The 72,089-nt window shown below is 38.0% G+C and overlaps 2 protein-coding genes across 3 annotated transcripts; one reads left to right on the forward strand and one right to left on the reverse strand.

The window, feature by feature from the left end:
• The first annotated feature begins 7,193 nt into the window (after positions 1-7,193).
• ELOVL4 (ELOVL fatty acid elongase 4) lies at positions 7,194-39,334 on the forward strand. Of its 2 annotated transcripts, none has more exons than XM_032409396.1 (6): positions 7,194-7,293; positions 29,799-29,986; positions 31,174-31,254; positions 32,589-32,760; positions 34,340-34,467; positions 36,930-39,334. In XM_032409396.1, the coding sequence occupies exons 1-6, from the start codon at positions 7,194-7,196 to the stop codon at positions 37,197-37,199; spliced, it is 939 nt and encodes a 312-aa protein (XP_032265287.1). In that variant the 3' UTR covers positions 37,200-39,334. The 2 variants fall into 2 exon arrangements, with proteins under 2 accessions (XP_032265287.1, XP_032265288.1); XM_032409397.1 differs by lacking the exon at positions 7,194-7,293 and adding an exon at positions 7,559-7,903.
• On the reverse strand, positions 22,845-24,421 carry LOC116635450 (enhancer of rudimentary homolog). The gene has a single exon (XM_032409398.1). The coding sequence runs from the start codon at positions 23,797-23,799 to the stop codon at positions 23,485-23,487; it is 315 nt and encodes a 104-aa protein (XP_032265289.1). The 5' UTR covers positions 23,800-24,421; the 3' UTR covers positions 22,845-23,484.
• Positions 39,335-72,089: the final 32,755 nt, after the last annotated feature.

A 72,089-nucleotide genomic window follows, 5' to 3' on the forward strand; every position in this document is an offset into this window, starting at 1 on the left:
AAACCAGACTCACTTCAGTAATGGGAAGACAAGAGCAGGGTGAAGAGGCTTCTCCTTAACACTTTCCATTTATTATCAGATTTCTTGGTCAAGGTTTATATCACTGGTAAAGATGGAGGATGTAGTAAATGAAGGGACTGGAAACCCAGAAAATATTCAATTGAGAGTGACAGAACTTTTCTTGATGTAACCAAGCCAGGAAGAGCTGGCAGACATACCATGGTTTGGCAGATTTATCACTCTGTTCTGGAATGCATGACTTGAAGTGTGGCTACATGGCCTTAAAGGATGGCTATGTGAAGGAAGACTGGACCAGTGGCAATGACCATAAAAGAGAAAGACTATAGACTGGGTGTACATAGTGGATGACCCCAAAATGATGATTATCCAATGTAAGCTATTTGCAGTTAAGATACTTGGAAAGCTTGAAAAAAAAAAAAAAAAAAGATTCTTGGAAAGGGAGTAGCATATGCTCCTAGAAGTGTGAATTAGAACTTCCAGGGGTTATACAGTTTGAAAATGATCACAAGACATTCTGATACATAATTCTTTTGGAGGTGGCAGTGGGTGAGTCTAACTTATTTCCAGCCTCCAATATGCCCAGTCGAAAAGTATAACAAATCCAGTAAAAGACAAATAAACTGGGAAAATACACTTGCAACATATATAGCAAACTTGTTAAATTTATTACATAAAATCTCTTATAAACCATAAGAAAAATAGACACAACTAATAGTGTGCAAAGAATGTAGATAGGCAGTTCTCAAAAGAAAGAAGCTAAAATGCCAATAAATATAATAAACCACTAAGTAACAATGAAAAAATATTTGCCTATCAGATTGGTAATGATTACAAAACATAATTAAATTAATTATTTAATATTAAATTCAGTGAGGAGAATGGGGTATGGGGATATGAGCACACTTTCATAGATCTTGGTGGCACTGTGAATTGATATAACATTTCTGGAGGATAATCATGTATCACAATTTTTAAATTAAAGCTCCCTAAAAATAAACAAATAAATAAATAAAGCTCCCTGACTCAGAAATTTTCCTTGTAAAAAGTTATGCTAAGAAAATAATTAGACATGTTAACAAAAGTGTGTATACAGGGATATTATTAAATATTACTCACCTTATGCCTATGTAAGGATAGGCTCCCTAACTCTGTACAAGCCCCACACACCATGTTTTACACAATGAATACTTAAGCAATGATGATGATGACACAAAACAACTCACAGTTCTTGCTGCAGTTATGAGATTTTCACACAAAGACACACACACATACACACAGATAAATTTGTTAACTGTATGTCATGATGATTATTATTCATTAAGTGGAAGTGGATTATCACAAAGGTCTTCATCCTCCACATTTTCACATTGAGTAGGCTGAGGAGGAGAAAGAGGAACAGTTGGTCTTGCTGTCTCAGGAGGCAGAAGAGGTGGAGGACATGGAAGGGGAGGCAGGAGAGGCAAACACACTAGGTGTCTCAGTGTAACTTTACAGAAATGCACTGGAATTCCTATCTGACTTTTTTGCTTTTTCTTTTCTCTAAAATGTTTTGATATGGTAAATCTTTCTTCCACTGTTAATTATAAAGCAAATGTATCATAGAAGGGTCTGTCATAAAAGAAGTCAAAAGCAGTCTTGAATAATCGGAACACTTCTGTCAGATTGTCTAATGTCAATTTGTTTTCTGGCGCTGCTTCTTCCATGTCTTCTTCCTCATCATCTGGCACTGGTTCAAAAGCACTCATTTCCATCAAGTCGTCTTCTGTTAATTCTTGTCGTGTGGTGTCTGTTAGCTCTCGAATTTCTCTAAGATCCATATCTTGAAACCCTTCACCCCTCACTTTTTTTTTTTTTTGCAATATCCACAATCTCTCTCATGATTTCCTTGATTGGCTCTGTCATAAATCCTATGAAGTCATGCACAAAATCTGGACACAGTTTTCTCCAGCAGGAACTTATTGCTTTGGGCTTGATATTTTTCCACAGCTTTTTCTATAATAGTGATGGTATCTTCATTGGTGTAATCCTTCCTTACTTTTATGATGTTCTCCCTATCAGGGTTCTTTTCCATAGTTTAACAATCCTTTCCACAGAGTACCATGTGTAATGAGCCTTAAAGGTCCTTATGACTCCCTGATCTAGAGGCTGAATTAGAGATACTGTGTGTGGGGGCAAGTAGACCACTTCAACAACTTTGCTGTTGAACTCATAGGATTCTGGGTGGCCAGAGGTATTGTCCAATATCAAAAGAACGTTAAAAGGCAATCCCTGCGGTGCCTGGGTGGCTCAGTTGGTTAAGTGGCCGGCTCAGGTCATGATCTCAGGGTCCTGGGATTGAGCCCTGTGTCAGGCTCTGTGTTCAGTGGGGAGTCTGCTTTAGGATTTTCTATCTCCCTCTGCCCCTGCCCCTGCTTGCTCACTCTCTCTCTCTCTCTCTCTCTCTAAAATAAATAAATAAATCTTAAAAAAAAAAGAAAGAAAGAAAAGGCAACCCCCTATGGACAAGGTCTTTCCTGACTTCAGGGACAAAGCATTAATGGGACCAATCCAGAAAAAGGGTTATTGTTGTCCAGGCCTTCTAGTTCTACAACCAAAAGACTGGCAGCTGGTGTTATCTTTTCCCTTCAAGGCTTAGGAGTTAGCAGCTTTGTAGATAAGAGCCGTCCTGATCATAAACCTGACTGCATTTGCATAAAACAGTACAGTTAGCCTATCCCTTCTTGCCTTAAATCCTGGTACTCACTTCCCTTCCTTACTAATAAATGTCTTTTGTGGCATTTTATTCCAGAATAGGGCACTTCTGTCTGCATTATAAACCTGTTTAGGCAGATATCCTTTCTCCTTAATGATTTCTCTCTTTCTTTCTTTTTATCTCCTCAATTTCTTAATGGTGTCCGGGAACTCGTCTACTGCTTCTTGGTTGGCAGAAGCTGCTTTTCCTGTTATCTTGACATTTTTAAAGCCAAACTTCTTTTTAAAATTATCAAACCATCCTTTGCTGGCATTAAATTTTCCAACATCACATACTTCAGCTTCCTTTTGTTTTAAGTTTTCATACAATAACTGCTTTTTTTTCAAATCATATTAGAGTCTATAGTTATGCTCTTCTTATAGCAATCCTGAAACCACATAAAAGCTGCATTTTCATTATGAGATAAAAGGGATTTTGCAAAAAGTGCAAGGTTTATGCACCTGCTGGCAGAGCTGCAGTAACAGCTTCATGACTTCTCTTTTCTTTCTTTTTTTTTTTTAAAGCAACGGTCCTCACACTGGATTCATTCATCTTGATATAGCAGGCAACTGCACCTGCAGACCTCAATCTATGCTACATATCAAGCAATTCACCTTTTTATCGTAATGTCATGCTTTTCTCTGCTTCTTGGGAGCACTTCCAGCATCACTAGCGACACTTTGTATAGGTCCCATGTTATAACCTTGTTATTCACGGTTTACAGTATTGCACTAACTGTGATGAAAAATATGTGAGAACGATGAGAGATCACTTTTTACTGTGATTTGCAATTTACTAGAGAGACAAACTACTCACACAAAGATGATTAGTATCACACAGTGCTTTAAGTGGATACTGGCAACACTTGAGCTCACCACAGTAGCAACAGGAAGGGGCTATGAAATTATTATAGTGGTACAGTATGTACTTGTTAATTTCATGCAGTTATGACTTATCTTTACCTTTGTTTACATTTCTCTCAACTGTTAATGGTGCCATGTATGATCTGTAAATGTTTGTGTGGGTAAGTTTTGGTAAGTTTTAATTTTTTGTAATAGATCTGCATATATTTTATGGTAGCAAATGATAAAATAGATTAGTATCTATATATATTTTATGCATTCATGACATACCTTTTATTTTTTTTTATATTTCTAGACTATGTGGTTCATCTGTGAATTTTTTCAAATTGTTGTAAATCTCCAAAAAATTTTTCAATATATTTATTCGGAAAAAATCCATGTATAAGTGGACCCATACAGTTCAAACCTGTGTTGTTCAAGGGTCAACTATATTACCAATGATTTTCTCCCTTTTCTGTATTATCTACAATTTACTCCTGTAAGATTTAAGGCCTTTCTATAATTCTTCATCAAGCTACTTGCTTTCACTTCTGATTCAACAGATTTTTAGGTTCACTTTTTTTTGAAAGCACAGGTTGCTGATGCTATTGACAATGTGGAAAGGCAGAAACACTAGGGAAACAATGGATAGCTTAATTTATGTTGTTAACTCTGTATGGGCTGTAAGAAATGTTAAAATATTTTGCTATTTTAGATAAAATCAATTTTTATTATAATCATATCCTCTCTCAGTTTTTTAGATAACTTTATCTTACTTGTATTTAACCCATAACAAAGAACTCTAGTCCAAAAAATTTTGCAGATACTACGGATGCTTATATTTGATTTTGTTCTGTCATGATGCCACCAAGATCTTGGTTAGATGGCTGCCACTCTAGGTGAGTAAATATGCAGGTCTCCTTCCCTTTGCACAGATTAGGTAGGCTTTGATTTAGTCAGCCATTAGTATTTGTAAACCACTAAACCACTTGTGAATTGAGAATGTACTGGACTGTTAGTCTCTATGCTGGGTAATGGAGTTCCTGAGTAAGTAAGTTCTAGAGTTCTTGTTCTTGGTGTATATTTAGACAGCTCATAAATGCAAATAAACATACTACTCTTCCAGGTAGTGTGGAGGACACTGTTACCCCTTAGATTTGTCATTACTTGTCTGGGATTTTCTTATATGTGATAGGCGCCCCCTAGTGAATAAAGGGACTTAAGTTGGCCTCTATTCAAAGAGGCTAGAAAAATATCTGAAGCTGTTTTAACAAGTTCACACTGTATTAAACAAGTAAAAGAGAGAGGGAAGCAAACCATAATAGACTCTTAACTATAGAGAATAGAGGGTGCACTCGTGATGATCACTGGGTGTTATATGTAAGTGATGAATCACTAAATTCTTTACACCTGAAACCAATTTTATCATATATGTTAACTATTAGAATTTAAATAAAAACTTGGGAAAAAAAGATGCTAATGTTTTGTATGTGTGAATGCAGGTGAGGGTGGGGATCTGTTCTCCTTAAAAAGCATCCAGGATTTCACAATATAAAAGTAGTAATCAATTTTCGAGATGAAGGCCAAACTAATCTGAACTTTGGTTCATCAGCTTAGGTCATCAAAGTACATGAGTAGAGCACTGATCTTTATCTACTCTCCAGGTATTACAACTTGACCGGATTTTAAAAAAATGTATGTATATACATATAGAGAGATATATTTACATACCTCTATATCTATACCTATATATATCTACTAGAATCAGTATGATACACATAACTTGGGGTTGAGACTTGAGAAACCATAATTCAATCCAGAAAATTTAATCTGGTAAATATATTTGATAAATTACATTTTTTTGGTTAATTTCAGGAACAGAGCATTAAAGAAGACTGTGGTTGCTTGATGCAATAAATCAATTACATTTAATTATCTTTTCTCATCCTAAAGCTCCTGTAACTTATAATAGTCTTCAAGTTCTGAAATAAGTATTATAATTTTGACATCGTCATAAATATTAATTATTATTTATAGCACTGGGTTAGGTCCTCAGTGAAGAACCGAAAATAATTCTTATCCTCTACGATGTTTCCAATATAAAATAAAGTCAAAGAATATACAACCAAATCAACTGGAAAACAAATAAATCAAATAAATATGATGAAAAACAGTATTCACATTATTTTAACAGTGTTAAAGAGCAGACGCAATCACACACCTGACTGTGGCCTCTAAATGGAGCTTCCTAAACCAACAATTGGAAAGAAGGTTAAACAAAGAGTAGGTCATGCCTTTAAGTAACAAGTAGGTGAGAAGTTTACCAAACTATTCTCAAAGATCTTGTTTGATGTCAGAAACTATCAAATTAAGAACTGTATGTAGTGTATATTTGCTACTTTTCAGGTGGTTCACTTTTCAGGGGTAGATTATCCTGTTGCCTCCCACTTTATTATCTAAACATTTTTTTTAAAATAAACAAATATTTTTCTTCTTTCACCTAGATTGTCCTTTGTTTCCTGAGCAATGATCCTTTTATGTTCCTCTCAACTCCTTCAGGTCCAAGAGGAGTTCTCTAACTGTAAGTTCCCTCTCGGTCCTCCTCCTTCTCTGAAGCTATAACGACCCTATTTAATACAACTATATTGCTTTGATTATTCCATGTATATTAAAAAGTTTACAAAACACATGCAAGCATTCATTCAAATTATTTGTCAACTGGTTAATCAGTAGACCCCACAGTCCATTCTCCACCACTGCAGCGTGGAAGACAAATATCACTTGACTAACTTAAAGGGATAACTTGTGCATTTCTCTTGTCATGACAGGCATGTGCTGGTGGGGGTGAAAAAAAAAATGGAAGCCAAAGGAAATAGAAGTGAATGACAGGTAAGGACCAAAGGATCTCGCCTACCTCATCCTTGCCCACAAAACGCCCATTCTTCCCTGTCCTGTTTCCTAAGATGTATCAGGGACGGATGCGAGGTCACCCGTGGGAAGGCGACATACTCCTCCGCAGGGGCGGCGTACCCTCCTCCTGAGGACGGAGACGGTGAAGGAGGCGTGGGGAGACTCGCGGGGGTAGGTAGTCAAGAGGCGCCCAGGTGCCTTGCTCCCGCGCGACCTAAAAAAGTGTGAGACCCTAGAGGTGTGGGACGGCGCGCGCCTGCGCGGACCTGACTCTCGCGGTCCCACGACAGCCGCATCCCTGCGCAAGAGTCCTAGCGCGCGGGCGGGAGGAGGGGCGCCGCCCCTCCGCCTCGCGCGCGGCCACGTGACTCGGGACGAGGGGATTGGAGCGGCGGCCGCGCGAGGCGGCAGACTGGTGCAGCGCCTGGCGCTCACGGGGAGATCTCCTCCTCCTCCTCTTTCTCCTAGGAGCCTGGACTGTACCTTTACGCCGCCCGGCTAGTCGACGCGGCCGCCGCATCCCTGTCGCCGCGGCGCCCCGAGGAGGAGGAGAAAACGCAGCTGGGCCGCCGCCGTTAGAGGGGTCCCCGGCTGCCACTCGCTCCGTCGGCCGTCGCCTCGGAGGTCAACCCTCCCACGGTGTCTCCGCTTTCTCCTCCCGCTGCCGCCGGCGCCCGCTTACCGCCGAGATGGGGCTCCTGGACTCGGAGCCGGGCAGTGTCCTCAACGTGGTGTCCACGGCGCTGAACGACACCGTGGAGTTCTACCGCTGGACCTGGTCCATCACAGGTAAAGCGGCTGGCTTCTCTGTCTTCGTCCGGCCCTGCGGGAGACACCAGCCCTCGGCCCTGCAGTCCCTCGCTCCCTGTGGCTGTTGGGATGCTGCGGATCCGAGGAGATGCCGGGGCGCGGGGACCGCGGTCGGGCACTGGTTAATCTGATCCGAACGTTAAGGCCTCTCCCTCCGCACTCCCCCCCCCCCCCCCCCCCGACGCTCGCACGGTTTTCCTCTGAGCCTCCATCTCTCTTCAGCTTCTCGGATGCTGGAGCTGACATGTCAGATGGAGTCTGTGCTGCTAAGGGCTCGACGCAGGAACCACTCCACCCTACACCCGCATCTCCCAATCTCATCTGACGGTTTTAACTTAGGCACAGGATTGATTGTAACATTTAGTAATAGTCCATTTGGCGAGATGGCTTGGGGGAAGGAGGAGGGCTCCAGTGGTAGCTGTGTTTTTGCTTCTTCGGCCTCCTGGTTGCTTTGACACAACCTGCTAACCTGCTAGTATTTTGTCTAACTCATCCATCTACAGTGTAATTTGGGATAAAAAGTAAAAAGCCATTGTTTGGCTTCTTGAACCTTGAAGAAGGTCAGTTTCTGAGGCTTTTTCAACAGCAGGTATGTTTGAAGTGATTGTGTTTTGCGCAGTGCAGTGCAGTTAGGGGGAGGGGGAGGCTAAAATACCGGGAAAGAAATAAGTCTTTAGGAAAGGGGTCTCTACAGCAGCACCTAGAGGTTGTCCCAGCAGCCTGCATATATACAGTTTTCTTAAATTAGCAAACTTTTCCCTTTAGCGGTTGGAGTATTTGACAGGGATCTTCAGTTGGTTGATTCCTCGTGGAAGTAGTTGTGCTATTATTATGTTATTTTTACACTTTACCATTTATTTTCTTAATTTGCTTCAGTTGCTTTTAGTTTTAAAGCATTTAAAGGTTTTTGAAATAAAAAATTAGCCCAACAGGATTTTAGAAATGATCTTACGATTTAAAATTATCTAGTCCTTTGCAGTATTGCACCGCATCCCAGCAGTGGAAGAGACTAACGTTACATGTTGTGACTCTCTGCCTTCCTTCCCTAGAAATGAAAATATATTCCTGTAGTTTTGTATTTGTTGTTAGTGTAAATGGGACAGTGGTTACAGCATGATTACAATACGTGGGATACGTTTTGTGGAGAAAATGTGTGCTGGAATTATTTCTGTGTGTGACAAAATGATTCTTTGACATTGATGCGGCTTTAACTTCTTTAGTAGGAATCTCAAGTTTGGCACTGAGAAATAAGCTGTTTAATTAGCCATTGTGATTGAAAATGGTTAAAAGGCAGTTTTTAAGGGAGTTTTTCCTTAAGTCTTTCTTCTGTGTGCTGTTACACTGAGGTTATGCTGTACCTACAAAAACTGGGAAGGATATACCCTTCCCTTCATCTCTGTGACTTTGGTTATTTAGACATTGCATCAGGGTTTCCCATTACACAATTGTGCAGAGCTGAACATCAGCTTTGGCAGATAATTGCACTTTGCATACTTCAGGGTTCAGACATTGTCAAGGTTCTCCAATCTCCATACAGCCAGAGCCACACCCAGAAGTTCTCCTTCCTGTCTATCATTCCCTTCCCATCTCAGAGCTTCCCTGCCTCTTGAGTCTCAGAAAGACAAACCGAGCACAAAGGTAGAATAGACCTTTCTGTCTTGGTTCATTCCTTCCTAATGGTGCTGGTGTAAAAAATACCATGAATGAAATAGGAAATTTTGTGCAGTTGCTTCATGTGAAAGCTTGCTACTACCCTGTGAAGGGCATATAAAATAATATTATAGGCTAAGCCTGAGAAGTGAGAGTAGCCACTGGAACACAAGTGACCTCTCACTAGCAAGTCAGAAGGAAGGACGTATTCACCCATGCTCTGGCTATCCACTTACGAAACCTGAGAGTGCTTCCTTGCTTTCTGTAATGAGCTACCTGGTGTAGGTAGATGGTATTTCTTAAACCAACTTAGAGGCTTAGTGGGATATACTTTGTTCTGCCTTGCTGCTGTGAGGAGGAATATTTTTTAGATTCAGGCAGAATAGACCTGAACCCTATGGTTTCCCATTTCCTTTCATCCTTAGCCCAAGCTCTCCATGTTCCCTTTCTTTGACTCATTCACATTGCTCTGATTCCACGAGGATCTCCTCTTGCTATAATTTCACAAAAATCTGAATGAATGAGTTTTGAAATAGAAGAGTAGCTTATTACATGAGGTTGAATAAAAAGTTGATGAGTCAGATGTTTGGAAAGAGGGGGAAATAAAAGTGGGTGGAGAGAAAGATGGTCTTGAGAAATCTTAGTGAGTGTGCAAAAGGATACAGATTATTCAGAGAGAGCAAGATGTGAACTAGGCTCTGTGCCCTTGAGTGCTTTCATCCCTAGACTGTAGTTCTATGCTTCTGCCTTTGTTTTATTAGTTCATTAACTGTTTCTCTCCACTGAAATTTCTACCTAAGTATAAATGAGTATATCTACTTTGGACTGTCATAATAAGAATAGTTACAGATTTGTGGAGTATATTTGGTGATTCAAGAGATTTCTGCCCCAGGGCAAACAGTTTCTAGGAAAAGACCATTTTATGCTATCATATCAAATGGTGCTATTTAATAAAACATAAAGCAATGTTCAAGGCAATGTATAAAAACTGGGCTTTTCAAAGGCACATATCTAGCAAATACAGACTATGACCCATAGAGTATTAACACAGAAAATGTTACTTTTACTGTAATTGTTAATACTTTATACATTGGTACTAAAACTGAAAAAGCTGTACTTTTAGAAAAAGAACAAAAATAATTTTCTACTTCCCTATATTATATTTTTAGATATTTTGAACAAGTAAGTTAATCTCGGTTTATATTAATAGGAAAGTATAGACTGATGTAGAACTTTATACTAGTTGGTGGCATGGGAGTAGGAACTCTGATGTCATTATATTTTATTCTTCTATTCTTTTACTTTATGAGTACATTAAAATTATTAGGACTGGGATCCTAGGCTCAAATTATATATATAATCAAAGTTGTATGTAAATTTTTAAAAACTGGTGAATCTTAATATTCTCCAATTTATAAATACTCAAATTATCTACATTATCTGTTGTATTTATTTTAATAAATCCTTATTAGTAGCCTTTTGTGTTAACTGAAATTAGTATAGAAGCATCCTACAAAGTTAATAGCCAGCATGCCTACAATAAGGCCAGATATTGCCTGAGCCGCCATATTTCTTTTTGACCACATGTTTTTAAACAGCCATTGTTCATGAAGTATATACACACACGTGCGTGTGTGTGTGTGTGTGTGTGTGTGTGTGTGTGTGTATGGGGTGGTGGTTGGCATTGCTCTCTTGGGATTTGAACTTAGAGCATAGAAGGCCAGCTTAGCTGGCCTTAAATTCACTTTGGAGGGCAGAAGGGAAAAGGGGATGAATAGTATACGAAGAAGGAGGACGCTGTAAGATGATGATGAAATTTGGAAGCAAGGCTTATATAATCATTTATTCTTTTCTCATCACTTACTATGTGTAGGAATAGTTCTGGGCTCTGGGGAGAGAATGAGTGCACTTGGTCACTGCCGCCTTGCTTGGTATCATGGTCTGAAGGCATGATCTGTGATCTGTCAGAATCAGGCCTAGCTGGCACATAGGGAAGTCAGAAAAGCCCTTCTTCCTATTCTTATCTTCACTTCTTTTACCTGCACCACAGTCTTGAGTTGTAAGATTCTATTTTTAGAATATTTTGGCTGTCACCATGTGGAGTTGATGTGTATATTTTCAGAGAGTATTTGGATAGGTTTTTTGTTTGGTTCTTATTTTTGATGGCAGACTCTTGGACTTTAATGTCTGATACTCTTGTCTATTCCCCAGCAGCCTCATCACAGAACATCCAATCACAGATGAAATTACAGGAGGGTATTTGGATAGGTAGACTAAAAAGGGCATCAAAGACTAAAAATTCATGGAAACTGGGAATGTTTTTAAGATAAGTCCGTGAGTCATCCTGGCTTGCTGAAACTGGAGGCTTGTGGGAAGGGACATTTAACTCAGCTCAAATAATCTGGGGTAAAAGGTCTGTCCCAGGGAGTTCTAGGTCCCAGAGGAGCATGTGTCTTACAGTATATTTACATTAGTATTATTATTTGTCACAGTCAATGTATAGTCTTTAATCTTTGTTATTGTCTAAAATATGTTTTGTTTATTTAGCCTAGCCTGGAAACCTAATTATCATTTTTAATGTTTCTTTGAGAAAAGACACTCTAAATTCTAGGCAGCTAATTAAAGACAAATATGTGGAACATCAGCTCCTAACATGGGATCTCCCTTAGCTAGTGTTTTCAGTGAGGTCCTAGAGTTATCCTTCTGTCTCATAACCTCCCTGAAACCTCTAGGAGGTCCATACCGTTTTAGGGTTTTTTTGGTTTTTTGTTTGGTTCTTATTTTTGATGGCAGACTCTTGGACTTTAATGTCTGATACTCTTGTCTATTCCCCAGCAGCCTCATCACAGAACATCCAATCACAGATGAAATTACAGGAGGGTAAAACAATGCAAATTCTAAAACTGGTGCCAGGACACAGTTTTAAACAGTTAGATTTTTTGGCTTAGGGAGACAAGGTTTTAAGAATTACATAGGTGATTATATCAGACTGTACCTTTGTGAGCTGCAAAGAAGTAGTCATGTTTTTAAAATTGAAGTTGTTAGTTTTTTTTCTCAAGTCACATGATAAATGTCATTAGTGAGTGATTTAATATTAGTAACCTAAGTATTATTTTAGGATTTATCGAGTCATTTATTATTTCAAATTAGACATTTAAGAACATAGAGAAGTGTTGTGTGACAGAATCTGTCTTTTCTCACTGTAGATGGCTCTTTTTTTCCTTTTCATGATCGGGACATTTCTTCTTTTAAAAATCAAGGTGTTACTGTTTTATTTTCCCTTGGAATGAGAATGAATTCAAATACATTTTTAAAACTCATCAGGGTTTTGATTTTTAGAAAAGAGGAGGAAACACATGGCCTTTCAAAACCAAGTTTCCAAATTTCCTTTTTAACCTGGTCCTCTGGTATATCCTTGTCCATAGACCTCTAGCTCCAGCCAGCTGGATAACTCCCTCTTGAGTAAAACATGCACATGTCTATCTTTGTTTTTTTTGTCACACTGTTCCCTGTGCCTTCACTGCCCTTTCTCCTCTCTATCTCTCCAGGAGCCCTCCTTCACAAAGCCTTTCTTGGCCATGTGCCCTGGAGCAGTTCATTCCTTCATCTGATCCCATTCCCTTTAGCAATTGCTTGTGCACTTCCTTGTGCCATTCCTTCTGTAACTCCATTGTCTTGACCTATTTAACCTTTTTTATTATTTACCCCTTTACTCTTTGTATTTTTATCCCCAACACTAGGGAGTGCTCTTGGATTTGTTGATTTGATATGTATCAAGAGATAACCCCCTTAATCTAGCATAATTTCAAATAGTGATATATTCTGGTTGCTAAACACTGATAAAGTTTGGTGCCACACCAAATTATAGGAAGTTTTTTTTTAATGCTATTTATCATAAGTTAGCAATAAATTCAACTGATGTTGACTATATTTAATGAAGGAATCAAACCATTAAATCATTTATTAGCACAAAAGAGTTACTTTCAAGAGTTATAAAATGAGATATAATTCTCTCTTCCCTGTCAATGCAGAAGTATTGTGGTGAGTGTGGAAGTGAGGAGGGCAGCATGAAATAAAGAAAGGAAAGAACACTAGACGGGATTTAGATGACCTAGGCTTCAGTCCTAGGCTTTAGTGTCACTAATTAGCTTTGAGAGTTTGGACAGGTCCCTTTGTTTTTCCAAACTTTTTTCATCTGTAAATTAAGAGAGTTGAATTAGGTAATCTGTAAGGTCTCACTGGACTGTTAAATTCTGGATATACATGAAATTTTAAAAAATTCTTTAAATAGGTCAAGCAACTTCAAATAAACATACATCGGTCAGTAATTTAAAAACCTCACTCTGCAATAATTCCAATCTTTTCCAACAAACCCATTATTAGTGTTGCTAAAATAGAGCAAATAACAGATTCACATTTAATCATTTTTACTTTCTTATCTGCTCCATAAGAAATAGGTAAAGGAATAGAAAAACAAAGGGATATAGATATTTAAGGACCTACTTTGACATAGCACTGTGTTTGTTGCCATAATACTGTACCTGTTTAATTAGGTATTTCTTGAATAACCAAGAGTTATCTATTTTGTCAAAAATAATAGCAATAACTTTAAATAATTAGGTTATTATATATTATGTATGTAATATACGTAATTATACATTACATTTATTATGTAACATACAGCTTCTGAGGATGGCTTGTTATGTGGTTTGGGGCAAGTTGTTCATGATCCTTTGGGTTTCATATTGCTACCTGTACCCTGAGATAGTTGAAACTGTATCATCTCTTATGGCCACTTTATTGAGTCCTCATAATGTCTCCTAAAGTGGTGGCTTAAATAGTCTAAACTTAATCTTACTTTATATTTTTTTTCTACAGAAAATGCAAAATTTTATCATATGTACTTAGAAAAGATTTTCAATTATAGGCACTTTATGAGCATTTCTAAAATTTGGAAGTATGGCTTAAAATTCTTATAAAATTGCTACAAATATATAGGTCTTAGAGTATGGGGAAAACAAAAGAAATTAAATAATTTTGGTATAAGTATGTTCCTTAACCAGATGTTAATTTAAAAAATCTTGTTTTTGTCATGTATCTTTCTTTATGGAATATTGTCATTCTTAAATACCTCTAAATATATTTTGTGATTGCATTTTACTTAGAATATAAGTCTTGGAATTTGAAAGGCAAATGCATTAATCCACTGAAGGAATCAGTTACTCCCTGTTAGGTGCAATCACAGAAAGGCATTTGTAATTTTGAACTGGAGTAGTCAAAGGAGTAAGCTTTGTTTTTATTTTTATTTATCAAATGAAAACTTAAGCACAGATATATATTGTTAAAGAGTTTCATATAGTTTTACACACCCATGTTCCTAGAAGCATTATTAACAAGAGCCAAGAGGTGGAAAATGTCCGTTAGTGAATGAATGGATAAACAAAATGTCATGTATACATACAATGGAATGTTATTTAGCCTTAAAAAGGAAGGAAATTCTGACACGTGCCAAAACATGAGTGAGCCTTGATGACTCCACTTATATAAGGTCTCTAAAGTAGTGTAATTGATAGAAACAGAAAGTAGAGTGTTGATTGCCAGGGTCTGTGGCAAGTTGTTTAGTTGGTATAGAGTTTTAGTTTTGCAAGATGAGAAAGTTCTGGAGGTTGGTTGTACAGCAATGTGAATATACTTAACATCATTGAACTGTACACTTAAAAATGATTAAGTACGTTTTACCATAATTTTTTATGGTACGTTTTACCATAATTCTTTTTACCATAATTTTTTAAACATTTCATACAAAATTAATATAGTACCTCTAGACATGATCTTTCATTCATTGGTAAAACAGTTGATTCTGTGAAAATGAGTAAAGGAAAAGCTCATTGAGAATGGATTTGGGGGGGGCACCTGGCTGGCTCAGGCAGAAAAGCATGCAACTCTTGATCTCGGGATTTTAAGTTCGAGCCCCACATTGGGTGTAGAGATTACTAAAAATAAAAAAAAATAAAATTTTAAAAAATGGAGTTGGGAAGTTCTGAAGGGGCAACTCTCAGGCATGTACCACTTGTCACAGCCTATTTACACACTCCAACCCACAGGAAGAGGCTTACCTTAACACCCCACCCAGCAGGAGGATGATTTTCTCCTGGCCCAGCAGCAACCCAGCTAATTAAAAGTTGCCACAACCCAGAACAGTCACCCTCTTCCAGTGGATCATTCTAAATAACCCCTGCCAGCTTGTTTTTCCCTCTATTAAAAGGATGCTTTCCTCATTTGTTCTCAGGACTTGCCTATGGCTCACCGTGGTTTGCATGTCCAAAATTGCAGTTCCTCTGCTATCCTCCCATAAACTCATTTTGCTGGTAAACTAACTGGCTAGTTTATTTTTGTTGACAATTCTTTTATTGTTTTTTCAGCTTACAGTAAAATGGCTTTATAAGGAGAATGCATAGCTGTTGCCTAAAAAAGTACCTAATGGCTAGAAAGTAGCAAATAACAAGGAAGACAAACTTGCCTTTGTTTTTTGCTTTACACTTTTACCAAGAACTTCACAACCGTGGAAGATAGGCCTGGCAGGCATTGTTATTTTCATATCTTTAGAAGTTTCTGAGAGTCATAGAAATTAAGTCACTTGTGGATGAACACTGTAGTGGAAATGGGCTTAACAGGTTGTTTTGTCTCTTAGCCCAGTGCTCTTGTCTCCCCATCACACTAGCCAAGCAGGAAAGCAATAATCAATTCTCTGACCTATATATTTTCTCTGACTTTACCTTATCTTATACTGCTATCTTATCTATATAGTATCAGTACTTTGAATATTAAATCTGAACAAAGTCATAATACCACCAGAGGTAATCTAAAGAAAAGCATCTGAAATACTCAAAGGTACTGTAAGGGCTGTTGTATGAGATTAAACTAAAAAGTGATACTTATTTATATAAATTTATATGTTTAAATCATATATATGAATATACATCTGTAAGGTATAAAAAATGGTATTTAGCCTGAGAAGATGAAGTTGACTTCTATATGATGGAGTGGCTAGGACAAAGAAAGTATATTCAAAGAGAATTATGGAAATGTTTGCCAAATTTCACAGTGTAAGAATCTGAAACTATTGGTAATTGGTGAAAAGGAAAAAATTCAGGACCAATAGTATTTTACCCATTGGATATTCCAGCTTACGGAACTGTTAGCATAAGAAGATTATGGCCACAGTTCCCATTAAAACACATACACACTCGGGGCGCCTGGGTGGCTCAGTCGTTAAGGGTCTGCCTTGGGCTCAGGTCATGATCCCAGGGTCCTGGGATAGAGCACCGCATCGGGCTCCCTGCTCAGCGGAGAGCCTGCTTCTCCCTCTCCCACCCCCCCCCCCCCCCCGCTTGTGTTCCCTCTCTTGCTATATCTCTGTCTGTCAAATAAATAAATAAAATCTTTAAAAAAAAAACACATATACACGCTCCAATGGTGTCTGCAGTCTTTTTTTTTTTTGGCTAAAAGGAAACACCATTTCAATTTTCTTAAATCCTTAAGATCATTAGTGGCACTAAGGGGGATGTTTGGACTTTGAACTCCCAGATTAGTACAGGGAGGAAGTTTTATGACTGCTTTTTCTGAGAAGTCAAACAAAATGTGAAAATGGGGTGAGAAGGAAACCACTTATCTGCATTTTATCTTGGCTTCCAGGGTGTGAGGCATCATTCTTTTATATCAAAAACACATTTATATGATGACATAATCATAAAATCCCGTTCATAGGGAAAAGGAAAAAAAATGCCAAAAAGTGGGGGGATTTGGGGCAATAAGAGGTCTGGGAGAAAAATACACAACTGACTCTTGAATAATGCAGGGATTAAGGAATGCTGATCCCCTGCACGGTCAAAAATCCACATATAACCTTTGACTCCCTCAGAATTTAACTGCTAATAGCCTACTTTTGACCAGAAACCTTACCATAACATATAGTCAATTAACATACTTTCTTATAGTATTATATACTATATTCTTAATGATAAAGCTAGAGAAAAGAAATGTTATTAAGAAAATCATAAGGAAAATACATTTATAGTATTGTATTTATTGAAAAAAATTCAGGAATTTAAGTGGCCCCCTGCATTTTAAACCCATGTTGTTCAAGGGTCCAAAATATGTATATATATATGCATTATATTTTTTTAATGATGGATTTAGATATAATCTGCACATGGTGAAACTCACTGTTATTTATTGAGCTTCTAGTGCAGGACCCTTATGGACTATGACATCCTGTAGTGTGCATTTTATACACCTTATTTAATGTTCACAGCATCCCCATAAAGTAGGTATTATTTAATCATTCCATGATGCAGAAACAGACTAAAAACTACACAGCTGGAAAGTAATGAAGCTGGGACCTAATCCAGATCTTTCACCTTCCCACATCAGTGACCTTTTCCTAATGCAGGACGGGTTCCCTGTTCATACTGTTTTACTGTCCAGTAATAATAGCAAACATTTATTGGATGCTTACTAAGTGCCAGGGACTATATCTAATGTTTCGCATGTATTACTACATTTGATCCTCATACTCCTTTGGGCTGCATACTATTATTCCCTTTTTCCAGGTGAGTGAACTGACTTTTCTTGGATCTTCTCCATCTAGTACTAACCCTCCCATATTAAACTCAGAGTAATCACTCTTCAGTTTGTAACACTTATTGATTCACTCAGCTCATCTGTGTTACTGTCTTTTCTCCTTTGCAGCTTCCAAGTCCATCCCTATTTATCTGCTCTCTGTGGGAAATTTTATCATTTCTCTCACTTTCTGCCTTTATCATGATCTCTGTTCAGGCAAACTTGGAACCAAAATTTTTCTTTCCTTTTTTCTGTTTTTGAACTCCTCCATCCATTCTTTCAGGCTCTTAGGTGACTGTAATACTACTGAGTTACATAAAACATTTTTGCCCTCTTGTTCTGCTTTCAGGCCATTTCCCCCCTTATCCCCTCAGATGCTGCAGCTTACCCTTGCCTTGCTGGAAAGGACCTCCATTCCTCCTGTCTGCCCATCACTCACTGACCTCTTGGTCATTTTTTGGCCTAGCCTCTGACTGGTCCACCCCCTGTAAGGGCTGCCCTTTCCTTTCATTCATCCAGGCAGTCTTTCCAGCTGAAACCGTCATCCTCTTTCCTGGGGACATAGGGGAGGTTAAAGCAGAAATTTTCCCTGCTCATCACCCTGACTCAATAGGAACTGACTGGACTCTTAATCATCCACCACCTTCAGAATCTGTGCTTCAGTTCTAGAGTATATCTCGGATCGTTACCTGTCCATTGTATCCAGTTGTGTGAAGACCCTTTCTCCTCTACTTCTGCCTTTTTCACCTCACTGATACCCAAGATCTTACCTGGGGTGGAAAATATATTATACATCACATTTTAGACTAGAACCTAGAAGAGGCCTTATAGTGTCATTTGGTTTATCCCTATTATAGAGATAAAATCCTTCTCAAACTCTTCTTGACAACAGTTACCTACGTTTTTCATTAAAAATTTCTCCTAACAATGTTTGAGGGTGCTTGTATACTAGACATTGTTACAGATACATTGAGGAATAAGGACTGTGGCTCTGGCCCTCATGACCTTTATAATAAATGGAGGAAGGCATTGAATACCTCCTTAAGAAAAACACTGCAGTTTCCCTTTGGGGGAATCTCTAGTGTACAAGGTGACATTGACTGTTATTTTTCTGTAGTCAGTAAATGGAAATGGATTTTTAACAATATCACTTGTATATTAGTGGCTAGTAGAGAGATATAAAAACATGGTGTTGATTTTCAGCTTTTGGTTCCAACATAGCAAAGAAGGTTGAATAATTTTGGAAAATAATATATAGTACATACTTCTTCATGTCTTGAATATACTCCTGAAGCTACTCAGTATCTCTAGTTGGTTGTTAGGCGTGTGTTTTTCTTTTGTTTATAGCAGGTTAAATAGATGTAGATATTGTTAAAAGAAAAAAAAAGCGAGTTACTCATTCAGGTAGACTCTAGGAACAAATAAAACAAGCTTTTATGACTGGATTATATATTATATAAAATAGGACCACATTTATGAGTAGACTAGAGCAGTTCTTCTTAGATTTTAATGTGTAAATCACCTGGGAATCTTATTAAAACACAGATTCTGGTTTAGTAGTCTGGATTGAGGCCTGAGATTCTTTATTTCTAGCAAGCTTCCGGGAGATCCTTTTCTGCTGGAGTACTACATTTTGAATAGCAAGGGAATGAAGGATTCTTAATTTCTTTGATAATCTCCTACTATGTATAATATGGAAAAAGAAGAATTAAAAATGTTCTTAAGCTATTGATTTAAAAATATATTTAAGAAAACCAAACAATGGCATGCATTTCTATAGAACATTTAGTTGTTTTTTTATCCCAACAGAGATTTTCTACATCTTTTAGAAAAATATTGATCAATAACTCTTGCTCATTTTACCTGAATCAAAAGGGCAGTTGAGAAATGTCTCCAATATCTATTTTCACAGTAGTAGTTGCCATAATAATATTTATTTTCTAGATACTTTGTGGCCTTCATTCAGTTTGTTAATCCTCAGCCATTTGCTGGATACATCTACTCTTGCAAGCCTTTGTGGCTATAGAAATAATAATACTGCCCCTGCCCAGTCTGTGTGGGACACACTTAAACAGACTAAAAGGACAGTTGCATGATATGATAGAGGTAATCATAGTGTGCGTTGAAGGTTTCAAAAGAAATACATATTCAATACGTTTAAGTGCAAAAAAGAGTTAATGTTGGAGGGGCTTCTTACAGAGGGCTATCAATTTAAACCTCAAAGCAACTCTGTGGTTTGGATAATCTTATTACCCACATTTTACATAGGAGGATTGTGGCTCCAGGAGTTTCAGGTCCAAGCTGTGGGGCTAGCACATGACGGATAGACCTGGAATCTGGTTGTTCTTAATTCAGTTCCTGTCTCTTGCCCCTCTACCACACTCCCTCTGTTCCATGTGTCTTCTTAAGTCATTACCTGACTAGGATTATTTCCTTGTCTTGTGCTTACTCTTGTTAATTCTAGGAATTTGGATGTCCTAAAAATTAAAAATTTTACTGATTTTTCTTTTGGGAGATGATAACTACCTTAGACTACTTAGGGGATAAAGTTCGTTCTGACTGGCAAACACACTGAATTTTAAAAAGCTTTAAGAAAAATCAGCCTTTCCAAAACAAAAAAGAGGTCTGTTAGAGATTTTTTTTTTTTTTTTTTTAAATTTGAGACAGAGAAAAAAAGCGTGGGGGGGGGGGGGGGGGGGACAGAGGAAGAGGGAGAGAGAAACCTCAAGCAGATTCTCCATTGAGCATGGAGCTCGACGCAGGGCTCGATCCCAGGACCCCAAGATCATGACCTGAGCCAAAATCAAGAGTCGGGCGCTCAACTGAGTACCCCAACCTATTAGAGATTTTTAAGGAAGTTCTTTTAATATACATAGGGATAATTTGCTGTAAGAATTAATTACATTTGTTTGTATATAAGTAGAGGTTTCTAAAGGACTTGGATTACTTCAAAACTATTGGATTACAGGTATTATTTATTAAAATCTGGTTTATACTTTCTTAAAAAAGAGTGTTTTTTTGGTTTTTTTTTAAACACCTCTCTAAGTAATTCAAAAGTCAGATTTAGGCTTGTTATGTATGAGCAATACATTATAGAATATGCTCTTTTCTCAGTATATGTTATAAAATGTTCTGTTTTCTCAGTTTAAACTCTTATAATTGTGGATGGTATTTTCCCTTTAATTTGGTTAAACTCTTGGAAAAGAGGATTTAATGGTTTGATTATTGTCAATGATAATGACAGTGCCAACATTTATTGAGCTCTTATTCTGTGTCAGGCACCATACATTTAGCAATATCTTATTCCTCCCAGCAACCCTGTTATCATCCATAAAGCCAGAGACTTATGTAATTCACTCAGTGTATTTACCTAGTAAATGAGAAAGCTAGGATTCTAATGTTGGTAGACTGACTGGAGAGTCAATATTTGGAACCTAGATAACTTCTCTAGATCAGGAAGAAAAGGCCTAGAAGACATCAAAGGACTTGACTTTTAATGGGAGGGGCTCAGATTATTCCTGACATAAGACATACCTGTGTGAAAATGTGGCATGGATGGAATAGGGTACAGCGAAGGAACAACTTTGTGGCATTCTTGTGTGCTACGACTTTTACATTTAATCATCACACATCAACCCTGTGAAGTAGTTATTTCCTCATTGAAAAGAAAAGAACAGGTGATTCTCCATTTATAATCATCAATTACCTACCCCATCATTTTGAAGACATTGTACTCTCTTGCTCCCCACAATGTTATTTTCTCTTTTTCTCTGCTTGCTTCGCTGCCATTTCTCCCACTCTTCCCTTAAGTGTTCCCCAGGGTTCAATCCTTATTCATTTTCCACGTGCTGTTTCCCTTGTGACCTCAAACTCTCATGTGATTTTCATTACCAGTGACTCCTCCATGTGTCTGCAGTGCTGGGAGACCCTACTGGATACCTCCACCCAGCAGGTGTCCACAACTACTTCAGACACAGGATGTTTAAAATTTCACCCAGTCATCTCTCCAGATCTGTTCCTCTTCCTTTTAGGCTCTGTCCTGGATCCTGACTTCACCATCTGCCACCAGCCATGCCAGAATCTAGGACTAATCCTGAACTTTTCTTTCACTCTTAACTCTTACATCCATTCAGTCACTAAGTCTGTAGATTTTACTTTCATATCTGCCTATCTTGACCATCACCAGTGCAGCCCTCTAAATTCAGGTTTCCATAACTTCTGCAATATAGTGGTGTCCAAGCTGGCTGCCCACCAGAATCACCAGAGGAACTTTGAGATCACAGTCCTGGGCCCTATCCACAGAGATTTTGATTCAGTAGATCTGGGGTGGGGCCTAAGAATCTACACTTTCAACAGATTGTTCTTATGTGGGTGGCCCAGCAATATAGAGATGTTTGAGAACCACTGATCCAACTGGTTTCTCTGCCTCTTGAGGTCTCCTCTTCCCCTTCAGTCCATCTCCCATCGTTTCTGCCATTATCTTTTAAAAGCTAAATGTGATCCCCTGTTTTTAACCAATTAAGCATCTCCCCATTATCTACCAGGCAGATTCTAGCCTCTTCGGCATAGTTTGTAAGACTCTCCCAGGTCTGCTCTGACCCATAAGGCTCCAGTCACCGTTCTTTGTAAGTATCTGCTACCTCAAGCCTGCTTAGTTTCCAGAATAAATATGTTACTTCTTGCTTTGGGGCTATTTATACATATGGTTCTCTCTGCAAGAAGGCCTTCCTCCTCTCTGTTTGGCAAATTCCTCTTCCTTTTCTTCAAGAAACAATTTAAATGTCTGTTCTTGAAGTCCATCTTGTCCCCTCTCACCTGCCCTACCACTGTTCTTAAGACTGTCCCCTTGTCCTTACGACTTACACTTATCATCCTGCAAAGCAATAGATTTTTTATGTCTGTCTCCTTTTTCTAGTAAATGAGTTTTGAGAAGCAAGAACCAAATAACCTCCCCCAAATCACTTAGCTCAGAAGGGGTGGAGAGTCTTACCTGAAAGTCTGTTCTATCTGTCTATCATGCTGTGTGATTTTAAGATACAGATCAGGTTAAAAATAAAAACCTGTTGGTGGAGGGTATTTGAAGGAAGCCCCACTTCAGATATACCATTTTTCCTCCCACTTGTATAAAGGTATAATTTACACATAATAAAACTAACTCTTTTTAGTTAACAGTTGTGAGTTTTGACAAACACAACTGTATTGTAACCATGTAACGATGTAACCATTACATAACCATTACATACAGTTGTGTAACCATTATATGACAAAAACATACAGTTGTGTAACTATTACATGATCTTTATCATACAGATAAAATTGTATGATTAGTGAACTAACTAATGTTTGTAAATAAATCAATCCTACTTGGCATGAGCATTATGAAATAATCAAAATGTTCTAAATGGAAACGATTTCCTGAGAAAAAGTTACCCCTTAAGGGTCCAGAAGGGTTAAGGTAATGTGTCTTAGTAATTCTTATTATTAAAATATAGTCTTTTTTTTATAACTAAAGAACATTTATTCATTTTTCACTGACTTTATCTTGAGCATGTAACTAAACTGTCTCTACCCCCCCACCCCAACCTGAAGAAGGGTTAGTACAGTGAATGTTATAAAGCAGATATGAACAGTTTGAAGGACTGGAACCAAGATTAGCTGACAAACAACTTCAATCTAAATTATCATAAAAATGTTTAAGTAAAAAAAAAAGGGGAGGGGAAGGGGGCAATGGGGGTTTCAGATTGAACAAGATCCTCATATTTCATCTAATACATTCAATCCTGGCTAGAGTATACCAAAATGGAAACAGGATTACTATAATACAGAACTTCCACTACAGCACGCTGTACACACCTGTGTTCCAAGCCCACCCCCATCCCCCTACTGCTTCTAACTCAACTATTTCCCGGCCTGTTGGGCCTGCCGACGAAGGAGCACGTAGATCTTCTCTTTAATCCAGTCTTTGTTATAGGGCTGGTATGTCTGGGTATCAGCTCGGTAAACAAGGCAGCTGAGGTCTGCCAGATCGTCAATAAAATCAAACAACTGACTGATATCATATGTGATATAGGGGCTGTTGGGATTCATTCTCTTCAGATGTTCTTCATACATTTTACAAACACCTTCCATGGATTCATTCACAGATATATAGTCAGCATAAGTTCTGCCTTCCGGCCTCTTGGTAGACTGTACCAGCAAAATGGTGTGAGACATCGCGCCAAACCCTCTCGCTGCAGCCTCTTGCTCCTGAACTTATTTTCTATAATACTTAGCTTTAGGTTTGCTTAAATTTAATTTAAAAGGAGGATAAGGAATTCATTGCCAAAGAAGACAGCTCTTTCTACTTACGGAAAGACCCACTGCTTAGAAATTTTCTGAATTTAGGTGTAATTCAGCTTCCTAAAACTTCTTCTCATTGGTTCTAATTCTACACTCTAGAAATAGAGAATAAATCTGAGCTCTCTTTAGGTCTTTTAGCAATTGATGAGGCCTCTTTCTTTTCTCTAGGCTAGACATCCTTAGTTTTTTCCCACCTTTCTTTGTGGCATGGCCTCCAAAGCATTCATGATCCTAGACCAGTTCTGTCAGATGCAGCACCTAAGAAAGTGTGAGACTTGGTGTATCTCTTGTCCTTTTTTCTACTAAGGGAAATTTTGTAGGTCTCTTTTATTTTCTTTTCCTTGAAGAAACATGATTGATAGTCACAGTTCTATCTTAAAATATCACTTATACCAATAATTGAGGAAGAAATTGATGGAAATTGTCTCCCTTAAAATTAATGGATGTGAAGACTGAGTGGTACTGGAATAGCTGCTGGGATACCTGAGGCTCTTGACTTCTCTGAATCTCACTGTTAAGTTAAAGAGATCATGGAGCGCCTGGGTGGCTCAGATGGTTGGGCGTCTGCCTTCGGCTCAGGTCATGATCCCAGGGTCCTTGGATCGAGCCCCACATCGGGCTCCTGGCTCAGCGGGGAGTCTGCTTCTCCCTCTCCCTCTGCTCCTCCCACTGCTCATGCTCTGTCTCTATATATATCTCTGTGTCTCAAATGAATAAATAAAATCTTAAAAAAAAAAAGATAAAGAGATCATATCTAAATCTAAATCTAAATCTAAAATTCTACAGCCCTAGTTTAGGTAAAGGTTTCCATGTAATGGCTTAAAATTGTTAATAAGCTCAAAATAAGGGCAAAATCACTAACACATGAAGGCATAAATATGTTAATAAACATAGTAATAGTTACAAAATATAGGACAATTTGACAAATAAATCAACTAGAGTTAATTTATATTTGTGCCATATTGATCCCTCCCCCACCCCAAAGCGTTGCAAATAGAGAATTCCTAAGAATGTTATATAAAACCCATTTGAATCTTGGTATTCCTTGATGACAGAATTTGACTTCAGTGGTGGAAGGAAGAACAGGGTTTCAATTAATTGTTTTCTCTCTATTTTTTTTTCCCCTAATAAATTCATGATATGGAATCCTGTTCATAACTGTGTAGAGGGCGCCTGGGTGGCTCAGTCGGTTAAGCATCCACCTTGGGCTCAGGTCATGATCCCAGTGTCCTGGGATCCAGTCCCGCGTCAGGCTCCCTGCTCAGTGGGGAGTCTGCTTCTGCCTCTGCCCCTCCCCACTGCTTGTACGCTCTCTCTCTCAAAAATAAATAAATAAATAATCTTTAAAAAAATAACTGTAGAATTCAGATACTGACAGTATACTGGAAATATGTCTTCTTTTTACTCTAATGTGCATAATCTATATTTGGATTCAGTTTAACTCAAATTTAAGTAAATTAAGAAGATTTAATTTACCCCTGAAATATGTTATTTGAAACAAACAAAACCCATAGAAAGAGAGATCAGATTTGTCCTTACTAGAGGTGGAGGGGAGTGGGGAGTGTTGGAGGAAGGTGGTCAAAAGGTACAGTCTTCCAGTTGTAAACTAAATGAGCACTAGGGATACACTGAACAACATGATGACTAGAACACTGCTGTATGATACACAGGAACGTTGTTAAGAGTAAATCCTAAGAGTTCTCTTTACAAGGAAAACATTTTTTTCCCTTTATTCTTTTCTTCTTTCTTTTCTTTCTGTTATATCTATATGAAGAAGATAGACGTTAGCTGAACCTACTGTGGAACTCATTCACATTATGTGTAAATCAGACCATCAAGCTGTATGCCTTACACTTAAACAGTGAAGTTTGTCAATTATGTCTCATTAAAACGGGGGAGGGGAATCTAAGCAAATACACACATCTTTCTTGAAGAAAGGCAACATGTAAAAATATGTTATTGAAACATTTGAGTTCATGAAAGGCTGGATAATACATTATTTTAAGGTTATATAAAATACATAAAGCTTCAGTATTCATGATTTTCCTTTACTGTTCTAATTCCACAATTCCACATCTTTTTTCTTTTTTCTTTTTTTTGGGGTCAAGACTTGCGGGGGGACCTGTTATTAATGGTAAATTTTCATATCATTGTATGACACTATTGTGACTCACTCATTCCCTTTAAGTGGAAAAGGGAACAAGTAAAAGAAGCATGGATATTTGAATCTTGTCAGAAGTACTAAAGAAAAATTTATGCATATTTAGAAAGACACAAATAACTGCAAAGACATGGAGAAATATCATGTGAATATCATCGTAGGATGGCATTGTGATGCTGTGCTTCAGGTAGCTGACAGTTACTACAGCTTCCATAATGCTCATTGGAGGCAGGATTTTTGAGAGCGTTCTGACCCTGGTGAGCTGAAGGGCTAATTTGAGAAAGAGATGGTGTGTGAACTGTGGCCTTTTATAGGCTGAAGACAGGGTTTTGTTGAGTAGATGCTGATTGAATGCATGACTTGCACTGTTGGATAAAGAAATGGGGGCACTGCCTTTTTTCCCTGGAGAAAGCAATGAAGTAAAGACACTGCGCGCTTTATAGAGAGAGCACACATGTACCCCCTAAATACTGGATTGAAGTGTTGTTGACATCAGGTTCAAGTTGTATGCCAGCATAAAGGAGGATCTGGGAAGAGCTGTAGGAAAAGGTTGCTTTATGAAGAAAACTGGAATATCAGTAAATGTACTGTTGGATTTTATTTGAAGGGTTAGAGAATAAAGGACTAATATGAAAAAAATTACCCACTCATCATTTATTCATCAAATAAATGTTGTTTAAGCACCCTGATAAGCCTTGCAGTACACAAATGAGAGACCCAGACCCTGCCTTCAGGGAGATTACATTTTCAAGGAAAGTCACAGGACAGTGTGATGAGTGCCGTAGTGGTTTAGAAATGTGCAGGAACTTGCGTGCACAGTGGGTCCCCTGACCAATGAAAATTGCCCATTTTTTGGATCCAGTTTTCCTCACCTTCAATTCCATTCTTCCTCCTAATTATCATTTTTAAAAGTAACAATTTTCAGAAGTTAAAAAAAAAAAACCTAAAGGATTATCTAGTTTCTTGCTACTCAGAGGGTGGTCCATGGAATATTGACATAGCATCAGTTGGAGCTTCCTAGAAAATGCAGAATCTTCCTAAAAATGGGCTGCACCCCAGACCTACTGAGTCAGAACCTACCTTTTAACTATGCCCCTCACCCCTGTGATTTTTTTCTCATTCAAGTTGGAGAAGCACTAACTCATTCCCCTTCTTTCCAGCAGGTTTTATAGATGAAGGGATGAAGACAGATTGTGCCCTTTAAGTCCTCTGCACAGTAGTAGAGCTGATACTAAAACTCAGCCCATCTGTTTACTGATAGAGTCTAGAATGTCTTTTCTAATATCTCTGTTATTTCTTATCTACTCCCCTCTACCTTTTCACTCTTCGTTGGCCTCTGTTAGTGTTGCATATTGTCAGATCTTCAGCTTCTTACTCATGTCTCTTCCTCTCACTGTCTTTCTTAGTTCTGTCTTTAAACTTCTCTGTTGAAGGAGAGAATGGCATGGGCTAATCACACTATACATCAAAAAGGATGAGCATTTTTATTTATTCTTGATTTTGGGAAAATTTTTTACCTGTTTCTCTCATTTTTTTCAACTTGTTGCTCAGAACTTACTTTGAAGTCAGCAGGAATTCTGTGTGTGATTAAGAGTGATAGAATTGGGGCGCCTGGGCGGCTCAGTTGGTTGAGCAGCCGACTCTTGATTTTGACTCAGGTCGTGATCCCAGGGTCCTGGGATCGAGCCCCACATTGGGCTCCGTGCTCAGTGGGGAGTCTGCTTGAGGATTCTCTCTCTGCCTCTCCCTCTGCCCCTCCCCCACTCGCACGGGCTCTCTCCTTTCTCTCTAAATAAATCTTTTTTAAAAAAAGAGTGTGATATAATCTGTGATATTAGAAATTAGAATCTCCTTACTGATGAATTTATATTCCTCTCTTTGTTACATGGGATTATTTTATAACAGAATCCTTTTGCTCTTTGTATCAAACGCATGGAAAAAACTGTCTACCCTCTAGTTTCTGGATAGGAATAGGAAGCCGCAGCTACTCCTCTAGTTCCTGAAGTGAGTAGAGCAGGGCTTTAGGATTTAGAAGTTTGTCTTAAGTTTTTTTCCTATAGAAAATAAATATCTAAGTAGATAAATACCCCATGTTTTAAGGTGGACTCTGTCATAGAGAGATACATAGCAGGATAATATGACAATAATAAAGAAAAGCAAACAATCAGTGATAAGACCATAGTGGTACAATGCCTTCAACAAAAGTCAGCCACTCATCTTTTAAGCCACACCCTCTCATAAGAGGATTATTCTCTCTTGTCATGTAAGTGTTTTAGTTTATTTTTAACTCTGGAATATGTTTTGATTTGAGTGACAGAACCATAATTTCCATGAATAGATAGATAGTAAGCCTCTCCTGTAAACTCTGAAATAAAACCAGTTTTTGTTTTTTCTTGTTTTCATATGTGTTTTTCTTCCAAGTCACTAGCACATCTTTCTAACAACTCTTGTTTTATAGAAACATAGTTAATGTCACTTCCTGACTTTGGAGACTGTGTGATTAAACATTGTTCCATTTCTGTTTCTTTCCTTTTATCTTATTTTCTATCAATAGTGTATAGAAACAGACTAATTTTAAGTAAGATATTTTGAAACCGAATTATCTAATCCAGAGCTATTCTGCATATATAGTTTTAGTAAAGCTGACAGTTTAAATGGTGGGACATTGTAATGAGAAATTAAGTTAAATTCACTTAGGCTAGGTCTTAGGAACTGACTGAAAGGTAGGATTTTTTGTTGTTGTTGCTGTTTTAAAAATACATTCTTTTCCTCAGCATAGAACATAGAAGTGTTTTTGCATTACCAAGCATAAACTAGACATTAGATTCATAACCTATAAAATGCTGTTTAAGTTTCAGAAATATAAATTTCAGTACCTTTTTATAATGTATTAGAAAACAAATTTTTTTTAACCCTATATATATTTCATTATCATTCTTCTCTTAGAAATGTTACTTGTGGCGGAACTCTTATTACAAAATTGATTCAAGGTTGCATATTTGAATATTAAGGACAGTTGACTCATTTTAAATGAAATATTTATACACATATGAGGTAAATGCTTACAGCTTTAGAGAAAAGCACATAAGTTGTTTATATTCATGGCTAAATAGGCTCTTGCTATCAAAGAAAAAGAAAAATGTCTTGAATGTGATGATTTCCATTTAAAGAAATCATAGAACTGTAATCCCCCTAATTTTTACCCCAAATATAACTGTACTCTTGTCCTCAGTATCCAAAAATATTCCAGGGAATGGCTTCCATTGCTCTACCTCTTCAGTTTACTATTCTTCTCCTGCTTTAGGCAAGGAGGGCGCAGCTTCCAAACTGTACTGATACATTTCACATGTTTAATATGAAAGACAAGTTTCTCCTTAAAATATTTATTTTCTGTCTATGTAGTCTTTCATCAGCTTTTCGTGCCCAGCTTGTCCTATGTTTATAGCAAGGTTTATTTCTGGTCTTTGTTCTCTAGGTCTCTATAAAACTTAATGTGTGCTGTATGTGATGAAACATTATTTTCAAAAGCTACTCACAAGAATTGGTCTCATATCTTTGGTTTTAATGTCATGTATTTTTGTCGTGACTCAAAGAAAACTGACCCGCATTTGGTCAAATTAGGAAAAAAGCTAAGTTGAAATATTATAATTCCTAACACGTTCATTCCAAACAAATTTATTGTTTAACGAATTTAATGTTTTGTTCTCTCTAGATAAACGTGTGGAGAACTGGCCTCTGATGCAGTCTCCATGGCCTACACTCTGTATAAGTACGCTTTATCTCCTGTTCGTGTGGCTGGGTCCGAAATGGATGAAGGACCGAGAACCTTTCCAGATGCGTTTAGTGCTCATTATCTATAATTTTGGAATGGTTTTGCTTAACCTGTTTATCTTCAGAGAGGTAGGTTTAACTAAAGTCACCTTATTATTCCCCAGGGTTATTGAAAATTAAGAAATTAGAATATGTAAAAACCATCATTGTATATTGTATCCCAAGATAACTGTTGTCTACTCTAAAAGTAAATTTTACTTTATTGACATTTTTTATGTTTGGATAACAAAAATATGAAACATTTGGAAAGTATAGGACAGTTGTTTAAAATGGAATGTTGAAGCAGACACACTAGATTCCAAAATAACCGTTATTAACTGACAGTAGAAGTAATTTAACTTTTCTGAGACTTATTTTCCCCATCTGTAAACTGGGGATAAACACCTGCCTTCTAGATCAGAGATAAGTGAAATAATTTTTTCATAGTGTAAGTAGTCAGTAAATAGTTGTAGCTCTTTATTTATAATTCTTAGCAGTTTCAGGTTTGGTCATATTTTGATCAAAATATGCAGATGTAAAATACTGATTTCGAGTTAAATCCTATTACATAATATCATTGTATTTTGGGTTGGAACAAAAATGAGTTAACTGTTATACACTGTTGCTGCTAATCATCTTGTACTTTTCTGGACTCCAGCAAATTCTCCATGACATTCTGAAAAGAAATCCTAAAGGTTAGATTGACATAGGCATTTTTTAAGTTGTAAGAGTGGAAGGAATTTTTTTCCCAAGTGGAAGGAATTTGTTTCCCAAGAGATTCCTCATTAAAATTCTGTATGAACCCAGAGAACTGGGCTGGTGAAATGCTAGGAAAATAAACACTACTCTCCTTTAAAAAAATCTGTAATTGACAACTTAGTCTATAGAATCTCAACTTCATAAAAACTTTAATTTATTTGGATACTTTGACCTCATTTGTTAGATATAAACCACATTGGATCAAGAATAGAAATCAGTGCACCTGTTGGATCTGAGTCATGGTTAATCAAAATTTCTCTTGATATAATAAAGTAGATAAGAGTTGAAGTCTCAGCCAAGAGTTACATGTGATTTTTAATTTAGATTTCAATTTTAGAATAAATTGACACACAGCAAATTTTAGAAACTCCCAACACATTAAATGTTTAATGAATTTCAATTTTTTTTATATAAAATTGCTCTTTAAAATAATTTGAAAGGTTGCATGTTGTATTTAGTGTTTTTAAATTCCATATCTACTAAAACTTTATTTTAAATATTATTCCCCTTTTTTCCAGTTATTCATGGGATCATATAATGCAGGATACAGCTATATTTGCCAGAGTGTGGATTATTCTGATAATGTTAATGAAGTTAGGGTAAGTATATTCAAAATACCATTCATCAGTAGAAATGGGTTTAATTTTATAATCCCCACTCTGAAAAACATACTTTCATAGAGTGGTAAAAATGTATAGGATTGTGTTGAGTCAGTAAAGCTATGCTTTTCTTTAAAAGTACATAATTTAAAATGTTTTCATAGCTATAGTGTCCTATTTGATTGTGTGAGAGTGAATATGTGTTGGATTACTAGAATGCAGTACTTAAGAACAAAAAATTTCCATGTTTAGTGTAAAGATGATATTTTGGATTTTTGTGTTTTGGGTCAAGAATAGAAACTCATAGAGTCTAATTCATTTGTTAAGAGTCTGAGGAAAAACAAATGTTGTATAAACTATGTAATGTTTAGTAAGTTAAGCATAGCACAATTTGTATAGGTATAAACTCAGTTTTTATTATATTTGCAGAAAAATAAACCATTGGTAATATAATGTTATATTTTACTTTCTGGTCACCCTTGACATACAAAGATTTATAGACAGATTTCAGTTATATACTGTCTTCTTTGTTGTTTGTACATAGGACACACATCATAGAAAGTAGGTAACATAAAAAATGTTGAGTTTAGGTTACTCTTATAGTTGGGTTCTTGTAAAATATTTTAAAACATTTACAGAGGTCACCTCTCACTGGATCCTTGGATCCTTAATCTCAGCATGTAACGTAATCTTTCTGTACCATCTGGTGTCTTAATTAGAGCCTAGGAAAAGAAAGGACTTATTCATGTAAGTAGGATTATATTTATGACCTAGGAAATATTTGTTATTTTTGTTTGTTTGTGTGTTTTAATTTACCACTTTAAAGATTTTACTGCCTAATACAAAGTACTGTGGTTAGGTATTTATTTTGTTGCACATGTTAAAGTGAGAGACCAAAGCTAACAGAGACCAGTTGCTACACAAACATACTTGCAAGAATATCTGAGGTATAGTATAGGCTAAGCATGAACAACTGAAATACCTTTACAAAGTAAGTATCTTGATTTTTCTGCCACACTGAAAAACATAGCAGTATGAAGGTATTTATAGCTCTGTGTTCAGCAGTTTGGTACTTCATGACATCTATCTATGTAAAAGACTAAAAATTTTCTCTAAATCGTTGCCACTGGGTAAATATAGATTTGGAGTCTTTCTTTCCCATCTTTTCCCCATGGATAGATGCCTAGGTTTCGCACCTACTTAGGCAAAAATGATTCCGTGCCTTGTACATTTTGTGCAATAAAGATTGTTTAGGACTAACTTAACAATAAATGGAAAACCATATGATAGTGTCACTCTGGTATTTGTAACATGCTTTTCCTTTCTTTTTATAGATAGCTGCTGCTCTGTGGTGGTACTTTGTATCTAAAGGGGTTGAGTATTTGGACACGGTGTTTTTTATCCTGAGGAAGAAAAACAACCAAGTCTCTTTCCTTCATGTATATCATCACTGTACAATGTTTACATTGTGGTGGATTGGAATTAAATGGGTCGCAGGGGGACAAGGTGAGTATTTTGGGACATACCTGCATATATTAAATTATGTATATGTGTTGGGTGGAAAAGTAATGAGAAGCTGGAAATTTGACTTGGTCTTTAACTTGCTTGCATAGTTAATTATTTCTGTGTTAATTTCATTTTAAAGAAATATGAAGAAAAAAAGAAATTTGAAGAAAGCAAAGTTTTGGCTTTTTATCTGTGGCTACTTAAATACCTAAAGATTTGCCTCAGAGATAAGCATAAACTAATCTTAAATGTAGCAAATAATTTTTGATGGGGAGCAATTATAGTGGTTCTGACTCAAAGGATACTGAGCTAGGGGCACGTGGGTGACTCAGTTAAGCATCTGACTCTTGATTTCAGCTCAGGTCTTGATCTCAGGGTCGTGAGTTCAAGCCCTGCATTGGGTTCCACACTGGGTGTGGAGCCTACTTAAAAAAAAAAAAGAGAGAGAGACAAAGGATACTAAGCTTTAACTTCTCAGTTTGAAGCCTCCATCGCCAGTCCAAGCCCAGAGCCCACTCTTGCTCTAAAATGGGCCTTAAATGAACCTGTTGGTTCTTACTCAAAGGAAATTGTAAATAGCCTTGTTAAAGAGGATCTGAATTCACAGTTTGGTCAAGATAGGTCTTCAGCTTTTCAGATGCCTGTAAATTGAAGATTATTTACATCACTGAGCTGGAAACAGACTATTTCTCTGTTGGGGACCCAGGGTACAGGTCATTATAGTAGTACAGTTTGCCTTCTACTTTCATTTAAAACTGTTTAGAAACCTAAGAAATAAGTACTATTTTGTTGTTGATACGTGTATGTTGATATGTTTATGTTGATATGTTAGTATGCCATCTGAAGGCAATAATGAGGCTTTAAAAATCTATTTTTTAAAAGGTCCTTTTTATTTTATTATTTTTTAAAGATTTTATTTATTTGGGAGAGAGAGAGAGACAGAGTGTGAGAGGGGGGAGGGTCAGAGGGAGAAGCAGACTTCCCACTGAGCAGGGAGCCCAATGCAGGGCTCGATCCCAGGACCCCAGGATCATGACCTGAGCCGAAGGCAGATGCTTAACCGACTGAGCCACCCAGGCGCCCCTTATTATTATTTTTTTAGGTAATCTCTATACCCCACGTGGGGCTTGAACTTACGACTCCCACCAAGATCAAGAGTCCCATGCTCTTCCAACTGAGCCAGCCAGGTGCCCCATTAAAAATCTGTTTAAACAATTATATGTACCATGACTTTTTTCCCAAGAATAATAGCATGGAAAATAATACAGGCAATAGTTTCTGTATTATGGCATACTTAAGTCACTGGGGTACTCCATTTGGAAACTTGCCACTGTGAAAGCCCCTTGCATTTGAAGAACACTCATTTTTATTTATATGCTAAAAGCCTGAGTCTAAACTTTAAAAATACCTAATGTGATCTGAAGAGAAGTCTTTTCCATTATTACTACTTTACAATTTTTATTCCTAATCTGTACTCAAGATTAAATGTTAGAAAATAATGTGGATTCATTTATTTTATGTCCAGATGGCTTATTGCCTACTAAAGTTTTCTGTACCTTATAATTCTGTTTTTCTGAAGCATTTTTTGGAGCACAGCTGAATTCCTTCATCCATGTGATTATGTACTCATACTACGGGTTAACTGCATTTGGCCCGTGGATTCAGAAGTATCTTTGGTGGAAACGATACTTGACCATGTTGCAGCTGGTGAGTTAAATGCTTCTAAAGTTGCTTCTGGCGAAACACTGCAAATATTTGAATTTACTAATTTTAAGGGCTAAGTTATCCTTGACAATTTCCTGTTACAAAGTTGACTTTCTCTGTGCTCCAGCTGTGGGAGTTGAGGCTGCTTGGCTCTGAGCTTCTTGTTCATAGACCTAGTTGTCACTGCCACTAATTTTTTTAATGTTCTTAAAAGACTAAACACAACTCTTGTCTAAGAGAAATGTTCTTTAAAAATATCTGTGAAATGGATGAGTCAAGATCTAAGCACACCGTGAAGTACATAGACTCATATATGACCAGAAAAATAATGTAAGTTCTCTGTCAGGTGATTTTTTTTAACTTAAAATGTTATTATTACCTCTCTTCATCCTGCTCTTGCTTGAATTTTGTTTTCTATTCTATTTTTCAGTCCTTGTTAACAGATCCCATACATTTAGGATATAAAAGTTGAAGAGAAGGCACACAACCAAGGAAAGGGTGGGATAAAGGAAGGGAACAAAGACAAGAGAACTCCTCTTAATTCTCTAACACACAGTCCTAGAGAGCAGAGCTAGGTATTCTCAAATCCTAGCCTTTAGAGCAGACAATTTTCAGCACATACCCCTCGTGGGACTTCTTGTAGCGTCTGGGTACCTCAGTGAAACATTCAAGCAAGGTGCTAGCCCAGTCATCAAAGTGGAAATCCACACCAACCTGGTCGCTGTTCTTCAAGCCTTGGAATTTATTATAATTTGCTGTAATGATAGCATGCGCACAATTTATCAGTGGGATCACATTTGGAAATGCTATTTATCAGTGGGATCACATTTGGAAATGCTATTTAAGTTGCTAAACAGCTGGCTGGCTGAACAGGAAACACAACTTTTGGGGAATGCTGGGTGGGAAAGATTCATTTGTAACTAAAATGCTACAGGAAACTTCCTCCAGTTTTTGTGCAAGCTGTTTATATAGTTGGTGTAATTCATTTCTTTCAGTAATTAGAAAATGGGCACAAGAAAATGAAGAGATGACAAAAGTCATCTGAACTCTTTATATCTAGTCCTCACTTGAGCCTCCTTGAGTGATGCCATACTTAATCACACATATATACGTAACCCTTTTGGTGACTTAGGTTCTAAGAACCATTGTCAAATCAAAAGTTCTTAAAATCTGGATTTTTCCATGGAAAATTTAAAGTTTTTTAGTCTGATCTAAATTTGGGGCTTACATGGAATAAATGAATTTAATCATATTTAATATAATAAATAATATGGATAATGCTATGCTTAAAAGAAAAAACACAATTGCCCATTCCAAATAGGATGTCAGTTTCGTGAAGAGTTGAATATTTCTAAGCCAGAAGTTCTCACAACAGTTAATCATGTAAGTTAATCTTGTAAAAAGTTAACCCTTGTTAACACTGTGGAATTCATAATTCTTATATTGAGAACCACTCATTTATTGATATATTGGAATTTCAACTGATTTGCCTTATCTGAATTACAAAGCATCTTAATTTTGGCTTTTCTTCTTTTAAAAACTTTTAAAGTTGAAAGTGAGTCTTTTTGCACTTGTTCTCAAATATCTACTAAATTTTACAAAAAATCTTAATTTGTAAAGGATAGTGTTAATTCATTTAGAGAGGGAGAGAGAGCGAGCACATGGGGTCAGGGGGTGGGTGGGAGGATAGGAGAGGGAGAGAATCTCAAGCAGACTCTACACTGAGCATGGAGCCCTTCACAGGGCTCAATCCCATGACCCATGAGATCATGACCTGAGCTGAAATCAAGAGTTGGACGCTTAACTGACTGAGCCTCCCAGGTGCCCCAAGGATAGTGTTAATTCAAATACAGTATTACCTGTGTGCTATTTTGTAAGAAATAAATAATGAACCCTTTCGATAGGTTCATTTTTAAAAGTATATTTACCATTCCACTGATAGTTTTGTGGAAAAAAATCAGTCTAAAATGTGGGAGGAAAACAAATATCAAAAAGAGTGTATGGTACTATTAGTTTATTCTCTTAGGCCATGGATATTCCCTCTCATTAATAACATCATTCAACATTATCCAACAAATACGCATTGAGTCCAGACCCTGTGTCAAGGACTCCTCATGGAGCAACACAGAGCCATACCCTCTGAAGTTATATACTAGTGGGAAGATGGACAATCAAGAAGTTAAGAAGTCCAGATAGTTTTGTTATAAAGAAAAAAGCCCACACCAAACAAAAGCCCTCATTAATGGGATTGAGAACACCAGCTGGATGGAGTTCCTTTGTCCTAGCTGGCAGAAAGCCCTTGCTGAGGGGATGACATCTGAGCTGCAACCTGGTGGATGAGAGGGAGCTGGAGTCTATTGAACTTTGGACAGTGTGGCAAGATTCGGGCCTATCTTAGCTAGATAGAAGATTCTGATGTTGTTAGAAGTTACTTACAATTCCTACATTGTTGTTTTGTTTTTCAGGTTCAGTTCCATGTGACCATTGGACACACAGCGCTGTCTCTTTACACAGATTGTCCCTTCCCCAAATGGATGCACTGGGCCCTCATTGCCTACGCGATCAGCTTCATATTTCTCTTTCTTAACTTCTATGTTCGGACATACAAAGAGCCTAAGAAAGCAAAAACTGGAAAAACAGCTGTGAATGGTATTTCAGCAAATGGTGTGAGCAAATCAGAGAAACAATTAGAAAATGGAAAAAAGCAGAAAAATGGAAAAGCAAAAGGAGAGTAAATTGAACTGGGCCTTAACTGTTGTTGACAGTGAGGAAGTTCCCATTTCATATAAAATTTCAGGGAAAACAGAAGCAAATGAGGGTTTGGAGGTGGAGAGAAAAAGGCAAATGTGCTCTATGTCTTAGTAACCTTTAGATAGAGTAAAGTGTTAAATACAATGCCCGGATGTTTTATTTATGAAGTTTTATTTTAAACATTTTTTTTTTTATTAGCCTTGATGTTGTCCAGACCAAAGCAATCATTATGTGACTTTGGAGGCTCTCCCTCTGTTCATATCCATTTGTCTAAAGCATGAGATTTTTCATGTATCTTATATACATTCTTCAGTCAGATGATCACAGAAACACAGTATGAATTTTTTGGCTAAATTAGTATTACCTACTGATTACAATCAGTTACCTTACATTTTCTGGTCCGAAGCTGGAACGGTAGATACTTTAAAATTTGCACATTTGAATTCATTTGCTGACTGGAATGGTCGAATCTCTCCACCTCTAGTCTGAATATACCCTTTTGGTTGTAATTAAATTTAAAAAATCTGATGATCTCTGTAGATTCTTAGAGGCTTGATGATGATGGTGTTGGTGAAAATAAGAAAGAATTACAGTAAAATCCTGTTTAGCGACCCAAAGGTCACCATGACTTGCGGCACAAATCACTGTGGGAAACAATTTTTGTGATGAAAAGGCAGCCTTTCAAAATACTCCTGTTACTATCAGAAATATATTATGAAAATTAAGATTATTGTCTGATTGGAACATGAAACAACTCATCTTTATTAGTAACATCATAAAAGAGCTACATTTATGTGCTGTTAGAAGAGAATATGTTGATTTTTATCAGGCTTTCCTTGTTTTGATTTGTGGCTGTTACCGACTTTTCATATGTGGAAATATACCTACCTCTGTTGGAAAGAACATTTAAAATTAAATAAATTTTAATTAAAAAATCAAGGAGTCCTCTAATGTAAATTTCAATATTAACTTTCGAATCCGCTAGTATTTTTTTGCCTTTTTTTTTTTTTTTTTTTTTTTTACAAATAGCATACACCCAACTTTTCTGTGAAACTATCCTTCTCTTTCAATATGTTTAGTTTTGGAGTGATATTTTCCTTACGACAAAGTTGCAAGATCTTATTTATTAACTAGATATGAAGTGTAAACCCATTTTGGTGCAATATTCTTGACTCCTTGGTGCTAAAGATCATTAAATTTAGTGAGTGATTGTTACATGGTGTTCATTGTTAAGACACAAAATGAATAAAAGTAAGAGTAGTCAGAACCAGAAAATGAAGTTTACTATTTACAAATGAAGTGTTTCATGTAATATAAATGAACAACTGGAAATACACTCGCAGAGAACTTGTACATTATCTTATTGCATAGGTTGAATTGTTAAGGGATGTTGACCAGGGATCATTATAGAAAGAGAAAATATGACCAAAAAAAAAAAAGCATGAATATTTCTAAGTTATCTCAACATGTCAAAACTGCATGTGCAGGATATATGCTGTTTGTGCAGACAAACTATTTTAGAATATTTTGTAAACTATAAAATATTTATTGTGCATCAAAATTACACACTTTTTCCCCCGGAAGGCATGCAGTCATGAGAAATACAGACTATTTGCAACACTTACAATGGTTTGACCTGAAAGGATTCGACACCTTTGTCTTTGCTGCTCGGTGTGTAATGACTAGAGATTTGTAAATCTTTGTGAACGTTCTGTACTGGTTCCCCAGACCTATTCATTCCCTGCTACCTGATTTCAGCACAATAAATATACAACTGCTGTGGGAAAAATGATTTTTTTTGTTAATCAATTTATTATGTAAATTATCTGCTAGATGTTTATTTGATTCAGTTGTTAATATTCAAAATTCTCTTCTGCTGCCAATTTCTACTGTAGAGAAAAAGTGAAACTAGAATATTCCTGGAGAAAAGCTTATTTTTTTTTTATGGTGGCATATTTTTACTTTAAAAATTAGTTGCCTTTGGAAGAGCTTTTGGATCCAGACATAAAACATAATTTTCTTCTAAACTACTCTTGCATTTGTCATTTCAAATGTAAGCTTTAATATTTTTTAATGCTGTGGGTTTTCTTGGTTCCAAAAATAAAGTGGAGGAGCCCTTATGTTCTTACATTAGATCATTCAGCTCTTATTACAATTTTTAAGGTTCTTTATCTAAGATGACTCTAAGCTGTGATATGCAGCCTGTTCTGGTAGCTTTCATAATTTATCAGTCATCACACTAAGTTGCATACCTCATACCTAAAAATCAGTGGAGGAGGACTGCATCCTTTTTTTGGTAAAACTTTGTCAGTAACTAAAGAAATTTTTTCTTACACAGAAAACAAGGAATTTATTAAATATTTGCAATGGCTAGAAATACCTTAGGCATGTACAGTGCATTTTCCAGTAGAATCATCAATGACTGTATCTCTTCTTTTTTTTCTGTGTTACCCTTGGCTTTGTTTTGCTGATGGACACTGACTAATGACTGGTTTCAGTTTTAGCATTATTAATTTAGTCATTCTCTTTTTCTCTCTTTCCGCACACTTCTTGGGTATTCAAAAATATTTTCATATGGATTTTTATATTCACATTCTAGAACCTAGAATCTAGTGTTTTGTAGTTTATTAGGAATGTTTTAATTTACAGATTTGTTCCATATATGCAAGTCAGTTATCCTTTAAGTAAGAAAGAGAAGTGAGGTGGAAGTGATTTTTCCTGCCCTATCCATCTGATAATACAACAGTCCAGGCATTACATACATACTGATGATTGGGACCTTTGTGAGAATGTGACATCATGCTGAGCTGTCCTGCTCTCTCAGCTCATGTCTTGTCTTAGCCTAAAGCTCAGCCAGCTGAATTCCTGACACTGTCCTTATTGAGAAAAAGATGGCCACAGATTGTGTAGGAGCTCAAGTGGAGTGAGTGCTACGTACAGACCTGAGTGAGGTAGATTTGGAATCCTGCTGAATGGTAGGGCTGCAGGGCTGAGGTGCTGAGCTACACACACAGGAACATAACACCTGCTTCCTGATACTGGTCACCTGCCCTCTCAGCATGCAAGCAATTTTGACAAGTCACCTTGGAAAGCAAGTCCTTAATAGTATATTTTAGAATCCATGCTTAATCTTAGGTATTTTAGGCAGATGCCATCTGAACCCGAAAAACAGTTATGAAGAGGCAGAGAAATATAAACAGATTCATTGTTTCAAAACACAAAAAAATCATGTAAGTATTAGAAGTTGGTTTTCCTAATTCTCTCCCGAACTTCCTAATTTCCGTCCTAAATTATGGAAGGAAGGCACAGCTGTGAATTGAAAGGCATACTTTTTTTTTTTTCAATTTTAAAAATAGGAGGATGTAACATGACTACATTCCTGAAGGGGATTCAGATGTATAAGTTAAGAATTATAATTGACATATAGAGCCACTCAGATGAAGACTGAGATTCTAGAATATGTTGTTAAAAGAGCATGTGAATTATGAAGAAGGTGGTCAGTACCTGTCTTTAGATGATGATTAATTAGTAGGAATTTTAAGTTTGTAAGGGATGATCTGAGATATACCTTGGTGTTCTTTTAGACTTATAGCTCTAGGTTTTGCTGTATCCTTTGAGAAATTAAACCTTTTTCTTTCCTTTTTTTTTAAAGATTTTATTTATTTATTTGCAAGAGAGAGAGTGCGTACGCACAAGCAGCGGGAGGGACAGGCAGGGGAGCAGCAGGCAGAGGGAGAAGCAGGCTCCCTGCTGGGCAGGGAGCCCGATGCAGGACTCGATTCCAGGACCCTAGGATCATGACCTGAGCCCAAGGCAGACGTTTAACCTACTGAGCCACCCAGGCATCCCTAAACTTTTTTCTACCTGTTAAGAAAAAAATGACCTAGAACTTAGGTCTCCTTTTCTCTTTGTATTTTTCATTTTACCACAAGAAGGCATGTTTACATGTCCACATGTGAACAGATTTCCTTCATACTTTCATTCCTTGGAGATCCATCCTGTCTTAAATAGAAATTCAACAGAATTTTTTCTCCTTTTCTCACTCTCATAGGTGAGGCTCTCCCAGGGCTTGTGTCCTTAAAGTAGTATCTCCTTTGAGAATAAATACATGCTGAAACACATCACTTGATATCTATCTACCTAATTATAATAATCTAATGCAGCTATCAGAAGGTCACATTGTAATTGAACATCTACACAAAGAATATGTCCAAATTAAAAGCCATTCTAACACTAAAAAATCTTGGAAGGTTCAAGTAATACAGCCATTTCTAAAAAGAGTGTGGAAATTATTGGGTATTTCCCAATTTAAATATAAGACTGTTGAGTTGTAAAGAGAATTTGTTAGTCCACATACATATTCCATATACTCTGTCAGTCTCCAGGAATCCCTGGATCCTTTTTCTGCAATTTGAGAGAAGCTAGTTAGGTTGTTCTTTTCCTCAGTTTTAAAATTTTTCTTTGAATTTGCCTTTGGGAAAGAGGAAAGCACCCAGTTGAAATTCCTTCCTTGTCATCCCTGATGCATCATATTTAAACTGAGTTTCTCCTCCCTGTGAGGAAGCTGTCCTAAGAACCAGTCTTTCAAGAATACTGATTACCTAGCTATTTGGTAATGAGAGGGTGGTAGATTATGTGTCTCACACAGGAGGTAGCATTATGTTAGTGACACTCACACCTCACCTTTGAAAGTGGCTTGTGTTCTAATTTTGTTAATAAATCTGGGAATCAAATACAACATTTACATTTTTATAAGCATATTATATAGTTACGGCTTATCAGCTGTACACGTACAGTTGGATTTTAAATATTTTTTTAGTTCAGACCTCATAGTGAAAATTTAATACAGATGTTACATGGTCACAAAAGAATGAATAGCTGCTCTTAAAAGCTGTGTTCATTCACTAACATTAAGTGTTTTCATTATGCTTGAATTATTACTGGTGGCCCATGTAAAAGGGGGGTCTGGTCATTTTTTCCAGAAAGAAAAGGAGTATGGGAGCCTGTGAGGCAAAAAGAATAGACAGATGAATTTGGGGAACACATTTCTAATTTATAATTAGAGTTGAGATTTGGAGTCTACATACTAGAGTCTACCCTAAATATTAACTGCTTCAGAAAGCCAGCACCAACTTTAGATTAACGTGCTAGATGTTTATTGGTTCTATGAATCCATCTCTATCTCCTCAATATGTCTCCCTTCTTCCCTCCACCGGTGTTACAGAGTCTAAAGAACTAAAAATTACATTTCTCAGATTCCCTCACAGATTTAGGTTTTGTCAACATGAGGCACTTGTGAAATTTTTGGAAGGCGTAAGGGAGGTGGATGCCATCCTTCTGTAGTAACGCAATTATATAAATGGGCTCCTTACAGACGTAAGTGTTGGCAGCAGCTGAATTACGTGATCCACTATCTTGACACCACTTTTGTAAATGCAGGCGGTGGTAATGGTGACAGTGATCATGGCAGATGTGGTCATACTAATTTGAAGTCAAAGACTAGGGGTGGCCTTCTGACTCATTCCTCCAAGTTACCAATAATCTAATCCTTTGAATTAAAACACTCTCTGCTTGAAATACCTGAATGCTATCTATTTCATGCAGTGAACCTTATCTAATTAAGTAGTCAGTGCCAAAATTTGATCAGGAAATAGACTGCCAAAGGTAATAATATGAAATTGGTTACTGACCTAGTTGAGTTTACAGGCAGTGATAACTTAATGACCACTGGGAAATGGGATACTGTTTTCCATGTAGCAAATAGCTGAATTTTCACCTGTGGCCTTGTAGAATGAAATCATTATTGCAGGGACGCCTGGGTGGCTCAGTTGGTTAAGATTCTGCCTTCAGGTCAGGTCATGATCCCAGCGTCCTGGGATCTGGTCCCGCATCAGGCTCCTCGCTCAGCGGGGAGCCTGCTTCTCCCTCTGCCTGCCATTCCCCCTGCTTGTGTTCTCTCTCTCTCTCTGGAAGTAAATAAATAAAATCTTGAAAAAAAATCATTATTGCAAGCAAAGCCCTTGGCCAAACTAGTGACTGCTGCATTGTAGTATTGTGATGGAAATGAGGAATATAGAGATTTGAGTGTGAGATAGTTGCTTCTGATTGCCCTGCAGAGCTTACAGAAAAAACTTAGCTTTTGTCTTAAATTCTTGGCTGCCCTAGAAGGCCCTGTTGTATCTTGTAGGTACAGATCTGAAACATCTTAAGACAAGATCCAAAGGGTGATGATCCACAGTGAGTTGCAGAATTATAACTTAAGTTCACAGCCTCAGTAGTTTCCTAAGTGAAAGTTGTGACACTGATTGGGAAGGGTGGGCGGGGGGGGACCTGAAGAACTGGAATGGGGACACTTAGGTAGATTGAGATGAATCTGAGAACCTGAATCTCTAAATCCCATTAAATATCCCTGGCCAAGAAAAGCAGCCCCTCCTCTCTTGTCAGACGACCTCAGTTCTTTATTGCTTGAGATCCTGTAATGGCTTCAACCAAGGTAGTTACTTTCCAAAGGGATACTGATCTTCTTTATGCCTGCCTTCTACTCTTTCAGTGCCACCAGATCTGTAAGGATAATTAGAACACAGCATGCCTCAGGGAGACAAGTACAAAATCTACCTTGGGAGGAGATGGCTTAGAATGATAGGATTTGGCTAACTTTGACCTGCAGAAATGCGTAGGAATAGATTCAAAGAGTGCTAAGCAAAGAAGAAAGAAACATAACTTTAAATTGGACTGAACTTATTAATATAGGTGCATTTATCAGAAATTCTTAATTTGAGGATATAGCTCAACAGAAGTAGCTTTAATGACTTGGCAGTTGTTTAACTGAAACTTGAAATCCTTGGTGGCCTACATTAAAATGAGATATATGTTAGAAATTCATTGGAATAATGCAAAGCTTAGGGAGTAAGGGATGTTGCAGATGATTTATCATGTGCAACCCACTTGACCACCCCCTCACTATGAGAAATACGTAGGCAAATGTACATTGGTAATAGGTGCTTGAAAAATTCTGTAGTGGCTGTTTTCTGTAGGCTGGGGACTATAGGGAGGAAGACTCTTCCCCCACCTTCCTAGGTTAGTGACTGAGACTTGTGACTTAAACTGACAAAAGACAAATTAATAGGAGGAAAAGTTTATAACTTTTGTTGATACTAATATTTTTAATTTTATGTGCATGGGGGCTTCATGGAAAAGCAGTGAAAATCTCAAAGAAGAGGTTAGCCTATGGACTTATATACCATTGTAACAAAAAGCAATCCATTGTGCAGAAGTGATTAGACAAGGAAAGGGAGTCTGATAAATTGTGGGGAAGTGACTAGGGAATGTGGGGGGAACTAATGGGTTATTTCATAAGCTTTGTTTGTGCAGACCCACCTTAGTGCCATGGCTGCTTCCAGCATTAAGGCTTACTCTCCTTTTCTTGATACGGGAGAGTGGGACAGCTTCACAGATTTATGGCCTGCTGTCAGCCAGATAGAGGGAGGGCAAAGAACTCTTCCTGTGTCTGCTTTTTCTCAATTGCCTTCAGCTCAAAATAGTCTTTATGTCAAAGCGGCATATTTTAGGGTGACGTATTCTGCTCCCCTTCAGGATGATGAAGGAGGGAGGATGCTGTCTCTAAAATGGGCTCCCTGACTTCAGTAGGAATGATGGCACTACAGATGACTAGAGGCCAAGTGGCAGTACTTAAATGCCAGAGACAAAGTGGATATGGTTACAGTAATGGGCAGCAGAGTCAGAGTGCTTATTAGAATGGCTTAGTACATGAGTATCTCTGATGGCGGCTGATTTATTATTATGCTCCTAGGACTGAAATAGATGATTACTTATCATACACCCATTAACTCTTCTGTTTGACTTGAACAGAAATTGGAGAGTCTTGGAGAATAACAGTGGATTATCATTAATTTAATCACATAATTCCAAGTTCAGTAGCTGTTCCAGATGTACTCAATTAACTGAAGCAACTCAATATGATTTTGGCATCTGATATTCAGTGATCAATCTGTTAAATGTTTTCTTCTCCTTTCCAGTTAAGAGATTCCAGACGATGTTTCTTTCACCTGTATTCCTTCATGGTCTTGCCTCAGGACAGCATCAATTATTCAGTATTCTTTAATAATCTAGGAACCTTGTTTGTCTCATCATGGGGTGAGACACTGCTTTGGTTCATCATGCTGATTGCATTTGGTGAGTAGAAGGTAGCAAGTACAATAGATTCCTTGGTCAGGAACATGTATGCCAGAGGGTGGGAGGGGAAAATATAAATTCAGGGGTCATGACATCAATAAAGTTTTTGGTAGTCCTGTGATCTATAGCAGATTGAGACTTTTCCTCCTCAGTGAAAGACAATTGCCACACTCATCTCTGTTAAAGAGGTGAATTTCTTAGACTAGGAAATCTCATTGGACTTTTGAAACAACATATATATATTTCAGGGTACTGCTGTGACTCACTTATCAAGTAACCCCATAAGGCTGCCAGTTCTGAATAGGGCCAGACTAAGAGAAGGCTTTGTTACCACTGTGGACCACAGTGCAAGTTATCCTGCATTTGAGCCTTAAGATCCAGTAGACCAAATGGTGCTTGACGTGTCTGGCAGAAAGCAATCCTCTAGGGGCCTCTGGCAAGTCTTGATTTAGAATTACAGTTTAGAGCAGACCCATGACCTATTCTCCAGATAACTATTCCTTTAAGAAACAGATCCTGGGGGCGCCTGGGTGGCTCAGTTGGTTAAGCGACTGCCTTCGGCTCAGGTCATGATCCTGGAGTCCCTGGATCGAGTCCCGCATCGGGCTTCCTGCTCGGCAGGGAGTCTGCTTCGCCCTCTGACCCTATCCCCTCTCAGGTGTTCTCTCTCTCTCATTCTCTCTCTCTCAAATAAATAAATAAAATCTTTAAAAAAAAAAAAAAAAGAAACGGATCCTGGGTTGCTTCTGGACCATGGTAGAAATTTGTGTTTCTGACCACAGAAAATCAAATGATCACGTAAGCTAAGCGGCATGTCATGGACTGGGTGTTATCTGATCCACCATGTCATAAACTAGGGCATGCACAGCAGCACTCTTTCATCAAGTGGAAGGTCATGAAGGCACAGGTGAGTGGCATGATCAGTGCCTCAGGACCATTGCATCACTCCTGATGCTTTGTCACTTCTCCCTCAACCCACATGTTTGACCTCTTGAAAGTTGCTATGAAATGTTGGCTGATTGTGTTTGCACACCTTTGATTCATTTTGCCCTTGTTTTGTGTCCTAGGATAGTGACCCATATGGACACTGCATCACCTTGTCTTCCTTGCCATCTGGTTTGCAGTTGGGTGCAATCGATAGAAGATCAACAGGTAGATGGATAGAGTAGGTAGGACATCTCTTCTATGCTCTCTCCCTACTTCAGTGTTGTATCTCTGACTCTAGCTATTTCCCTCTACAAACATAGCCCCTACCATACTTTTAATTCTCACTGAGCTCCAGGATCACTGTTTCTTCTCTTGTTTCTTCAGTTCTAGGAATGATAATAACATCACACTTTTGCTGGTATTTGGGTACCTCACCATCCTTTGTTTGATCCTTTAACCTTGCCTATTCCTCTATAAGCAATTCTTCATTGAAGGCTCTTCACTTCAACCATATAGGACAAATTTTACTTTATCCTGGAGCCCTGATTGAGAAACTGGAAAAGAAAATAATGGATCCTGGTTTACAAACGATTCCACACAATACACAAACACAGGCTGGAAATGGACTGTGGTGGCATTACAGCTTTAGTTAGGAGTGGCCTGAGAGATGTGTGGAAAGAAAATACTGCCAGTGAAAGGACCTTGAGCAGCACCTCTGGTTGCCCACTTTTCCAGAAGGAAGAATTACCAGAGTTATAAATATACATTGGCTTTTGGGTAGTTGACAATGGTTTGGCCAGATGTTCAAGGATTTAGAAGAGATAAAATTGAGGATTGGTGATGAGAAGTTTTGAGGAGCTCTGAGTGTGACATTATTTGTGCCCCATGTAAATGCTTACCACAGGCACCCACTATAGAAGAGGCTCTCAACAAACAGGGACAGAGTGACCGATTCTACGGATATCAGTTAGCCTCTTTTCCTAGCCACCCCATGTTTGCTCAGTGGGTTCATGAACAAAATAAGCCAGGTGGAATGGAATGGGCTGAATGGTGGCCCCAAAGATATCAAGGCCTATCCCTAAGACCTATAAAGGTTACCCTATTAGGGAAAAAAAGGGGGAGTCTTTAGAGATGTGATTAAGTTGAGGATCTTGAGGTGAGACAATAACCCTAGGTTATCTAGGTGGGCCTAAATGCATTGTAAGTGTTCTTATAATAGAGAGAGGTGACACATACAGAATGGGGAGGGTAATGTGAAGATGGAGGCAGAGTTTGGAGTGATACAGGTCAAGAATGTGGGCAGCTACTAGGAACTGGATGAGACAAGGAACAGATGGTCCTCTAGAGCCTCCAAAAGAAATGTGGCCCTGCTGACACCTTGATTTCAGACTTCTGTCCTCTAGAACTGTGAAAATAAATTTCTGTTGTTTAAGCTAACAGTAGTGTGGTAACTTATTACAGCAGCCACAGGAAACTAACATATAGAGGGAAGGGCTATATGGGGGCTCAAACAGTGTGGACTTCCCAGCAAGGCTGATGTGGCTAGGACTACTGCTGAGTGTCCAACCTGCCAACAGCAGAGACCAACACAGACCCTGTGATATGAACCATGGTTGGAGTAGCCATCCAGCTGGTGGCTCCCATTATGGAGAGGACATCAGTTAATTCGTACGAAAGTAACATTTACTCTGAAGTGTATTTTCCAGGAAACACCACCCAACTGTGGACTTACTGAGTGCTTTATTCAACACAATGGTATGCCACAAAACATTGCTTCTGGTCTGGAAAATCTTTATATAATAAGAGAACTGGGGCAATGGGCTTACACCTGTGGGATTTTAATTATATTTCCATTTATTATTCAGGATAGGCAACTACTGAAACAAACAAACCCAAATGAAAGGATAACAAATAAATACAATACATTGATAATTTAAAAAATTCTATTTCACCTGCACTCCACAAGCCGGTAGAAATCATCAGGGCAAGGCAGTAGAGGTAGAAGGCTCTACTCCATGCAATCATTCAGGGATCCCAAGTCTCCTTCCCTCAACTGGCCTTCTGCATTCAGTCACAGAGATGGTATTAGACAGAGATTGCTCAGAAGATTTTATAGAAGGAGTGGCCTATAATTGGAACTAGTTTGGAGGTGACAGTCATCAAATACAACTCACACTCCATTGGCAAGAACTCATTCAATTATAGCACTTAAGAGCAAGGGACACTAAGAAATGTAATCTAAATGTGTTTCTAGGAGGAGCTGTGTTTGTGAGCTTCTAGCAATTATCTGCAACATACCATATACTCATACTCTATTCCCCTGAAGCATGTGACCCTTAAAACAGTAAAGGGTTCTATTGAAGACTATTATGACTGTAGCATGAAGACAATAGTTTGAAAAGCTGAAGTGCTTTCGTACCCGATGCAGTATATGCTCTGAACCAGTCGCAAATGTATGGCACTATTTCCCCCTTAGCCAGAATACTTGGGTTTGAGAACCAAGGGATAGATTTGAAAGTGGATCTTTTCACTATTATACCTACATGCAACATTAAAATTTTTTTACCTTTGCAACTTTGTTCTGTGTCGGTTTAGAGAGCTGAATTTCCATAAAAGGAAAGTCTTTACTGAGGCATACAGTTATTATTTCACTGAACTTGAAGTTGAAACTGCCACCTGGAATTTAGGGATTCTCATACCATTGAGCAAATAGGCAAAAAAGGGAACACAGCACCAGCTGGGTTAATTGCTGCTGCAAAAAGGAGGAAAAGAGGAATATTTCTGTAACCCAGACTCTGTTTGTTGGCTCCAAGTACTCACATGGCCAGTGGCAAAAGTTAATGGATGCCTTTAGCAATCCCAAGGGACTGGACCATCAAGAGCTCCAACATTTCAGCAATAAAGGTTCAGGTTATCTTACCATGGGAAAAACCTGTACAACTTAAGTTATGACTGAGGCAAAACACAATTCTAAGAAGCAGTGGAAAAATTAAGTTAACCATACTGTTTATGGTTTTCTGACCAATTCTTGCAGGAATTAAGATCTGAGATAGTTTTGCATATTTTTTTCTTGCTTGGTGTATATATTTGTATGTCTTTACCAAAAATTTCTTTCTCTCTCTTTCCCTTCTTACTTGATACAAGGCATATTAATCGTGGTAAAATTTATAATTTATTCTTTATTATAAAGGATATCAAGGTGGGATTATAACTGACCAAGAAGAGAAATGAACAATATTACATTGTTGAGTACAATGAATAGACTTTGGATCTTCTCTTTTGGGAGAGAGTGAGCACATTTTTTGTATATATGCAGGCTAATTGTATTATGCAAGATTGAGAACATGTTGGTTTTGCTCTGGTGTTTGTTTGGAAGTTAAACATGGGTGGGAGATTATAGATGCTGGGTAGCTACACGGTGGACTGTGCCCAATATTGCCTGTTGACATACGGCATCCATTTCCACCCCCTTACTCTCCCCTCCCCCATATCACGTATTGCAAGGGCTGGAGTGCTAAAAGCCACATTTCCAGACTTCCCTGAAGTTAGAGTCCTGGAGCTGGTTTATACTGTGCCGATGAAATGCACTTTAGTGAATGTGTCTTTTGGAAGGAGAAGGCCGTCCAAACCACTCCGACGCATGTAGCATTGCTAGCAGCTGGATCCTATATCCATTCATTCATCCTCAGCTTCATTAGTGTGGAGTAGCTGTGATGTCATCAGTGGTGGTAGCAATGGCAGAAGCAGTTTCCTGACCCTGAATCCCAGGCACAAGAGTGGTTCCTTGGATTACAAAATATGGTGGTGGCCTCTTGACTTCTCTTCTTCCAGACTTAAACCATTATGTGAGCACATAATTTCCTCTATTAAAACATTTTCCACTCCAAAACATGAATTTCTGTTTCTTGCACAGAACCCTAAATAGTACAAATGAATATTGAGAAATTTCACAAGTACTTAAATTTTAAGTACAGTATGATATAAACTAAGGATGCAGCAGCAATACAATTATATATGGCTCTAGCATTCTAAAATGGTCATTCTTATCTTTGACATGCCTTTTTCCCTTGCTGTGCCCAGGCATGCTGGTAAATAAGTATTGAAATGTTGCTCTATATTTGAAGGGGTGCCAAATAATTGGCCTAACTTGGGCATCCACATGTCTCAGCCCAGCCTTGATTCCTAGACCTCTTGTGTCTTTTTTTTTTTTTTTTCTGCAATCAGAGGTTCCCGAAGAGCCTAAGACAAGATCTTAGATACAGATAATTTGAGAGTTGATTCCAGGAAGCTGGAGTGAGCATGTAAAGAATGTAAGATAGGCACAGAGGAAAAGCCAATAAAGGGTATATGTTAGGTTAGTTAGCACTGTGGGTAACTGGATACAGTTCTGCTGGGAACTCTCTGACAAACCATAAAGAAATCTTAGAATTTTGTATCTGGAGGATAAGAGACTGAGGCATCTATCTATACATTTCTGTCTCTCACTGATTACACTGGAGAGTGTTCTCCATATCTGCACCCTCCCCCTGACTTCTGGAATATGTCTGTTCTCAGCGTCAGCAATCCCGAGGCAGACAACAAAGAAAAGCAGCAAAAATGAGCTTGAAGTGGGACACTGCCTGTTTTCATGGAACTGTCCCTTCTGGAACTGAAACGAGAGAGAGACTGAGGGAATGTGGTTCTAGCAACAAATGCTTCTTCTGTATCTGACTTGACTCTTAAGAAACCTTCCTTTAAAAAAAAAAAAAGATTACTCTCACTCTGCTTATAGTATAGTTTTTAGTATGTGTAGTTGTTTATAAATTCATTGTGTAGTCCATAGTGCTTTTTTTTTTTTTTTAAAGATTTTATTTATTTATTTGACAGAGAGAGACAGCGAGAGAGGGAACACAAGCAGGGGGAGTGGGAGAGGGAGAAGCAGGCTTCCTGCTGAGCAGGGAGCCTGATGTGGGGCTCGATCCCAGGACGCTGGGATCATGACCTGAGCCGAAGGCAGATGCTTAACAACTGAGCCACCCAGGCGCCCTCCATAGTGCTTTTTAAGAGTCATTACGGGTGGTGTGATAGTTAGCAAATTGCATAGAGAATTTCTATAACTCTCATTCATTGCTTGTCACAAGTAGTCATCATTGAATACTTAAAAATTTCTAAGATATAAATGTACGTATATAACAATTAAAAAGTATACAGAATCTTGTAATTTTAAATCAACGGTCCCTCACTTCATTCCTCTCCATCCTCAGTTCTGTTACAGAAGCAATACTTTTTGACTTTTCTGTTTGATTTCTTCTGGTGGTCTTTTATTTGTGTTTCTTTCTTTTTTTTTTAAGACTTATTTATTTACTAGAGAGAGAGAGAGAAAGACCATGCACGAGCAGGGGAGGGGTAGAGGGAGAGAGAGTCTTGAGCAGACTCCCACTAAGTGCAGAGCCTGACCTGGGGCTCGATCCCACCCACAACCCTGATCAGATCATGACCTGAGCTGAAACCAAGAGTTGGTAGCTCAACCAACTGAACCACCCAGGCGCACCTTGTGTTTCTAAAGATCTCCTATCTTCTGGTGGTCTAATATTTATATTTCTAAGTAATAAATATGTCTTTCCTAGATTTGTCAGCTCAAGGGGATTATATATTGAGTTCCACTGTCAAAGATGAGGATTCAGCTCCATTACACCACACCCACCTTGTTTAAGTCTAAATGATACACTTGCACCGCTACTTCTCTTTACATGAGCTACAGAAAGTGTCTGTGATCTCACATTTGGTAAGATGTGAGTATAAATGCCCCTCTATTTCCTTTCTCTCCACTCCTCCTCAATTTGTATTCTGTGTCTGTATTTTTTAGCTTCTACTGTCAATGGTGATACTATTTACATTCTGTTCTGTTATCATAATTAAGTCTCCTATGTTTTGTCTTCAAGATTATTCTAAAAGTTGAAAAATCAATAAAATCCATTTGCATTTAGACTATGTAAATTCAGTGATCTTCAAAACCAAGTACTGGGTCCTGATCACATTTCCTTTCTTATATAGCTTTGCATTTTTCTTAGATTTTTGGATTACCTTTCTGTTTTCTTGAATTTCCTCTTTGTTTTCCAATGTCTCAGGTATGCTATAAAATCTACAGAATCTCCTTTGTCCCTAGCTATCTCACACCTTGAGGTTTGCAGAATGTGTCCTCCCTAGGCCTTTTACACAGCTGTCATTCTAGTAATTCCCTTCATGGTTCATAGGGGTTGAAACTGCTGCTTCTCAAGTCAATATCTTTCCTTCCTTGGTTCATTCTCTCATTTTTCTGGATTATATCCTTTCCCAAGACAAGCTATGTGGATGGTATATTTTCTGAGTGCTTACATCCCTCAAATTGTCTATTCATGTGCTTAATAATTTGGCCAAGTGCAGAATTCGAGGCTGAATATCAGTATTTTTTCCTCGGAAATTTGGGAAGCAAATACCCATTGTCTTCACGTGACTGATGTTGTTTAGGAAAAATCAAATGCCAGTTTGAATTTTATTCCTTTGTTAGTGACATGTTTTCTCTAGTCTAAAAGTATTTCTTTACCCTTAGGTTTCTGAAATTCCACAGTGATTTGTCTCGGTATGGTTATTTTTTTTCATGTATTCTGTTACACACCTGGAAGTCTCCTTTAATTAGACAAGTACATTTCTTTTCAATAAACAAAAATTCTCTATCATTTCTACAATTCCTTCCTCTTTCATCTTTTTCTGGTCTTTCTGAAAAGCTATTATTTGGATGTTAGAGCACCTGAATTGATCCTCAGAATCCCTTATGTTTTTATATATATATATATATTATATATATATATATATAATATATATATATATATTTTGCCTTTTATTTCCTCTGCATTCTGGGAGACTTCCTTAACTGTGTATTTCAATCTTTCTATTGTTTCATTAATCACATTTAAAATTTCTAAGAACATTTATATTCTCTGATTATTTATTTTCTCCGTAGCATTTATTTTTGTTTTATAGGTGCAGCATATTCTGGAATCTTTCTAACACTCTTAAAGAATTTTTCAAAATTATTTTTTTCCCCGAATTACCTCTGTTTCGTCTAAGGTCAAATTTTCAGTGTATCTATCTTGGTGTTACTATGTCAGAGCTATATAATCCGTGCTTGCCATTCATATTTGAGCATGACCCAAGACAAAGGCCGACTGGGAGTTGTGTGCTCACGGCAGGGTGTGTTGTCTGGTAAGCTGTACTTCACTGTGAGCTCTTGCATTGGGGGCCTCTTGATGCTAGAATGAGGGCGACTATAATTTAAAGCGCCACACCTAGGCTACCTGCTTTAGTTCTCACCATAATTTTTTTGATCCAAGACAAGAACTTTGCTTTTCTCAGTGAGGGTATAAGAAGTAAAGGTTGGTGCAGTAATGCTATAAATTTTGCGGATGAGAGTGCTAGAAAGGAATGGGGGTTTTGATTGTGCCATACACAAGCTTTCCAAAGCCCTCTTTTCAACTCAAATTCTCATGCCCAATGTCCATCAGGGTGGCATTTTCCGGGCGTTATGGAGGGAATGTTGACTCCCTTCACAGTAGCCAACTCTGCATGTGACTCAAACAACTTCCTCTATCCTGCCTCGTGTGTCAATAATTTAACCACCTGCTTTCCATCTTCCAGAAAATTATTGAAATCTCTCCCCTGCTATGGCCCCTTCATATTCTCTCTGTTGTGGGTTTAGACATTTTACTACTCTTCTTTTATCTTTTAAATAGAGCCTCAAGAGCAATAGATAGTTGACAATAATTACAAAATAGGTACACAGGTAAAAAAAAATAGGTAAAATAAATAGGTGAGCTCACTCTGTTGTCTTGAGTCAGAGGGCTCTTTAATTTTTAATTTCTGAAGAAGAAAACATTCTTGAAGACATTCTTAAAGCAAATGGGGATTTCAAATCCAAGTTTTGTCACTGATATAAACTTGAACAAGTTCTTTAATCTTCCTGGGTTTGTTTCTTCATCTGTAAAGTAGAGATAACAATATCTAACTCAGTTAATATATAAAAATAAAATAGAAAAATGTACATAAAGTATTTCGTACAGTGTGTTTCTCATAGAAATTGCTTCGTGTGAATTCCCTGCATTTTTCTTGGCATCTCCTTGAAAGTTCATTCATTCTCACATCTGGTAGTGTTGTTTTATTTTGATGTCTTAATTTATTTTGTGGCAGTAATGGGGAGAATAAAGCAGTTTTCAGGGCTGTTATTCTTTCCACATTTATAAAAAGAAAAGGACTACTACCCTAGGCTTTCTTCTAATTGGAAATGATCCACAATCTGTTTTTATATTCACCTCCAAAAAAGGTTATTTTTCCCCTCAAGCAAACAAACTAGTCATTACTTATTTACAATTTATGATTTTCTTCTTGCTTTCTATTTATAGCTTAAAACCTACTTCTCAAATGGCTTTGCTATATTTAGAAAACTGTAGAGCCTCTCTTATGAATTGACTGTATTACACCTTTTTATGATAACATAATACGTTGTGTATATTAACTGCTTAGTAAAGGATTCAGTGCACTGTTATTTGCATAGCATAGTTAGTGTATTATGATTTATTACAAACCAGTTACAGTGATGCTCTGAATTTAGGGCCCCCTGGGAAAATATTTATAATGAGATGCAAATAATAAAATCTCTAGTTTAGAGGGAGACCTTCCAATTAAAGAGTTATTGGGATATTAATTGTACCTCTGCTGTCCTGACATTGTTGATAGTGGATTAGTATGCTATAATTTGAATTCAGGCAAAGAAAATCACTCAAGGAAATAGTATGATTTATTAATCAAGTACTGAAGCATTTTGAAGTTTATTTAGTAGCATAATAAACTTAAATTTCTATATTAGCTCTTATTGTTTTATATTGGGGATTAATTTGCACTTGTTATAAGACAGCGTTGCAATAGCTATGGTTAAAACAGCAGGAGAGATGATCAGATTAAGGGCTCATGGTTGGGCACTGTGACAATAATAGAAATTAATGACTTTAAATCCAGAGGGTCCTGCCATGTATCCCTGGATTAAGAAACATGACTAATACCATGCCCTTCCCTGTATACATCTATAAGTCTCCTACAGTTTGAACGCAAGTGTAATTATGAATAAGGCTCCTATAAAATCCATATGTAAGGTTTTGTGTGGACGTAAGTTTCCAAGTCCTTGGTAAATACCCATGAGCAAACCGCTGGATCGTGTGGTAGGAGTATTTTGGCTTTCGTAAGAAACCACCAAGCTGTCTTCCAAAGAGGCTGCACTATTTTGTACTCCCACAGCAGCGAATGAGAGTTCCTGCTATTGCCCCACATCCTTGCCAGCATTTGGTGTTGCCAAGCCAGGCAAACAGGTGTGTAGTGGTATTTCACTGTTGTTTTAATTTGCAATTTCCTAATGACATATGATGTGGAGCATCTTTTGATATCCTTATTTGCTATCTGTACATTTTCTTTGGTGAGGTGACTGTTCAGGTCTTTTGCCCATTTAAAAAAATCGGTTGTTTATTTTCTTATTCTGGAGTTTTAAGAGTGCTTTGTATATTTTGGACAGCAGTTCTTTACAGATGTGTCTTTTGCAAATATTTTCTTTCAGTCTGTGACTTGTCTTTCTGCTGTCTTGAAAAGTTCTATTTTTTTGGATTAAGTAATTTATCATTCTTAAAGGGACACAAACTGGAGCACATATATTCCAAAATGGTGTCATTCCTGCTTAGTAGAGACAAATTGTGATTTTATAAATATATTATCATAACAACCACAGACTATTATTAAGCAATACCACTTGCTTCTCTGAATAATCAATCACAGACATTTAATCACTTATGTTCCTCATTTATTCATTTAGTTTTATGTAGGTATTATTCATTGAATCATCAATTGTTTTATGCCATCAGTGTGCTATAGACTGGATAAAGAAAGGGGACAGAGGAATTCTTTTTTCCAGTGAGAAATTGGGTTCACCTCATATTTCATTTTTGTATTAAAACTTCATGTCAGTTTTCCCACTTCTCTATCATAACTGAGTGGCCATGGTTTTGATTAGGATTCAATGAGATGTTGTTTGAAAAGCATTTAGCTTAGGGCTTGTCACATATTAAATGCTCAACAAATAGTCAATATTAACATAGGGTTTCCATAATATTATTGCTATAATAGTAATCCTTATTATAACGTCATATAATTGTAAATCTACATAATAATTATTTTGACTTATAACTTGTTTCATTTTGATTTATATTTAACAACATAACTATACTTGGGATAAACATAAATAAATATCAACATAAATCAACTTGGGGAGCAGTGCTCATCTGCTGTAGAGTTCACAGCGCCATGTGGTCAACTCAGTTCAGGAAAGGGATTGCCTTCAACATACCCTAGCCTGGGAGCCTGTTTTAGGCAGTAGCCTCAAGGACAACTAATAAGCATATCATATGCAACTGGAGGAAAGTTTTGATCTTCCTATTCTTGGAGTTATATAAAGTGGATCACCATAACCTAATGGGACTTCTTACCGTTGTGGGTGTACAGGGTTAACTATTTTCTAGTAAGGGGAAAGGGACAATAGTAACATAGAGAAGAGTAAAAAAAGTAACGCAGATATGCATGTCATTTAATATTTTTCTCATAGATTTGTTAAATATTTAGTATAAATCAATATATTGTTTTAATCTTTGAAAGTTTCATTTATATATAAAATTTTAATCTGAAAGTGTCACATATATGTGTGAAGCATATATATATATATATAATTATGGTGTAAGTGCTTCTTAAGATACCTAGACATGGCTATGGAATTATATTACCACCTAAAATTAGCTATCTTTCAAAGACTTAATTTTAAACATCTTCAGAGATGATTAAAATTACAACTTAAAAAGGTTGTAAAGGTTGTTTTAAGGTTAAAATTGCAACAATTTATGCAACTTTTACCCTTTCATATTCAGATTTAAATCAGAGATTTCCTAATTATAACCATAATTTATATAAACATTTGGGGAGGGGCAACAATGTAATTCTGGAAACATTTCCTTGTCAAGAATTAATGTGCTTATGTCAGAACCTGTAATATAAAGAGAGCTTTGACTATCATTTCTATGGTAATTTTACTTTATACGCTCACATTATTGTTGAATATATGCATTTCACAAATACTTAATAAATCCTTTTTTTTTTTTTTTAACAAATTCTATGTACCAATTATTGTGCTAGACTGAGGGAGATAATAATATACATCCCACGCTTATGAAGAAGCCGCTGACTTGTGGAGATGGGCGAAGAAACAAGTAATTATATTATAAAAGGTGCTAAGACAGCGGTCTGTACAAAGATGAGAGTTTTAACCACCTCAGAAAAGCTTGTTTCTAATTTGTGAAGAGCTTTTTGGAATAATATTTTCGTGCCTAGACATGAATAGGTTTGCATTTAGCATTTACGGTAGCCAGTGCAGTCTCACACGTGACAGACACTATAATGGAAGCTGTTGATGCAACGTTAATGAAACACGCTACTTTTCTATAAATTAATTGAAGAACTCACTGACTGAAATGTGTTAATGGAATCATGAATCTGGGAATATATTTAATTTAAAAGTCACCTTATTTAGGCTATGTACAAAAAAAAAAAATAGAGTACAAACCAGAAAAATTTGACCAAGCTCTTCAGCCAGCCAGAATCTCAGAATCCTCTTTCCTAGTCTGTACTGTCCCCTTTAATAATTAGAGGCCATTACTACATGGGAAAGAGGTGAATAAAATAAGTGCAAAGAAGTAGGTAATTTGTCAGCTTATTTCATATCTACTGGAAATAAGATTATGGTTTAACATAAGAACATGGTACAATATAAAAAAGAACCTTTAAAACCAGCACAGTGGATTTTTACTATTAGTTACAAATGTCTAGAGTTAATGTTGCAGAAATAAGGATTGTTGATATGGTGCTGGAGAATGTGCTATATTTTAATCCATTCCTTTAATATGTAGTTGTGGAAAATGGCCAAGTGCTAACATACCACTACAAGAGTATACATAATAAATCCTCATGAATGTTAAGGAAAATTTTACACATGTTAAAAATAAGAGCTAGTTGAGACCAAGTTGATCCAGGTCATTTTGTAATTATTAATTTATGCAGTAGTAACTAACCAGGTGTTTATTATCCATTAAGGATGATGACAGAGTTTGCCTTGTTAAACAAGTTTGGATTCATTGCTACTAGCTTAAGTTGGTACTATGGGAATGTTCTCTGGGCCTGGTGATATTACACGATGCACCAAACATCTGTATCAGTAGTTTCCCAGTTATTGTTGAGTTGTGTTTCAAAAATTTGTTGATTATTCATTTGTTCGGCACTCCAGCTAAAAGTATGATATGTAGGTATTAAACCTCAGGCTTACCCACAGGGACTACTGAATTTATTTTATTTATTTATTTTTATTTTTTAAAAGATTTTATTTATTTATTTGACAGAGAGAGACACAGCGAGAGAGGGAACACAAGCAGGGGGAGTGGGAGAGGGAGAAGCAGGCTTCCCGCCGAGCAGGGAGCCCGATGCGGGGCTCGATCCCAGGACGCTGGGATCATGACCTGAGCTGAAGGCAGACGCTTAACGACTGAGCCACCCAGGTGCCCAAGGAACTACTGAAATTAAAGTTAATCTGGAATAAAAAGTTGTACTTGAAACTTAACCATCAAGTAAATCAACGGTATTTATCTAGGAAAAAGCTTTCAGAGCGCTAACTCGAGGCGCCCATTCCATAGCTGACATCCCTACCAACTGGAAGCAGGAATCCACTGAGCCGCACGCCATTGCTCACAGCTCTAACAGCTGAGAGCAGGACCACCAAAGGTCAAGGCCTGGGTATAGGGCACAGTAAGGTCGATGGTAGATAAAGATCCCACCCAGTTATAAGCCTCCTATGGTGAGTTCTCTGAGGGCTGAGCAGTATCTTATTTGTCTTTGAATAGATGTGTCAGGCCTTAGGGTTTGGCAAACGCAGGTATTAAAAATGGCTGCTGTGATTTGTCTAGCAGCGGCTGAAGTCATTAATATACAATTGACCTCAGGACTAAACCGAGGACTTGGACTACATCCATGAACTAGAAGAAGATAGGTATCACATTTTTAGAAAGCTTCAGAAATAAAGTCAACATTCCCTGAAAGATAATCAATAGTAAACATCACCATTAATACTTCTATTGATTGAATATCTGCTGTGGCCCTCTCAACATTGCCTCTCGGTTCTGTCTATCCCAGCAATTTCAAATTATCCTCATAACTTGTTCACATTTTATTTTATAAATTTTCTCAATTAAATACGAATTTCTTTCAGATCAATAAATATTTACTGTGCATCTCCTTGGTATAAGATGTTGTCCTAGGCAAGAGGTATGTTCAGCCAATGAGACTCAAAACTACTGATTTAGTTAAGAGCATGTTTGACTTCAAATAATTTTTATCCCTTTTTCTCTACTGATTCCAACTTTAAGATGTTGATATTTTGTTTGTGATGCATTTTTTGCATTAATTCTGATTTTTAAAAATATGGCATTATAATAATAATCTGGATTATTGATTTTTTTTATATCCTCTTAAATTTTGTGCCTAAAGCAAAGGCCTCGATTGTTTTACTCTAGTCTCGTCCCTGCCTATTCCAAGTACTGTAACAATCCTTGTTCAACCCATTTACACTGATTAGCTTTTGAATCTATCCCTTGAATTACTTTTAAATTTTCTGAGCTTCAGATGAAGGAAGATATTTCAGAGACAAAAAAACGAATAAATTGGAGTTTGTGTTTTCAACTATTGGAAATGAGAGTGGAAGGACCCAATCTTTAAGTTGTTATGTACTGACATGCCCATGAGACGTAGCTACGTGGGATAGGGGACTGGCTACTAAGAGCGTGGCTCCTGTCCTGGCTTCACCCTTCAGAGTCCATGAGCCACTGAGCATGTCGCAGATCCTCTGTTGGCCTGTTTCCTCACCTCCTAAAATGAAGGTAATACAAACTGCTTTGCCTATTCCCCAGAGTGGCTGTAAAGATCTAAGGAGATCAGGCGTATGAAAGGCTTTTTAAACTGTAAAAGTACGAAGGAGCTTTGCAAACTGTAAAGTCGGCTGGGGACAGTGTAAAAGGGAATAACTAAAGAACCAGAGTCACAGAATGTTGGCCATAATGCAGGCCAGCCCTCTCATCCTGCCGATGAGGAAAGTGAAGGCCAGGGAGCTTGCTCCTCTCAGCCACCTCAGACAGATAAGTAGTGCAGAGGAGGAGCGGGACACAGGCTCCGGAGAGTGCACCACGTCACGGACTCTTCTCTTAATTATGATCAAGCATCAGATTCAGGACAGAATCGGGACGGGTCCTTCTAGAAAATAAGAGGTGCATAGGGAGAGAGGGCAGAGGTAGGAAATGGAGAAGACCGGTTTCTGAGGTGTGGATCATTTTTTACTGGGACGAGCAAAACTGGCATTTCCAGGCTCCTATCATGAGGTGTGCCCACACAGACGAACCACAATGAGTTACAGTTACCAGGTTTTTCAGTTCTGGTTGGTTTTGCCCGTGGTACACAGACACGAGCTTAACAAAGAGGCAAAGATGAAAACAGGAAAACCATGATGTAAGAGTTAGTCACTTATGTTTGCAAATAAACTGTCTTTGAAAAAACATTTCCATTAAAATGATACAGCTCTTATATAATAGGAGTCTACCTTAGAACCTAAAGAAAAGCACCTGGAAAAAAAAATTTTTTTTTGGTAATGGACAAAATTTCTTCTCATGAAATCCAAAATTTTGCTAAGCTCCACCCAATTCTTCATTGCTATACCTGACTCATCAACCTAATCATTGGCTTTTACCTTATACAACATGTGCTCTAATGACATGCCAAGCGAGACAGTTTTTATTGTCATTAGTCTCAAATGGAAAAATAAATTATGAAAGGTAAGAGTAAGAGAATCTAAATTTGGTTTAATTACCATGACTCACAGCACACAAACAACTGGCTCAAAAATTAAAGATAAATGGCATCCTAACTGTATTGTGAGCAATGATTTTTAGGGGAACAAAATTATCTGCATCTTCTCGAAGTCATTCCTAAAACCTCATTGTTTCTTGAAAGTATTTATAACATACTGAAAAGCACTCAAACTGTTTTTTGGTTAGTGTAAACACTTAGCTTGTTTCTGCTGGACTCCACCCAAAAGGCAAATTCTAGTAACTTGTTTGAAATTATTATGCTAAGCCTCCAGCAAAATTACTACATCACATTAGCAATGTCAAATTTCCTAAAGCCTGGCTACTCCTTGTGAAAATAGTAGGAATCCTACGTGGATTGCTTTGTCACAGATTAGTAGCTACTACTCTTCATTCTTGGAAAGGGTGGGTCCACCCCATTTGAAGGGAAGCGTTAGTTAGGATCTATACTCCTGTGCCGAACGGCTCGTATTCTCTCCAAAATTTAAAAGAGATGTGTGCCTCTTTTGCAGTCTTAAGATGGGTATTTTTTTAAGGTGATAGTATTGCAGGAAACTCACATGAGACTATTTTAGTAGTATCTGCTTTCCAGGCAGGTGGATTCACTTGCCATGGTCCAATACAGCATATGGATAGAGGACCCCCAGTGTAACGGATGGCCTTCTACTGTTCCTGAGAACTTGGGAATCTGCTCAAGAAAATTGTTCCTCTGCGGAAGAAATACTTAAGCCACAGCACAATGTCATTGACAGTAGTACTCTTTAGATGCCAGAATGAGAAGAAGGAAAGGAAGATCAAACTAGGTGCAATTGGGAGATGATCTAGTATTTGCCTGGTTATCCAGTCCAATGCTGGGCTTAAATTTTATTTAACAAGATTGTTTAGCTTCTCCATTCATATGGAATAGGAAGTATAAAGTGTTATCCCTTAGGAAAAATAGTAATCACACCTCCTATGACCTCCACCTTGTCCTCCCCACCTCTCCCTTCCCCATTCCCTACACTTAACACTCAAACCCCACACACTGTTGCTTATTTAAAGGGAACATTGGCTCATTAAGGGAAAACCAACTTAGCTAGGTATTAGACAAAGCTGGATTCTAAAGGGAGGTTCTAAAAGTTGGAGCAGTGGTTCTCAAACTTTAGTATGTGTAAGAATGATCTGAAGAGATTGTTGAGCACATGGTGGGCTCTACTTCCAGAGAATCATTCAGTAGGTCTGGGTGAGGCCAATGAATTTGCATTTTTGACAAGTTTCCAGATGATGTTGATGCTTCCAGTGAGTAAACTACACTTTTAAGTAGTAGGTGGTTCGAAAGTCACCCCCGTGACCAGGGGACTTTCATGTAGCATATATGGATTTGGCCATTTCCAACTTGTCGTTTTCCCTTGCCATCATTCCATGATTTACCTCTCCCATCTTTTAGAGGGAATTAGTTCTGACTTCGAGGATCAAGTATCCAGTAGGGAGTGCAGTGTTGCTATTGAGGATGGAAATCAAAAGGAGGAAAAAGGTCAGTGGGCCAGATTGAGTTTGATCAGGTATTTAGTGTAAAAGAGTTAGAGGAAAGCTGATTTAATTATTATGGCTTTCTAATGTTTAATGTCATATAATGCAGATCTCTCTTACTAACTTTAAAAAAAAAATATTGGCTCCTCTTTGCTCATTTACCATGTTATCTTGTAAATGTCAGTACTCAGGGTTTTTCATTATATCCATTTTCTTTTTTTTTTTTTTAAGATTTTATTTATTTATTTGACAGAGAGATAGCACAAGTAGGCAGAGCGGCAGGCAGAGGGAGAGGGAGAAGCAGGCTCTCCACTGAGCAGGGAGCTTGACCGCTTAACCAACTGAGCCACTCAGGCGCCCCATTATATCCATTTTCTTAACAAGATTCAATTATAGTTGCAATTTCTATTTTAACCCCAAATTTATCTGAGTGATTTTAGATGTATATGAATGACTGATTTTCTATTATTATTAAATATTTTGTTAATTTCTGACTGTAATCAGAAAATGTGATATGAACAACTTCCATACATTGGAGGTTTTTGTAAAATTGCCATGTTGTTTCAAAATGATGTATTTTCTCTAGTGTATAATTATATATTTATTAAATCAGGCTTTTAACTATATTATTCAAAATTTAAAAATCCTTATCACTTATGACCTCTTACTCCTATTTAGTGTTTATAGTTGTTGAATCCTATTTTATCTCCTGCTGGTTTTGCTACCTCTTTCTTTCTTTTCCTTTTCCCTTCTTGGTTTTTCTTTACACATCTTATAATGTTTAAGCATTGTATTTATTTTAAGGATGTCTTTTTTTTTTAAGATTTTATTTATTTATTTGACAGAGAGAGACACAGCGCGAGAGAGAACACAAGCAGGGGGAGTGGGAGAGGGAGAAGTAGGCTTCCTGCTGAGCAGGGAGCCCGATGAGGGGCTCGATCCCAGGACCCTGGGATCATGACCTGAGCTGAAGGCAGACGCTTAACAACTGAGCCACTCAGGCGCCCTTATTTTAAGGATGTCTTATAAAAATGGCATTTACTTAGATTTGGTATTATGTTCCAATCTGAAAGCCTTTCATTTTTATTTTATTTTATTTTTTATTTTTATTTTTTAAAGATATTTTATGTATTCATTTGAGAGAGAGAGCAAGCAAGAAAGAGAGCACGAGCAGGAGGAAGGGCAAATTTAGGAGACTGTCAACTGACACCTTAATATTGAATCATCTGATCCACATTCTATATCTCTCCATACACATCATTAAATGTTTTTAAATTCAAGTACCAAACTTTTCTGATTTCAGATTGTTTTTTTCTTCAAAACTGTTCACCTTAATTTCATAGATACAATTTTGTTTCAAATTAGAAATGTTCTAAAATTGCCTTTTTTAAAAAATTTTTTTTTTAGTAAATCTACCTAGAAGAAAGGCATTGCGGTGCACCTGGGTGGTGCAGTCGGTTGCGTCTGACTCTTGACTTCGGCTCCGGTCAGGATCTCAAGGTTGTGGGACTGAGCTCCGTGACGAGGTCCGCACTCAGCAGGGACCACTGCTCACATTCTCTTTCTCTCTCTCTCAAATAAATAAATAAATAAAATCTTAAAAAAAAAAAAGAAAGGCATTTCAACTTTATTCAAAGGCATCCTCTTCTTTAATAAAGCTAGCAGTTTTTCTCTATTTTCTCATTCAGGAAAAACGCCCCACTCTGCTGGTTATAGCCACATGCTCTGGGAGAGGAAGGGGGAGGTTCCTCCTTGGTGTTGGGTTTTTGTTTGTTGTGTTCATCTGCTCCAGGAGGCCTACCACACCAACTTTTTTTTTTTTTTTTTTTGCTGCCTACCTTTATACCCTTCAGTCTCAAACAAAAATATTTATGATTGGAAAAACATGGTATCTGGTGCTTGCCTTACAATAATCCAGTATGCGTGTGGGAGAGTGGGTGGAGGTGTAGACAGAACGAAGTTGATAGAGTTGACAGGGGTTCAAGCTGGGTGCTGGGTCCCTGGGAGTTCATTATACTTCTCTCTCTACTTCTGCATGTTCAAAATTTTCCATAGTTAAAAGCTGAAAAAGAATTATCCTGTGTTGGAAACAACAAAAAGAGTTAGGTCTCTGTTTTCCTCCTATTAGCGAGCTTATTTTATGTTCGTGTTCTAAACACGTGTGCACGTGGAGGGGACTTTTCTTCTGTGCAGGCTGTACCCGCCTCCCGGACATCAGGATTTTGGATTGTTGTGCTGATGCTCTTCCCAAAGCATGACTGGAAGAAGTAAATTTTCATCCCATTTGACCTCCCAGAGCATTTGATATCACTGACTACCCACTTTCTCCTGGCAAGTGAAATTCCTTATGGGAATGCAGCATGACTGGAAGAAGTAAATTTTCATCCCATTTGACCTCCCAGAGCATTTGATATCACTGACTACCCACTTTCTCCGTTCTTTCCTGTTATGTTACAAAACACTTGTCTCTCTGTCAGCTTCTCTGACTCCCTCTGTTTTCACTGGTTGTAGCTCTTGTCTTAGACCTTGGTCTCCTTCTTTTTCTTTACACACCTTTCATTGTTGGTCTTCCTAATTCCATTGTTTCAACTATCACTTTATTTATTCCCTTGATATTTTGATATGGAATCTACTTTATTAGATTTGCAGAGTATTAATTTGTTCATTTATTTTCCAAACATTTTAAAAGCTTCTACCATGTACCAGACACTAGGTTGAACAGATAAAGAGCTGAAGAAGACATGATCGTTTTCTTAAAATAGTCACAATAATGTGCTAAAGGCTCTCCAGTTTATTTCTCAAGCTCTGATCACTTTTCTAAGACCAGATAGATGAAATCGCCAACTAGGTGGTTTGTTAGCTTCAAAACTGGAACATCAGAAAAAGAGTCTCACTCTGCCCCTCTGCCATTCCGACTCATTTTTTCCCACCATTTCTGTTGGTGGCCTCAGCATACCAGCACTGACTTATCTTCCTTCTTTTCTCCACCTTCCCGGGGTTCATGCCTACTCATTTCCAACACTTACTCTATGCTTTCGTTAATAGCTATGTCCTGAACCTACCCCAACCTTCTCCCAGCCATCTAATATCAAAAGGCTTTTTACTCTTAAGAAATGCTCCCTGGCATTTATTCTGGTAAAAGTTAGGATGCATGCTGTAACATTATTAACTTTTATTCGGCAACTTCTATTCCTCCCTTATGTGAATTTTCATAATGACTCTTCCACCTCTGGCTATCTGAGGAGGATGTGTTATCATTTCATTTGATATGTATAGACCTCAAATGACTTGCTCAAGTTTACACTACAGGCAAGGGTCAAGGCCAGAAAAATAATTGGTCTGTCCCCCAAGTATACATCTTTTTCATTGCTTGACGATTGTGAGATCAATTTGCTTCAGCTTCTTTTAGCAGCATTTCCCGAAGGAGGTTTCTTGACATGTTAATTGGTGCTATTAAAAAAAAAATTCTATACAGATATGAATATGATATCTGAAGATGATAGTTTAAATATTTTTTTTGCTGCCAGAATTTGAATCTTTAATATGCTAATGTGCATTGTGAATATACAAGGCACAATCTATGTTATTTGGCATTTTCCAAAGGTTTTTGGCCGGAGAACCATTGCTTCACACCTTCTGTCAGGACTTGTTTTCTTCAGAACCAATCTGAGGAAATGTCATGCTGGAGAGAGGGAACTCTAGATCACAGTTCCAGTTCTTATGCTCTTAATTTCACTTGCCAGGAGAAATCTTCACTTGAACTTCATTCCCCTGGTTGACTCCTCAACCTCAGACTAGTTATGGAATGAGTCACACATCGTTTTCAGCCCTTGCTGACATCTTTTCTTAAGCTTAGCCCAGCTGATGGCTCAAGGAGGCCCTCACCTTCTGGCAGAAAACCAGCTAAGTTTGTGTACACATGCCTGGGAAAATTATTAAGTGATAAGAGCTTGCGCTTTTTGAGCCCTTGCTCAATGTAAGGCCCTGGTGCAAATACTTTTCTAAGTACTATCTCTTCTAATCCTCACACTCACCCTAGGGAGAAGGTGGTATTGTGATCTCTGTTCTACAAATGGGAATCCGAAGGCTCAGGAGTACCCTCATGTCCATGAATACACAGGCGGCAGTGACGAGCTTCTGTCTCATACTCAAGTTTGTTTGACCAGAGCCCATGCTTTCAGCCCATACTCGTATATTCTGGATCATTATCAAAATATTTAAAGATAGGTGAATCTGATTCAACGAGTAGAAGAATCTAACAGTAGAGACTAGTGTCTGTGTCCACTGGACGCTATTTATGGCTGCATTCCCAGCTCCTAGCACAGTGTGTAGCATGTACAAGAGGCTTAAGGAATCTTTGCTGAACAGAGATTGATCTGAATGACGGTGAAGAACCTTCAAAGGGAAGTATAGAAACAATGGAGCAAACTTGAAGAAAAGCATCAATTAAACAACCTAGTCTCCTTACTACAAGCATGTGAAGAAACATCCCATCACTCCTTGGAATTTCCGGAATGATTTTGGGAGCTATTTGTTTTACCAAGCCGTAATTTCCCTGTTGGCTTATGGAGTTAGAGAACCATCCCCGTTCTTTGTTGTTGTGCTCTTAGTACACGTCGCAGCTGCAGCAGCCATGACTCAGGCGAACTTACACAATCTTGAGTGTCCTGAAGGAGAATTGCCTGTTAGTCATATATCAACTCCTTGCCTGCCCAACCAGTAGATTTCATCTTAAATATCTGAGCAGGTGACAAGTCAGCAATATAGACAGAGGTCTTATAAAGAGAGGAATAGAAATAAGATATAGAAATCATTTTCTAGGTAACTTATTCAATTATAAGAGAGACAAATTATTAACGTTATGATACCATCTTCAAAGGGAAGTGCATAGGTGTAATTAGATAAGTTTCTTGCACCAAGATAAGATAATGATAATGAAATGTATGGACTGTGGGTGATGACTAAAGAAGGAAATAGTAATTATCTAAGAGTATGAACAGTGCAAATAGCCAAGGAAGGAGAGAACTGAGGGGCCCAAGAATTAAGTTATTAGGAAAGCCAATAACTTCTTTCTGAAGAAGATTTGAGGGGTGATAAACACTTAGGTTAAGAAACCAAGGAACTCTTCATCCTATTCTCAGCTCCTAGCATAGTAAGCACTTAAAAAAGAATGTGTTCAAGGAATAAATAGCAGATTTAAATAACTAAAAGAAAATCTGGCTAAAATAGCTGTGACTATATTTTCTTTCCAAAATCCTTCTTTTTGTGAGATTAACTGTTCCTCGGAAGGTCTACAGGTTCTACCCCACATAACTTTTTATAATCTAATATCAAGTGGAATTACTAAGTTTAAGGAGCTTACATCTCCCCTGGGGCTGTGCTACAATTTACCACATGCCAATGAAATGACACAGAAAACACCACGAGAACTTCCACCTAGCAATCTTGCTCTCTCACAAAGTGCCTTAACTTCTCCTTTCCTAAAATCATCATGTATAAAAAAATAATTAAAATCTACTAGAAAATTCTCTTAAGAATGTCGCCTCCGTGATTGATTTACAGATTTTAGAGGAGGAATAAACATCAAAGAACATCAGATCCTCTGAGTTTCAAATCTGCCATGCTTCATTTCAATGCAGATTCCTGGGCCCCTCTTTAGACCTACTAGATCAGACTACTCAGGAGGCTCAGCCTGGAAATTTAAACACTAAGAAAGATTTTCGAAATCACAGTACTGTCCTTTGTTATCTAAAGAACCTTAGGTCTAGAGTGACGAGCTGATGAGACCCAGGTGGCAGCGGAGGAATGACAGAGCCATTGGCTGCCGGCCACTCACGGCTCCACCCTCCCTCCACATTTTCCCTTCTGCTTGCTTTTTGACTTTCAAAATACATTCCCTAAGTGTTTGATCCTCCTTCTTAGCATACAAATGGCCTCCTCATGTATACTCAAGTACCACTGTGGTAAATTGGAGAGAGATCAGGTAGAGGTGGGTTTGTACCTTGGCACCCTCTGAGCCTGGCCAAGTTAATTCCCTCCTTTAACCTGCCATTTCTACGTCTGTAGAGGTGTGAACAGTAATGACAACCTCACTGTGTTACTTGTACTAAGGACTGCATGTTTGTGTGTAACCTCCCTCCCCCGCCGCCGCGCCGGCCAAACATATGCTTAAATCCGAACCCCCATAGATGGTATTTGACGATGGGGCCGCTGGGCGGTAGTTCAGTTTGGATTAGGTTATGAGAGCAGACACCCCCTGCGATGGGACTGGTGTCCTTATGAAGGGATGAAGAGACTAGAGCTCTTTCTCTCTCCTCCATGTGAGGACACGGCAAGAAAGCAGCCAACTACAAGCCAGAAAAAGGACTGTGACAGAGACCCCAACCGTGCTGACACTCCAATCTCAGACTTCCAGCTTCTTTCACTATGAGAAATAAATGTCTCTTGTTTAGTGAAACAAAAGAAACGCCATTTCTGCTAATGGGAACAGGGCCACTTTCCTGCGCGAAGGCCCCGGGGTGGGGGTCGGGGGTGGAACGGATCTAGGTTTAGCCGGCTTTGAACTCCTCAGGCCCCTTCCCCAGGCTTCGAGAACGCCCCTGAGGGTGTGGACTCCGAGAGTCTCTCCCAGGCCCAGGCCCCCTCCTCGGCGGGTGTGATGCCGCTGGAGGCCGCTAGAGGGCGATGAGCGCCTGAGCCAGCGGCGGCCGTGAGGCGCGCCGGTGAGGACCCGGGCCTCCGTCCCCGCTGGGCTCGGTAGTTTCTCTGGGTGGATTTAGAACGCCCTGGAAATAAAGCGTGAAAACAGTGAAATCAGAGAAAATGCTGGACTCCAGCCTCTTAAATCGAGATGTAACTGAGTGCCCTGTACTCTTCTTCGCTAAATCTTGGCAACCCTAATTAAAGAACAAAGGGCCCTGGGTAGACAAAGTCCTTCTAAGGGATGGGGGGCGAGGGGAGAATTTTTCCTGCCTACCTGTTACTTGAATCTGGAACAAAATTTTGTATGCTTCCGCCTGGAAAAATTCATTTCACACGTGCAGAGGAGCAGTGATGCGGCCTGTGGCCTCCGCTAGGAGAGGCCTGAGCAGTGGCCTTCTACTCCACACACCTCCTCCATTGTCTTCTCTAAGGCTAAATGTGCCACTGAAGTCCTTTCTACGTTCAGGAATTTCTCCTAAAGAGCTAAGTATTTCTTTGAGAGAATGTCTTAGCTCAGGCTGCAATAACAAAATACCAGAGTGGGGCCCTAAACAGTAGTCATTTATTTCTCACAGTTCAGGAGGCCGGAAGTCCGAGATCAGGTCGGCAGAATGGTGGGGTTCTTGGTGAGGACCATCTCCCTGATTTGCAGAAGGCCACCTTCTTGCTGTGTCCTCACATGGCAGAGGGAATGTGCTCTGTTCTCTGCATGTCCTTGTAAGGGCGCCAGTCACATAATTCGTTCGGATTGCTTTCTCGTGATCTCATCTAAGCCTAATTAACCTTCCAAAGGCCTCACCTCCAAATACCGTCGTCACAGTGGGGATAGGGCTTCATCATACGGATTTTGGAAGGACACAAACATTCAGTTCATTGCAGATGAGAAGAGAAGAAGCTCTGTCAATGAAAACTTGCTGAAAGATTGCTTGGCTACTTGTTGGAAATTAGTACCAGACCAGAAAAAGAAATAAAAGCTTGGGTTGAGAGGCAGTAGGCAAGGAAGGGACCCAAGGCACCAAGACAAATAGGATCCCAGAAGAAGAGGATTGAGTTGCAGCTGCTACGTTTCTAGTTAACAATTTTGTTCAGGGCTGGAGCCCTTTTTAGAGGACGCATTTGGAATCTGAAGAGTTGGCTCATATCCAGTTAAAAAATGACTTCCTGGCACCTGGAACGTATGACTGTGATTGCTATTCATGGCAATAATAGTATTCTCAGACTGAATAAACTCAATCAATTGCAAGGAGCCTTTTTGTTTCTCCTGATAGTTGGAACAGAGTTCTAATGTCCTTCACGTCCTAATAAAGCTGAAGGTAATCTCAAGGGGTTGTGCTCAGCTTTTTGTCTTGCTTGCTTCTCCCATTCAGAGTCGACAAAGGTACGTGGAATACTGAGAAGGTTCTTAGAAGAAAAATATCTTGGATAAAAAGTCGGTATCAAGCAAAGGGTTCCTAATTACTAGGAGAGGCTGTCTTCGTATCTGAGAGGACACTTAAATTACTGACCTTGAGGACACAGCACTCTCCTGCAGGCCTGGTTTAAAAAAAAAATTTTTTTTTTTAAGCTGATGACATTAATATCAAATTAAATCAGCAGGGGGCACAATTTCTTCATAATGTGTTAGGCTTCGTTTTTTTTTTGATTAGAAAGAAAAACACGGAAACTGTTTCCTTGTACTGTTTTGAATTAGTGTTACTGTGTACATATCTGATCATCCAAATATCAAAATGTCATGCACATATTCATTTCCCACAGAAAAAGCCAACCTAAGCCATCCAAAAAGGGTTGAGAAATGAACTGACACTGCCCAGCTAATTGTATCATTTCTGCATTAGTAATTCTCTATTTTAAAAAATAAACAATCATAAGGTAGGCATGATCGGGACTGTAAATGCAAACCCTACAGCTGAACCCGTTGCCTGTATTTAAAGTTTCTCCTAGAAACTCCCAGCCTGATGGTGACCCCCATTGCCTGGGCAACTAGAAAATGAGTAGGAAGATTTCCTCTACTGATTTCATCCAGAAATGTAGCAGTTACTTTCAGGGACTGATTTTGCAGATGTCTTGCACATCTTGAAACAGTTTGCACATTCCTAATACCTCAAAATCAGATGTGTGATATTCTCTTTTTGATTTGCTAGAAAGGAATACAATCAATGCTCTTGTCTTGTAGTGTCCCCGTACGTGTGACATGCGATGATCTGCCAGTGCCCAAGTGTCAGCTCCTGAATTCGGACTGGCTCTGACTCAGTGTTATCTTGGATTTCATCGCTTTATTTCTCTTGGCGTTCATTTTATTATCCTCAAAAAGAGAAACAGATTTTAACTATCACACGGGAATATTGGAAAGATGCTGGAAATCTTTTCGCTAAATAGATACCAAGAGTTCTTCAACATTATCATTAAATGCAATATTAATAACAACCAGAACTTACTCTGTTTTAGGCTTCATTCCTTTGCATTTATCAACTTATCAAAATCTTCTTCAGAGAGGTTAAGAAACTTCCCCAATTCACCGAGGTAGTAAGAGGGGAGGCAGAGGTA

The sequence above is a fragment of the Phoca vitulina genome, unplaced genomic scaffold (genome assembly GCF_004348235.1).
Source record: "Phoca vitulina isolate PV1807 unplaced genomic scaffold, GSC_HSeal_1.0 scaffold11, whole genome shotgun sequence".
Lineage (NCBI taxonomy): Eukaryota > Metazoa > Chordata > Mammalia > Carnivora > Phocidae > Phoca > Phoca vitulina.

Coding starts and splice junctions, on each gene's coding strand:
- ELOVL4 (XM_032409396.1), top strand. CDS start 7,194: ATGGGGCTCCTGGACTCGGAGCCGGGCAGTGTCCTCAACGTGGTGTCC. Junction 7,294..29,798: donor CTGGACCTGGTCCATCACAG/GTAAAGCGGCTG, acceptor TGTTCTCTCTAG/ATAAACGTGTGGAGAACTGG. Junction 32,761..34,339: donor ATGGGTCGCAGGGGGACAAG/GTGAGTATTTTG, acceptor GTTTTTCTGAAG/CATTTTTTGGAGCACAGCTG.
- LOC116635450 (XM_032409398.1), bottom strand. CDS start 23,799: ATGTCTCACACCATTTTGCTGGTACAGTCTACCAAGAGGCCGGAAGGC.